Source organism: Arvicanthis niloticus, chromosome 2, assembly GCF_011762505.2.
Source record: "Arvicanthis niloticus isolate mArvNil1 chromosome 2, mArvNil1.pat.X, whole genome shotgun sequence".
Taxonomy (NCBI): Eukaryota; Metazoa; Chordata; class Mammalia; order Rodentia; family Muridae; genus Arvicanthis; species Arvicanthis niloticus.
In genome coordinates, this window is record NC_047659.1 from 79296658 (window position 1) to 79368746 (window position 72089).

The 72089-nt window shown below is 40.7% G+C and overlaps 1 protein-coding gene and 1 long non-coding RNA gene across 5 annotated transcripts; one reads left to right on the top strand and one right to left on the bottom strand.

The window, feature by feature from the left end:
• Positions 1–9577: 9577 nt before the first annotated feature.
• Positions 9578–23509, bottom strand: Arl14ep (ARF like GTPase 14 effector protein). 4 transcript variants are annotated; one of them, XM_034494825.2, is made up of 6 exons: positions 21032–21164; positions 18417–18561; positions 15715–16202; positions 13544–13671; positions 11927–12151; positions 9578–11442 (listed from the first exon to the last, which is right to left on the bottom strand). In XM_034494825.2, exons 3-6 carry the CDS (start codon positions 16138–16140, stop codon positions 11388–11390), a joined length of 834 nt encoding a protein of 277 aa, XP_034350716.1. In that variant the 5' UTR covers positions 16141–16202; positions 18417–18561; positions 21032–21164; the 3' UTR covers positions 9578–11387. The 4 variants fall into 4 exon arrangements, with proteins under 4 accessions (XP_034350716.1, XP_076785519.1, XP_076785518.1 ...); XM_076929404.1 differs by lacking the exon at positions 18417–18561 and adding an exon at positions 20183–20261 and having other exon boundaries at positions 21032–21131; XM_076929403.1 differs by lacking the exons at positions 18417–18561; positions 21032–21164 and adding an exon at positions 23370–23509.
• On the top strand, positions 21245–56205 carry LOC143441388 (uncharacterized). The gene is made up of 4 exons (XR_013108731.1): positions 21245–21325; positions 23424–25880; positions 43036–43298; positions 52277–56205. It is a non-coding gene; the product is annotated as an uncharacterized LOC143441388 (long non-coding RNA).
• Positions 56206–72089: the final 15884 nt, after the last annotated feature.

Here is a 72089-nt window from a genome sequence, read left to right on the forward strand (position 1 = left end):
TTACCAAGCACCTACTAAATGCCAGCCAGAATGCTGCTAAGCCTGTAGAGGAGTAAGGCAGACGGGGATAGTTCATGGAGCTTTTCTTTGCCAAGAAACAGCTGACTCCCAGGTAGCGCAGACTGACTGTCAGGTACACATTTATTGTTGTGCTTATTTTTACTCTCCAATTTAGATAGAAGGTAAACTCTAGACTTGTTCATTTGTATTTATTTTCAGTCTTTCCAATAAAATTTTTTCTAAAAATAATTGCTGAGGGTGCCCAACAAATCTGCTGAATAGTATCTGGTTCTTGGGGTTGTGACAGCCAGGCCTGGCCTGTGGGTCTCAGACCAAAGTTAAGGCAGCACAGTGAGAGGTGAGGAACACTATTGCCGGTCTAGGGTCTAGTTTCCTTCCTCTCAGGCTCGCCTGGCTTCCAGGAAGCAGGCTGCAGGAAGCAGAAGGAAGGGATGCGTTGCACCCCACTTCTAAGAAACCTGTCTTGGCTGCACAAATGCACCCATTTTCCCTTCTGCCCCAGCAGGGTCCCAGCTACAGGGGACACTGCCCTTCCCAAGGCTGCAGTGAGTGCACCGCAGCAGCAGACACCCCATCAGCTGGAGAAAACAAGAGAGAGCCCTGCAGACACTTTCTTTTATTTTTTTTGTTTTCCCAAACCACAGTCACTTCTGGTCAAACCCACTTTTCCTTCTCAAAGGAAGGGGTAGATTACTCTTATTAGTGACCGGGGTGGAGTAGGGTGGGGTGGGTGTGGGAGAAAAGAGAGTGGAGGTGTGAGTGTGTCCCCGCCAGATCCCACGGTCTGGTTCATCTCTGGCATCATGTTTTTTTCTCTCCTAAATCTGACTGAGTTTAACACTTTGAAAGGTTTTCACTCAACAAAATACAAGAGCTGCATACTTACATGGGCCAATGCTATGTTTACTGTACTGGGCAGTGAAGTGACCAAGACTCACTTTAAAGGACAATGCTATTTAACTTTGCTTAGGATGGCACCATATTCAAAACTTTAAAATATCACCTGTATTAATTTCCCCAGATTATAGAAACACCAAATTCTTAAGTATTGGCATTCTAAAATGCTCAGAGTGAAGTCTCTAGGTTTTTTTTTTTAAAGCTATATGACCTTTGCCCCTTTTGTGCATAAATTCTCAGTGTTAGGTTATCAATTTAGGAAACTTGATAGCCAGGTAACTTTGAATTTCAGATAAGCATAAGTTTTTTGTCTTTATCATTGTATGTGAACCTAAACATTGCTTGAAACATACTAAACAATTCTTTTAGTTAATGAAAGTCACATTTAACTGAGGGCCCTGTATTTTACCTAAAAATTTGTTTCTACTGAAGAAGAATTTCCAGTTTACTGAGTGTCTGCTTGTGTTCCCTAATGGGATACAGTTCCCCTCCACATTGTCTCTTCAGTGAAGTTATTGCTAGTTACAGTTTTCAAGCAAGAAATTTGAGACCTCTAGAAACCAAGTAAGTTGTCTGAAGCCAAAGCCCAGAGCTGCAGATACAGTATTCAAATTCAGCCTCATTTGATTCTGTCCTCTAGGGCAGTAGTTCTCAGCCTCCCTAATGCTGTGACTCAATGCTGTGACCTAATACAGTTCCTCATGTTGTGGTGAGCCCCCCAGTCATAAAATTATTTTCGTTGCTACTTCATATCTGTAATTTTGCTACTGTTATGAATTGCAACGTAACTATTTTCTGGAGATAGAGGTGTGCTAAAGGTCACGACCCACAGGTTGAGAACCACTGCTCTGGAGGATTCCCTCCTTAAACAATGAATTGGTTCTTGCTTCAGTTAAATATTTGGCTTTTCCAGTTGAAAGAACAGCTCATGTAGAAATGATGTAAGTAAGAAAAGGGACCCTTCTCCCTTTCCACATAATATTTAGAAGGAACACCATTCCCTCTAAAGCATTTAAAGGAAATGATACTCTGACTCACCATAAGTAAAATGACTTCTAAATCTATACTTTGCCAAAGTAGTGTAGGTTTGTAATGAAACATCGCCCTCTACTGGAAAGATTGGTACTCTGCAACGGCGATAGATTTAAAGCAGAAGAAAAATAAAAAGATGTTCAGCCCATGCTGAATAACTACTAACATGTATTCTTTAGTGTGAATCCTCAGGACAAGCAGAGAAACATAACGTTCCGATTACTTTTGTGGCGGTGGATAAATGACGAGGACAGAAAGAAGCACAGTGCTGACCGGAAGTAGTCCTACCTTGGGAGTACCTAAGTCATCAGAATGAAATAGCTCCAAACAAGTACAAAGAACTTCCACGTACAGGGTGAGTGAAGAAAGGGCACAGCCTGTGCTGGTGAACAGTGATGCTGCGGAGCAAAACGAAGCCCGTTTTATTGCCTTCTTTTTAAATTGTAAGCCAGATGGCCTTGGCAAGTGTTCTCTCTCTCTCTCTCTCTCTCTCTCTCTCTCTCTCTCTCTCTCTCTCTCTCTCTGTCTCTCTCTCACTGTGTGTGTGTGTGTGTGTGTGTGTCTGTGTGTCTGTGTGTCTGTGTGTCTGTGTGAGATAGATAGATAGATAGATAGATAGATAGATAGATAGATAGATAGGTAGGTTTGACACACAGTCTCTTTCTTGGCCTGGAACGCAACCAAAACAGGCTGGGCTGGCTGGTGGCACCCTCTATATCTGTCTCTTCCTCGGCCATGAGAATAGAAGTGGGTAATACTACATTGGGATTTATTTGCTTATTTAATGGTGTTCTGGGCATCATATTCAGGTCTTCATGTTTACATGGTGAGCACTTTTATTGGCTCTTCAGCCCTCTCTCAACTCTGTGAGCCTTGATTTCCTCATCTGAAAACCTGTTACTGTGAAAGTCGGTTACTGTGAAAGACGGTTACTGTGAAAGTGGGTGGGGAAATGACTAGGATCTGTGACTGTGCTGAATGCTCATGTCCCCTCCTCGGGCTCACATGGGGAAACTCTCACCTCTGCATTTCGGAGGTGACAAGTCATGAATGTGTCTCTATAAAGGAGGCCACAGAGGAACTCCTCACTCTACTCCCATATGCACTAAGAAGACAATGACCGACACAGGGGCGTGGTCCTCCATCACACACAGCATCTGCTGGTGCCTTGGTCTTGGACATCCTGGTCTCCAGAACAGTGAGAAACAATTTCAATTCTTTATTAGCAGCTCAATCTATGGTATAGATGTTTTCTTTTGCTTTAGTGACCCAAATAAATTAAGATGTATTTATAAAAGGTAGTATATGACTAAATTAGACTCAGTATGTAAGCATTGGCACTTCAGTGTTAGGTCTACAAAAGCAAATTAAATCTTGAAGCATAAAAGTTCATGATGAGAAAGCATCATGGATTGAATGCTATGATCCCTTAAATTCATGTGTTGAGACCTGATCTCCTATGGCAGTATCAGAAGGTGAGGTCCTCTCCAGTGGGATTAGGGACTTTTAAAAATGTCTTTCTAGAGATGCCCCTACCTCTTCCACTCTGAAAAACTATAGCAAAACTAGAGATGGTTATATATGCCCCAGAAGAGCATCCCCACGGACTGCCAGCCTTTCAGTCTTGAGTTAACCAGACACCCAAACTCTGAGAAAGAAACTTTCCTGTTTGTATCCTTCTTGGTTCAAGATACTTTGTTATAGAAGCCTGGATAGTCTAAGACATTATTTTTCGAACTCTCCTGCTTTGTGTTTAATTACATTTTCCATGATTGAAAAGTTATACTAGAGAATTTATTTAAGTTCATCCAAATTTTAAAATGACTTTTTTTTTTTTTATAAATGAAATCAATGATGTTGTTGATTTGGTTTAATGCTTGCATTATGAGTTCCCAAATTGCACGAGAATCCAGCCTGTGAGACGCTGAGGGTCCCTGCCCCCAGTTGGTTCTAATTAAATAAAGTGGCCAATGGTTGGGCAGAAAGACAGAGGCGGGACTTTAGCCTTCCTGGGCAAGGGAACCATGGGAAAAAGAAGGCGTTAGTACCGCCATGCTGGGGACGGACGTTGGAGGATCAGGTTTGAGAGCTGCAGGAGAGAAAGTATACATTCATGTTTTTTTTTGTTGTTGTTGTTTTGTTTTTGTTTTTTGTTGTTGTTGTTTTTGTTTTTTTGTTTTTTGTTTTTGGAGACAGGGTTTCTCTGTGTAGCCCTGGCTGTCCTGGAACTCACTCTGTAGACCAGGCTGGCCTCGAACTCAGAAATCCGCCTGCCTCTGCCTCCCAAGTGCTGGGATTAAAGGCGTGCGCCACCCCTGCCCGGCTACAGTCATGTAAGAGCCAGGGACTAGCGGCTCTAGGTGGCTAAGGTAGCAAAGATGGAATGTAGATTTTAGTAAGTAATAATTCAGGAATACCGGAGGGGAAAGCGTACTAGCAACATGGAGGATCGAAGTGGCCCAGTCATTGAGCTGTTGAAGGCATATTTAATATAAGGTTACTAGTGCGTGCGTGCGTGTGTGTGTGTGTGTGTGTGTGTGTGTGTGTGTGTGTGTCTTTCAATTGAGAATCCAGAACTTTGGGCAGGTGGCTGGGAAGGCACACCTATGCCTCCTGGGAGTTAAGAGCTTATTTAATCAACTACCGCAGCAGAGTGATTATTCAGCTACTACTACACAATGTTATCTTCCGAAAATTGCTTTGGAAGAGAAACTGCAGAAATACATGAATTTATGAAATTCATGCTGAAGGTAGTCCACACTGTTAGCTGTTGTTCCTGAAGAGCCATGCTCAAATTAAACATTCCAAAGACTGAATGACGAGAGCATCAGAGACTGCCGAAAGGTTGGAAAGGCTGGAATGTTGCTGGAGCCGGGCCAAACCATCTTGGGCTATCCTAGCCCCTTAGTGATTTACTGCCTACCTGTGTGTGTGCTACCTAACATTCTTGTTAGCATTAGGTGAGTAAGTGCTGTCTGGATGTACAAACAGATCCCTCACTACAATCAGCCCGATCCAGAGGCTAGGATCGTCATTGGGTCTCCTCTGAAGCCTGGAGAGGCTCCTCAGCTTTGCTGCAAACGACTTACCTAATGTTTCTACCAGTGATTTGAAAAGCAGTTTATGATTTTCTTTGTCGGTTTCTATAAAAGCTTCATAAAACTGTTCAAACCTGGAGTTTGGGGTCATCTAAATCTGAGTTCCTGGGTCATGGTCATCCATTCTTGGCTCTAGAATAAACCATCTCTTACTTCCTTTGGGATAAGAATTGTGTTTGTGTTGTTGCTTTAATCTCAAAACTGAAATGGGGGGGGGGGTGGCGTGTAAAAACACATCAGGATTCTAGAAGACTAAAACATAAATATCCCTACCATGGATATTAAGTATGGCCTGTTTTCTAAGACACCATCAACTATACGTTTGACTCTTTGGTGGTATTATTATTGGAAAAGGACATATAAGATGTTGCACTTTGCAGGGTTCCCTTTGGTTTGGTGAGATCCACATCTTCAGATTGCCATTGTCAATGTCACATACCTAAGCAGCTGTAGAGACAGAGGCAAGAGGAACGTGAACTGATGAGACTGACATTAGTTTTGCTGGCCTTAGATCATAGATCAGAAACTTGAGTCCATTATACATGATTAGTTTCCGGAGAAGTTAATTAATTCAGACCGAGCCATCAAACATTCCTGCTCATTCGACTTAGGACTGAGCTTTAGCTGTGAAGCACAGGGTTATGGAGAGAATGCCGTGAGTGAGTATGCAGACAATTTCAGATCTGCCCAGTGCTTCAGAAGCAAGACCAGCAAAAATACCGAGAATAGATAGCTTTGTTGCAGGTGTCTTAATATTGTTGCAGTGTTACAGTCATTTAGGGTAAATGACTCCAGGCCACGCTGCATTTGCATACAGGAGGACAAACTAAGACTGAACTGGAGAAGATTTCGCCAAGATGTAGGGTAAGAATGAAGACTTGGGTGGAATGTCACGGCTGTGTGCTTTCCTTTCCTAAAATATATGAATGCCATCAAAGGGTGTGGGTTCTAAGCAGGCCACTCTACTCTTGAGCTTGATGAGAATTCTCAGAATTGGCTTTCCTCCTGCCAGTACCTTGTATTCAAATGCTGGATGGCCAAGGTGAAAAAGGAGCCAGTGAGTGGGCCACACAACAGTGCCAGGGCTTAGCTTCAGACAGCTGCATCCAGACACTCAACCTGGCCTATCTTGTTTTTCTTGCTCCCCACTGCTTTCATCTGTATTATTTCAAGGACCTGTGGCAAGGACAGAGGAAAGAACATGAGCTGTTGATGCTTAAATGTAATTTTCTAGAACTGTGTTATAAATCACAAACTGGAGCAAATGATATACTTTTAATTGCCCGAGAAGCTAATTAATCAGCCTGAACTATTAAAACACTGCTGCTCATCTGACTTAGAAATGAGTTTTAGCCAATGCAAGGCCCGGAATTGTGGAAGCTAAACAACCCTTTTTGGAAAAAGAGCATTTAGCCAGAAGACCGACAATTCATTGTCTCTGAGCCGCACCGGCTTGTCACGTGTTCACTTTTAGAAAGTTCACCATGGCTTCAAGTGGTGATTGGTGTTATACCCTTCCAGGGCCAGGCCTTTGTAATGCATGCTAGATGGACTAAAGAGAACTCATCTGAGCTGAGAGTGGAACTCATATGGGCTGAGAGCGGAACCATGGCTTCTCTTCCGTGTTAACACGGAAGAGATTGACACTAGGCCTGGAAACCACCACTGAACTACAGCTGATGTGGTCAAGATAAAGTTAAATAAAAAAGGGGCAGGGGAGATCTGAGGTCAATCCCTAAAACCCATGTAAAAGCAAAACAAGCCTGATAGGGCTGGAGCAATGGCTCAGCAGATAATATTGTTTGTTGCTATTCCAGAGACCCAGGGTTTCCAACACCCACATGGCGATTCACTATTATCTGCAATTCCAGTTCCTGGGGATCTGATGTTCTCTTCTGGACCCATAAAACTTGAGTTACAGACAGTTGTGAGTTGCTATGTGAGTGATGAAAATCATTACCTGTTCCCAAATTCTGAGCCTCCTCTCCATCCCCACCTGGTGGGCATTTTAAGAAACTGCAATTCTCAGGGATTCCCCGTCCTCCCCCCCTCCCCGCCCCCTTTTCTAAAGCAGACAATTTTTAAGCTAGGGCATGTAGGTCAAGCCTTTCTTTTTGACCCAGTACAGGAAAGGCGTTTTCCCGTATTATGCAAAATTAAGAGGGTGAGATATAGGGACTTGGCTGAAATCCCCGATCCCTGACTTCCTGCCTGGCAACTCTTTCTCAATGTAAGAGAAGAGTCAAAATCTTTCCACTTCATAAACCCAGATGCAGCTGTGTTTGGGGTAGGGGGATGCCTGCAGGTATCACAGTGCACAGGTATACAGGAATCTTGAAGAGGTAAAAATGGAAACTTGGAACAGCCAGACTTGGTCAGTCAGACTGGATCAAAACTTCTAGAGCGGTGGTTCTTAACTTGTGGGTCTATCATGTATCCGGCATAGCAAATAATTTACATTATGATTCATAATCAAAATAAATGTATGGCTAGGGGGTCACTACATGAGGAACTGTTTTAAAGGGTCAAAGCTCTAAAGAATGTGATCCTGTAGTACTGTTTACTTACACACTACAGTTTTAAAGTAAAACTTCAGGGGAAAAGTCACCTTGTGACAATTCTCATATCAGAGCTTCAGAGACGACTACATGGAAATCCTCTTCCAAAACACCTCAATAGAGCAAAGTACCCAAGGCCTCTGCTGTAAGAATGAGATCTACTGAGTAGCAAAGTGCTCAGGGCTAGGACCTAGAGAGGAGGAACTTGGAGGCCTAAGAACGGAGTACAATGATGGAGGGTGCAAAGTGCATGGCGCCTCTTCCATAAGGATGAGTTTTAGTTACTGACCAAGCCCAGGTTTAAGGCCTGAACACTTCTCAGCATTTTGGGGGGCTCCAGGTGGAGGCTGGCTCCCAATGGGGTACAAAGGATCACAGCTGTTTTCAACTGCTTCCACTGCCACGTTCCAGATAACCAGAAGAAAGCAGGCTTGTGAGTTTAACAGTCCCGATTCCTCCAATGCTTACCCTAGGCTGTGCTTCCTACATAGTTGTATAAAAGAAAATCTAGTAAGGGTTTATTTTTACTTACATTTTAAGCTAAGGTCTTACTAGGAACTATTTTGGGATAGATGTTAATTGGGTTACTGTATCAGCTGCTGTTCTCCAGAGATTTGTGTGTGTTATATAATCTACTTAACTAGATGTCTCCATATAAACGGTAGGAACACTTACTGAAGTAGTATAAGGCAAAGCCCAAGGATTTATCAATCCTTAATCTATCGAGTGATTTAAAGCATTGTTGCTACTGCCTATTTGCCAAGCATGTCTTCACACGCTACCTACAACAGAATGTCCTAGAGAAGTAGCTGAAGCAACAGGCTGCTCATCCTAACAGCTTTTGTCTGCTACTTCCACTTCAGTAAAATCTTGCCCGTCTGCCCCACCCATGGTATTAATGTAACCTGGACCCACTACCAAGGTCTTTCAGGAGCAATCCTGGTTCCCACTGATGTTAACATAGTTCTCCCCTTCTCATTGGTGTTGTGGTGCTTAGTCCAGAAAGACTCTGGCAACATTACCAACCAGAAAAGGAGTAGATGGCTCATCTGGCAAAAGCCTGGTGAACTGAGTTTGATCCACAGGAACCATGGAAAGGTGAAAAAAGAGAAGGGAACCCAGGTGTCCTCTGACCGCCATCCTATTGCCACTCACTCACCAAATAATATTCTTTTAGTTCCTAAAAAACTAGATTGTTTTGCATCACTATGACAATAATTAACACAATTACTGTAAGGTGACAGGTTTGTGGTGTTTATTTTCAGAGATACCAGCAGATGTCAGCAAAAACTAAGGTGTCACATGAATTTCCAATAAGCATGTAAGCTTTTCCCCAGGGTGGCCAGAAGTCAAGTGCAAAGCTTAATTGAAAGGTTGGTCCGGGCAGGACACACCTTTGTTCTGCACTGCCAACTAATTTTTAATCACTTTTTTGGAGGTGAGATGGGTGTGATCATAGATTGGGACATGATTTATGAATAAGACTTTCAAATACTCAATGTTCTTGTTAACCAACAAAAATCTACACCAAATAACAGAAAGGATCCTTTTCAGTGGCAAGATGGCTCAGAGAATAAAGTGCTTGCTGCTCAAGTGTGGATGGGTTTGGATCCCAGCACCCCTTAACGCCTGCATCACATAGCTGAGGGAAAGACTGGTGATCCCAGGGCAAGGTGGCTAGCTAGAACGGTCCCATCAGCAAGCTCCAGGGCCAGTGAAACGCACAACCTCAGCAAATACAGTGGCAAGCAACTGAGGACACAACAAATCAACCTTGGGCCTCCACATCTACATATTCAATGCACATTGCACATGTGTCCACACAGGTGACCATGCACACATGCACATGCATGTGCACACTCATGTACACATACACACTTAAAATAAATAGTAAGCTTGCGTTATTTCTAAAATACTGTCTTCATTAATTTACCCAAGATCACACACACAATATTAATAAACAAGCCTATATTGTTTATTTCTAAAATAGTCTTTATTAGTTTGCTTAAGATGTCTCTCTCACATACATACATACTTAAAAATTAAACAGTAAGCCTGCATTGTTTATTTCTAAAATAGTCTTTATTAGTTTACCCAAGATCAGATATACTTTTGTCTATAAACTCTACAGTATGTTTGGTTCCCAAATACACACAAAGAACAAACAGCAAAATGGTTGAAAACCTTCCCCTTGGAAAAAGTTATTCTCTTTACAAAAAGAACAGATCTGTTCTAAGGAATGATTAACTGTAGCTATTTTATATAAAGTCTTTTCCCCATTAGAAATATGCTTCCATTCTAAGTAAATATCAATGCCCCAAACTTTAATTTTAGCAGTATGGTAAACACATGCATGTCACCCCAGCACAAAAAAGGCTGTGGTATGAAGGCTGCAGAGGTCCAGGGCCAGCCTGGGTTACAGGGTCAAAAAAAAACCCTAAATGAAAGCACATTTAATTCCAAGTTGGAAATGGCAGTTTATCAAAGAAAAGCAAGTGAGGGTAGAGATAACAAACTAAACATGACTGTCACTGTACTGGGAAACTCAAACTGCCTTCCATGCTTCCAAGTATTCTAAGCTGCTAAAGATTCAGGAACATCAGAACCTTGGAGGCTACAAGAGGCTTTCGTGAGTAAGAAGTGCTGGAGATGTTTTTATTCTGACTTCTCAGCAAGACTTCAGCAGTACCCAGAAGCTTTGTTTCTATCCCACATGTCCCAGCGTCTCCATTTTCTCATCACTCTCTTGAGGGATGTATTTAGAAGTCTCAATCCTCATATCTATCTACAATCTTAACAGCCAGAAGTACTGCTGTGATAATCTGAATAAGGCCCCAGAGGCTCATACACTTGAATTCGTATTTCCAGTGAGTGGTACTACTTGATAAGAATTAGGAGGGGTGGCCTTGTTAGAAAAGTGTGTCAATACAATGCTTTCTTTTATAAGTGTTGCCCTGCTTGGTCATGGTATCTCTTCACAGCAATAGAACAGTGACTGAGACCAATGTGTGTAGCCACTTATGTACTATACACTCATGCCTTAAATGTAAACAGAGGAACAAATTTTCATCAAGAATGCATAGATTAAGAACTGAAAAGCGGATGGTGTAATGAACATTTGTGTTCATGTCTAGTTAGAAGAACTGTATTTTAGCACTCAGGTATCTAGTTTATTTTCAAAATGTCCCGCTATTGTGTTGCATGGAGATCAGTTTTCTGTGTCACAGGCCCTGCTCCCACCTAAGGGCTGGGCACGTGAGCCCTCAGCACTGTGAGGCCATGCACCAAAGAAACGCTAATAATCCAGGGGAAAGAGGACTGCTGTGTGACCTTTAATATCCATCAAAACATTAAAAACTTGTAACTATAAATGGATAAAAAAATAAAGTTTGTATATCAAGAATTGGAGTTTCATTATATTGCCTAAAAGTAGTCTGAACAGTGTTTGACTGCTTTGTTAGTAATATTGATCTGGAACCTTTCTGACCATTCCAATGTTGTGAAGCATCTATTTACAATAGCTTTTAATGTTACATTTTTACCATAACTTCGTGTAGAACAGTCTTCTTGCTCATCCCAGCTGCTTCTCTCAGCAATGTTGGTAAGTTTCCAGCATCAGGTTCCTCTGAGGCACATCTGTCTCCAGAACAGCAATGGTAATCAACACTCCCATGACCATCGGCGACAATTCCATTTACGACTGATCCAAATTTCATTTCCAGAAATGTCACTGTTCATTTCTTTGCTGCGTTTTCCTCTTTGCTGGTCAATATTTGGGTGATCATTTTTGTAAAATATCATATGGGTGACAGGGAGATAACAGACCATATGCTTTGCTGTAAGTGAATTAAATAACAGGTGTACAGAGAGCAACCACTGGCAGAACGGAAAAGAAGCTCCTGATTGGCACAGACCACGAAGCTCAGCTGCTAAGCACACCCTCACTTCTGCACTGGGAAGTCAGACTCCATGCAGTGGACAGTAAGTACACTGAGGTAAACTCACATGTGCATTAGGCTGCCATGGCATGGAGAGGACTCAACTAAATCATCATCACTGAAATTTGTTCATATGGGAACCCTAAAAATCTACTACCTACACTTGTTAGACTGGCCCAGACAGGCTTAGAGCCGACTCTGGAAAAACCCATCTAAACTTACATCAAATAAAGAATTATAAAGCACCCCAAATGCAACCAAATTCATACTAAGGTGTTTCAGACTTATTTATCACCAGCTAGGCTATACTTGCATCTAAAAGCGATAGAATTTTAGAGAGAGAGAGAGAGTTAGAGCCCCATAGTTTGATGCTATCAATTACCCAGCATGTTTATTATGGATTATCTCTCCTCCTTCAATCTCTATCTGCTCATACAGCCATTTGCGGTCGCAGCGGCACTCGGCCCCACACTTGGTAGAGCCACAAGTGGGACAGGCGTAGAAGCACCCCAGGCAGTCCTCGTCCAGGCAGTCGCAGAGGTCCATGCCACTGAAAATCAGCAGGCCCTGGCTGTCATACACCTTACTCTTTGCTGGAATAATTTGTCTGTAAAATAAAACAGTGAGCTGCACTTCATACATATTATATTTGAATATTTAGTTGAAAATAAGATATGAAGAACATGGAGGTAAAGTATTTCTATGTAGAGACGCAGGCTACTGGCTTACTGTGTACTCCCCAGGAGGGTTCTAGATGGGAAGAGTGGCCTAAATGAGGAAAATAAAAGACCGATGAAGCCGCGTGGATGTTAGCTCAGGGCTGGTGAGGCGGTTCAATGGCCAAGATGCTCGGTACACAAGCGTGATAACTGAGTGATTCCAGGACCCAAGACCAGAGGGAAAATTGGACTTCAGTTTTCCTCTGATCTCCTACACCCATGACATGATATATGCACCCACATACATACATACACATTAAGATGTGCACAAATACTACTTATAACTAAAAAGAATTGTGTAAGAAAATGTCCCACCAAATGGCTTTTCACAAAGCATCAGAGGAATGAGTAGCTGGCAGTGACTCGCTTTATTGGTTACCAAATGATGCTGCTGTGCACACCTCCTCCTCTAGGGGTCTTGTACTCTAATCAATCTGTTTCTTGTTTTTTCTTTTTTTAAAAGAAGATTTATTTATTTATTATATACAGTGTTCTGCCTGCACATATGCCTACATGTCAGAAGAGGAAGCCAGACCTCACTATAGATGGTTGTGAGCCACCATGTGGTTGCTGGGAACTGAACTCAGAACCTCGGAAGAGCAGTCAGTACTCTCAACCTCTGAGCCGTTTCTCCAGCCCTGTTCTTTTCTTAAGAACTTCTGGTAAATCTGGTCTGAAAATATTTTAAATCACTCAATGGAAAACTTCACAGTTGGAATAAAGGTAAACATGTCGATTCCAGTAAAAAGACAGCCCGATCTGTTATAATAAATTTGTCAGTATCCTTTGGACATGCTCAATGTTAGGATATATATTTTAAATGACTTAGCTCCTGTTCCTTCTGCTGACTCTACTAGAACTGTGTCTACTTCGGACCTGTGCAAAATCGAAAGCACTTGAGTTCTCATAAATACTGTACATAGAAAGCAGACACATCAAGGCGAGAACATCAATATCAAATTTTGTAAACAGTAAACATCTTAGAGACTTGAGAGCTCTAAGATGTTTCTTCAATTATTTTAACTCTCATTCCAAAATATTACCTTGTTCACTTCATGCTACCTTCTCAGAAAGAAGCTTCTAGAGTTCCAACGGATGCTTTACTTTCCTATGAGTGACAGCCAAGGTTTTCAGGTTTAACTAATCAGAATACAACTTAAAATGATTGGTCAGAAAAATATGAAGAGAAAAAAAACAAAAGCAAAAAACAAAAACAAAAAAACCCCACAAGGATAAAGGAGCTGCAACAAATACCCAACAGACCGGAACTGGCTGCCCACCTGTCAGAACCAGCGCTCGAATTTTTGGTGAGCTTCCTTTTCTCCCTTTTACCACTTTCTGGAGCAAATTCAGTTTGCTTTCCTGGGTTTGTAAACTGTAGTGACCTCAGAGCTTTAGCAGTCCTTCCCTGAATAAAAGTAAGAAAACTATAAATTAAAATCTTGAGATCAAATAGGACTTCACTTAGCATTAGCCCAGGTTACCCCCCAGTCAAGAATGCAGTTTGGAACATACACAGAAAGAAAGGTGGGAAAAGCCACCCTTCTAGACTATATTCAAACTTCTGTACTATTTTTACTACTTTAGTCTCTTAGACGGCAGGTGCAAGAGCCTGGCACACTGAGGACAGCAACGGCTGCCCCTCAGGAGAGAAGGCAGCAAAAAGTGTCACATAATCCAACAGCACAGAACTGAGGTTCCAAATACCAATTCTCTGTCCTTCAGAACTTCTAACTTTAAGAGACGTATGGTAGCTTCACATTCTGAAGTGTACTGTGTGTGTATGTCTATATACACATACATGTATATGCACATATATACATGTATATATACGTATATACACATACACTGTATGTATACATACATACACAATATATATATATACTATAGGCTCTGGTAAATCAAAAGTTTGGTGCTAAGATTTTAAGTCTGTTATTTTGGGGAGGTAAAAATAAGTGGTCTTTCAAAATGTTTTCATACACCCAAAGGCAAGATTAGGTGGTAAAGAAGTCAGTCATGTAAGAACAATGGAGAGCTGAGGTGGAGACATCCACGTCTAGAATCAGCGAGTGTCTATGACGAACTTCACATAATTCTGGGTCCTGGAGATATGCCTGAGAGGAACACAATACACACAACTTAAAATTTTAATTTGGTTTATTAATACAACAAAACGGAGAAAATATGCCAGCAGCAAGAATTATAGAATGCTTAAAAAGAGAAACTCTGAAACGTGCTCCTGAGGGGGTAAAGACAGCTTCATGAATCTCAACTTTTCTGATATAAATGTACAGGCATGAGAGCTGGGAAAGGCATAAAATATTTCATACTTTACAATGTAAAAACTATGTGCTCTTTGAGTACAGGGAGCCCCTAAATTTAACCTTAACTATACTCAGAACTTAGAGGCAGAAATATTATGAAAAGTCACAAATATTCAAAAACTTCAAATAAGAATGCAATAATTTGTTTGGTTGTGGACCAGGGACAAGAGGCTGAGGTGTGCACCCCCTCCTCCTACTGTTTCCCCATGGCGACTTCCCTAGCCTTGGTCCTTGGGGCCAGTGAATTTGCCCACCTCAGAGCAATTTCCCAGTAAACCTGCCTTGGAGGCCAGGTCTACTTTGGTATGTAAAATATGTACCTCAGTCCCCTATCCTGGGGTCCCAAACCAAACACCTTCAAAGGAGAAAAACTGAAATTACATTCACTGGCCACTATGACTCATGCCTGGAGGCCCCAGTTCAGGGAGGTCGATTCTCCATGAGAACATGGAGAGTTCCAGGCCAGGCTGCTACAGAGTAAGCCCCCACCGCAAACCCAAAATAAAAGTCAATGATCAGCCACTTCTTATCTTTATCTGATTCTTTTCTTAAAGCAGTGCTTTAGTCCTAGACAAAGACAGACATCCTCCCTGGTGTGTAGTCTCCAGTAGGTGAAACACTCACTTAGCTACTTCAGTAACCGAAAAGGATCTAAGCTCCCCATGCTGGCCTTTGGCAATGTTCTAAAGGCCATTCCTTTTTTTTTGTTTTTTTGTTTTTCGAGACAGGGTTTCTCTGTGTAGCCCTGGAACTCACTCTGTAGACCAGACTGGCCTCAAACTCAGAAATCCGCCTGCCTCTGCCTCCCAAGTGCTGGGATTAAAGGTGTGTGCCACCACCGCCCAGACTTAAGGCCATTCCTAAACTCTGCTTCCTATGGTCTAAGAACAGAAGCTGTAGCTTTGAAATCTTGGGCACATTACATTCTTTTGTTCTAAGCCCTTGTTTACTGCTCATTCCGGACCTTGAGTGTATGGAAACATTTTAAAACATCACTATTTCACCTCAACTTTAAATCTGTTATGTGCTAATGAATGTGACAGAAATATGATAAATATGATTTCTTAGAGTTACTCTGTATATTTAACATCCCACACTGTAGAAAGCACAATGGCATCTATACATACATCTGACTCAGGTTTTCGTCTCTGGCGGTCGTCTGGATCAACATCCACACTTCCATTGATGATCTGGGTACATTTTGGGCAAAGCTTCCAACCAGGTACGAGCTGTCTTCCAAACTTTGCACTCAGAAAAGTGGCATCATCTAAGTCAATTACATGCAGATTCTTTTTGGCTAGCTTCTTGTGTATGTTAAATGGGTCACAACATGACTTCTGTAATTCTTCAAATCTGTCAATATAAATTTTTACGTGATGGAGACAAATTGTATTATTCCCAGAAAGTGTCATTCCAGTTCTAAGCTGAAGTAAGAGCATGTCATTTGATGACAATTCTTTCAATGTCTTGAAACCTGTGTGCCGAGTATAGAAGGTTTTATGGCAGTCCTGTGTGGTACGAAGCTGGACTCCAACTGAACACGGATCCATCATTCTTGAATCTACCAACGCTTCCCCTGTTTTATTTTATCTAGAAAGCTCTTTGGTAGGCCAACCTAGGGAAAACATTAAAGACAGATTTGTACTGAAAATTCTGATTTGGAAAACTATAAAAAGTTAGTAAAATGCAGGTTCTTTAGAAAACAAAAGCAAAGCACAGCAAACATGGAGTAGCAGGAAATACCAAAAGCCTACAATACGAAAGAATGTATTTATCACGGAAATCAAGAAAAAGTCTCGTCAGGTCAGATCTACACCAGAATACTTGCGATCACAGCTACAACGTTAAGATCACATTACATGGTTTAAGGAGAAAAGTGGAAGAAACAAGAAATGTTCACATGAGAAATATTAGGGGCTCAACAGAAAAACTGCTTAGAATTTATAGGGGATTTAACAAGGATGTTAGAAACCAAAACACTGTATGCTTTACACAATATAGAAATGTTACAAAAATACAAAAGACTTTTATGGAATTCTACAAATTCAGTACTATTTCAATCAAAAGACAATTGGAGCCTGGGCAGTGGTAGTGCACACCTTTAATCCCAGCACTTGGGAGGCAAAGGCAGGTGGATTTCTGAGTTTGAGGCCAGCCTGGTCTACAGAGTGAGTTCCAGGACAGCCAGGGCTACACAGAGAAACCCTGTCTCGAAAAACCAAAAAAAAAAAAAAAAAAAAGACAATTGGAAACCCCCTCTGCCTTCCTGCTGAAGTGTGAAAGCTGACTGCATGAAAGAGTACAAGTCCTAGAAAATGTGAAAGAAAAGAATGGGCTGATTTACTAGAAAGATAATTAAAGACGCTATGGTATTGTTGTAGTACAGACAAACAGACTGGGGTTTGTTGTATGACGTGGTACTGTAAATAGATGGCATTATAAACTAAAGTGAAAAGGATTACTGGCTAACATTAAAAAAGAAAAAATTAAATCTCTTCTGGATGAACAATCACACATGAAAAGCCTAAACAAAACCTTTTGCAACCATCTTCTACCTCTAGACACAGGGAAATCATCCCATAGCCATCTTGGGAGTAGAGATTACATGGTCTGGTAACCATATCGACTAACTGATACACTGAGACTAGAATGGCAAAGGAATTGTAACCACTTCACAGGAAGTGACATGACAGGATAACTGTAGGAAGGACTCAAGGAGGTAACCTGCAGGAGGCTGTCATTCATGAGAGCGTTACCCACATTCCTGTAAATAATCTCATCGATATCCTATACCATAAGACAAACTCACTCCCTGGCTCACCAGTGTTTAACCTGGTGGGATAATTATTTGGGTTTGTGGCTGGTACCCCAGTTGTGGTAAACAGATGTTTAACCTCTGGTAAACAGGAAAAGTTAGTGCAAGGAAGTGTGGGGCCTGCTGTGCCAGTACCATGAGGGCCTGCAATCAGATGAACAAGCAGAATCTATACTGTAGTCCTTGAGACTACAACATGTGTGAGGTGAGACTGCCAGCAACTCATGATGGCAGTTGCATGCCCCCTGATATGTATTAGAAGACACCCATCTTGGTGGGCAATCTGGATGAAAGAGAGAATGAGACAAAGGAGGTTGCCATTTCTTACAGGGACCCAAAAACTGGGAACCCAAGAAAAGAATTTAATAGGGTAGTGAAGGAAAAACAAGGTAGAAATTATCTTCAGTACAGGAGAAAGAAAATTTACAATTCAGCATGCAGATGGCCTGGAGCAGGAAACTGAGAATACTTTGCCTCGAACTCCCTGGAATAGACAGAAAGTCCTGGGTTCAATTCCGATCACTGTAGAAACAAGTGGGAACACTCCTACAATCTCACCATCTGGGAGGCTGACTGATCAGAAATTCAAGGTCAGTCTCAGCTCCATCCCTGGATGTCAGTCTGGGCTAGAAACTATCTCAAAAGAGGGGGAAAGGTCATCTCAGGAAAGTCAAACTAAGGAAGTTTATTTTTAGAAACTCAAATCCCTAAAGTACTATAATCTTTGATGGGTCAATTGTAGAAAATTAAACTGCCCATCTGTTGGGAGCCGACTCGTAGCAGAAAGCGGCTATCATCTTTGCAGCCATCTCGAGCCATATACCCTGATAAGAGACTTGTTTTTCAACAGCCTACAACAGCTGAGCACACTCTGATATCCCACATATCTTGTTTTGCTGTTTAGTGCCCCCAGCTGCAAGGCACGTGATATCCACACGTACAAGGAACGTGGCAAAGCATATAAATACCACCCGACTTCCCTTCAATAGAGGAGACTTGAGACTTGATCAGTACCTCTGTCTTGTCTCCATTCTTCGAGTCTCTTCTCCTTCATCCCCACTCTCTCTCTCTTGCTAGACCCTGACCCTCGGACAGGAGCAGCAGCTCGGGTGGGACACAGTGGCCGCCGGGCAGTGTGGGCTCAACACCCATCCAATCACTGCATTTAAAACAAACAAACCCAAAAAAGGAAAGCGTGTTTCGGTGCTTTGCCTACAAGGATGTCTGTGTCCTTCATGGCTGCAAAGGCTAGAAAGTGCAGCATCAAGTGCCATGGAACTGGAGCTGCAGTTGTCAGCTGCTGTGTGGGTGCTGGGGATTCAACCTAGGTCTTTGGGAAAAGCACCCAGTGCTCTTAACTGCTGACCCATCTCTTCAGTCCCAGCCACTGCCTTTTTGTTTAAGTAAGAATCTCTTTGGAGTCACTGTTAAAGGAGAACTGTCTACAGTTGTTGCCAGATACAAAATTATTAGCTAAATTTGCAAATTTGTGCTTTAGATAATGAAGTATCAATTATGCACTACATATTGCTAAAAAGTTAATCCTGTCTGTCTGAAATGCTTATCTAAGTGGACAGTCATGCATCTTTATCTGCTAAATTTGGCACCTCCATTGTCAGAGGCTTTTAGTAAGCAGAGCCTTCTTTGGTTCTAGCTCTTTCTTACGTGAGCTAAAATTGATTTCCTGAAGAATAACTTACAGGAACTGCTCAGTTTAAATTTCCTACCTGAGGTGTTTCTTTTCCAGACAAGACTGTTGGAAACAGACAAGATGGTTCGGTCAGTACAGTGCTCGCTATGTAAGCATAAGGACCCAGGCATCATCCCTTGAACCCACACAAAAGCAAAAAGACTAAGTGCTTGGTGCTCATCTGCAATCCCAGTGCTGGGAAAATGGAGGAAGGAGGATCCCTGGGGCTTGCTGGCCAGCTAGACACTCTTATTGACAAATATTAACACCAAATACACTATACTTTAATGCCTGAATGGAACAGCAGGTCTGCAGACCCTTCTTGGGCATGTGTGGCATTGTGTATGCATCTATTCTGTTTTCCAAAAAGCAAAAATACCTCTGACAAGTATTTAACTAAATGACTTATTTTAGGTTTTATTTTGCTTTTTTTGTTGGTGGTGGTTTTTATGCTTTAAAAAGTCATTAACTCAATTCCTGGGGATTTTATCCAAGAGGAAGCTCATGATTTCTAGTGTCCATTTTGTTTATACATTATCAATTACTTACTGAACTGCTCATTTCTACTGATCAACTGGAACAAAATATTTCTTAATCCAGTTTTAAGTCCCATTGTCTCAAGGCCCAACAAGTTTGGCCAATCACTCACTGGTCCACTCAGTAAAACCTCCTCAGAGTGTGGTTGCTCTAGGGTTACATGTTCCCTGACCACCATGGGATCCAGTCACCTGTATAGCCCACTTGTTTATACCATTTCTTCAAGCATCACGAATTCCTCCTTTCACCTCAGAGGTAAGTTTCCACCAACCTATGTAAAAGAGTAACTTCAAGTCTTTCTGCTTTACAAAAACATCACACTTTGCTACTTGTTAATCCTTATATACAAAGCTCCAAGGGCAACGAACTACCTGACTCAACAGTCATGGCTTCTCTAATTAGCAAATTCTTGCACTTTACTCTTTTTAAAGAACTTTTTAAAATAAACACATGTTCAGAAATTCCTAGAATCCCAAATGGCAGACTTTGAAACAGATGTGATCAGATCCCACTTTTCTGCAATGATCCCCACCCTTGTATGGGATTCACTCACCAATGCCCCTACTCTCTGCCATATCAATATGACTCAAATCATCAGACTGATCCAATAGACAGCTACTATGTACACGGCACTAGGGCAGAAAAAAAATTTAAAACAAAACAAAACAAATAAAAAAGCCAACCCATTAAAGTGCTTAACTAAAATCACAAGGCTAGAGCTGAGAAGACTGTGAATTTTAAAGACGGGCTGGAGAGACAGTTTTAGAGGCTGCTCTTCCACAAGACCCGAGTTCAATTCCCAGCACCCACGTGGTGGCTCATAATATCTTGTAACTCCAGTTTTAAGGGAATCCGACGCCCAGTTCTGATCTCTCTGGGCACCAGCTACGAACTGCTGACACATATATGCGGGCAAAACATCCATCCATACAAAATAAAGTAATAAAAAAATGTTTTAAAAGTTGGACGTGGGAGGCAAAGGCAGGCGGATTTCTGTGAATTCTAGGCTAACCTCGTCTACATAGAAAATTCCAGGTCAGCCAAGCCTACACAGAGAAACTGTCTCAAAAAACAAACCAACCAGCCAAATCAACAAAACTGAAAGACCCAGGCCTGGTTACTCATTTCTATAACCTGAGCTACTCAGGGGGTGATAGTTTGGCACGAGTCCCCACAAAGCAGCTGGAGATGAAGCTCTGGGTTCAAATCTTTCTACTGCAAACTAAAAACCTGCAGCCCGTGACCCTGATACAGTGGCGGACCTACTGTGGTCAAGGTAGAGCCCGGTGCCAGGCAGCTGCAAGCCGCAATCCCCCTCCGCTGTGCAGGCCTCCCCTCCCAACCCTCCTCCCGGTCCCCTACAGCCTCCCACATTCAAGTGCCATCCGCAGAGTCCACTCACAGCCGTGCGGCCGGGTCCACCTAAGCTGCCACCGGGCTCCGTTGGGCTCCGGAGCCACCGTATCTGCACAGGCCAAGCTCCGCCTTCCACACTACCGCCTGCACGGCGCAGACACCAAGAGGATGGCGAATGCGGCTAGAGAGACCGCGTGTACCATAAAGAGGAGCCGGGAGGCGCCTAGAGCGGAAGCCAGCCCGAAGGCCTCCGGAGGCGGAAGGATTGGGTGCGGGGAAGAGGGGATGACTCAATCCAAAGCAAGAGTTGCTTCAGGTGCTTGTCCGCCCTGGGGAAATTGTATCCTTTCCCGAGGTTGGGGAATTGGGAAGCTCTTGGAGGCTCTCAGAGAACACAGGTTTCCTTTACTTCATTTGCAAATCTGTCTGTGCAGGACATCAAACTAATGCACCTGGATACCCCTCATCCCGCAGGAGAGTGAGTTAAATGCAACTCAAGGAATGGACCCTTTATTTAAAGTCTCACATTTTATTTTTTGCTTCATTCCAACTAGATATAGTCTATTATTATACATTATAAAAAATGGCTAGTTTTTTGAGTAAAAGGTAGGAAATTAACCTTTACATTTTGGGGGTGGAGAGAAGAGACTTGTAATCGTTGTTGTTTTGAGGTGCGGTGAGTTTTTTGTTTTGCTTTGGGGATAAAGTTTCAGCTCCGTAGTTGAGGCAGGACCCTAGAACTCTATGTGTACTCCACGTGGCTTTGAATGCAATGGTTTCTTGTTTTCTGAGAATCTGATGCATCTGGTGTGTTTGGATCAACTCCACCTCCACTGATGGATACAGGAGTGAGTTTGTTCTCTTTGTCAGTTAAAGAATTAAATAGGCGGAAAGCGTTGCCCGAAATTCTAGGGTATCCCTGCAGAGTCAACATGTGATCATCTAGGAATTTGGGTCCCTTCCCGGGGATCTTAGTTGTATTAATAAAAGAATAAACTCAACAGAAGCGCAAGGATAGCTTATTCGAGTTTAAAACGAAAAGCCCAGGGCAGGCAATTTGTGAATCTCGGAATTGCCCCAGAGAGGAAGATGGGGAATTATAAACATGGTCAGCCACCGTGGGCAGGCAGCCTTGGGGTGGAAAGTGGAGTTTCAGAAAAAGAGTAAGGAAGTCTAATGCTAAGTTAGGGAACTTTGGCCAGCATCGAAAAAGAAAGATGGAAAAGAATAATAAATAGTTATGCAGTTTTGAGTCAGGCCTCAGAAAGCAGGTCAGACCCAGCCAGGCCAACCAAACCTAACCAAGGCTCTGCTCTTAGAACGGCACAGGGCGTTTGAAGTCTGGGAAGGGGAAACATGTTCTTAAGCTGAATCTGCCTTCCTAGAAGAGGCTTCCCAGCCAGGCCCTGACCTACCCCATTGCATTATACCTTAAGGAAAGAGACTAGGGCATGCCTACAGCTAGACACAGATTCCACTCCCTTCTCTCCAACTCCTCCCACCATTTCTCTCTCACAAAGTCAGGTACATTGTTGTTGTTTCTAACCCAGACTCCAATCATTGCTGTCAGTATTTGCTGTGTGAGGCTATTTATGGACAAAAATCAAGAGATGCATCCCTGAAGAAAACTGACTCTTTTCACCAGTAGCCATCAAATGCCAAAAGTTCCTCAGCTAAGAGTGGGATTTCCTAGGTTCCTCTCTGTTAGGTCCAAAGTGGCCCCTCAAAATGGTGGTGCTGGTGACAGTGTTCTAAACAGAAGGACCCTGGCCAGGTACACAGAAGCATAAAGACAGGAACCTCCCTTATGCTGCCCCAAATGTCAACTACCTTGGGCAAGGTATCTAGTCCTCAGCCAGTCTGAATAGCCTGCATCAGCTCAAAGCTTCCCTGCCTTCTTTGTTTCCCTTACTCCCTGATAGTCTTGATGGTTTGATCACCAGTAAACCTTTCTTTGTGTGGAGTGATCCAGTTTAATGGGTTCACTACATCCTGGATTACAAATGCCTGTGTTGTTTGGAAGACTATAAGACCCCTCCCGCTTTGGCCAACAACTTGAAGAGGGCCACTGGGTAGACAACATAAGAGATTATTTTAGGTGTCTCCAAAAACTGTGACTGAATTAGGGCTGACAAAATTGTCAGTTTAGACATACCATGATTTTCCATAACAATTTTTCTCTTCTGTTTCTGACTGCAAGTGACCCTCTGTTCCACCATATTTTCTATTCATTTTAACTTTGGCATGCCTTATAGTTTACTAACTTACTACATATATTTAACACAATTCTGCCTATGTTTCACAAAGTGCACACTTACTCATATCCTAAATTTAAAACATCCCACGAGCTTTGCATTTATCTCCTAAGCTACTCACATACTTACTGGCTACAGTTACCACTTCTTATGAATTCATCCATCCTTAATTAAGCTGCAAAGGCACTCGGCATCGGCATCGCTGGAGTAGAAAGCTGGAGGAGGCAAGTAGAAGACAAATGGTGTCCTTTTCATGCTGTATTAGCTACTGTGTTTTATCCTGATGAAAACTAAAACTTTTTAAAAAGGAGTACAGGGATAAAGGAGGAGCTGTGACCTGGAATCTCTTATGCTGATGCTAGCTAGTCCCTCTAATAAGGCTGTGTCCCTATGGGGTTAATGGGGTTAGGGTAAGAGAGCTTCCCTTCCTCCTGGTTCCCCAGCCTAAGCATCATGAGACATCCTTTATGGGATGCTAACTGGTCCTTAGGAGAGTAAGGATGAGAAACTGCTGAGCATCCTATAATGTACAGGATGATCTCTGCAATTACTAACTGACTCAATATTTCAAGCGTTTGAAACTCTAACCTAAAGGAATGAGGAAGGCAAGGTGAGGATAAGGGCTGATCAAGAAGAAGCAACACTGGGATTTTTCTGGCTGGTTAGATAGAGATAGTGAGGAGAAGAAGCTGGAGCACAGATGGAAGAGTGAGCCAGAAAGAATGAGTGGAGGGAAGGCCTCCGGGTTGCAGGAGCTGTGTCTGTGATAGCAGGTGAAGATGCACAAGTCAGAGAGTCAGGATGAGAGGATTCTAAGCTGGGGAAATGCTGGTTGGTAATTACTGTTACATCCTTGGGGAGAGATAGGTAATGGCAAAAACAAGTTAGTCAGTGAATGCATGGTGTAAGATGAGAAAAACAGCACTGAAAATGAGTCTGGAATCCTGGTCCCTCATTTGTCTTCCTAAATCAGAATCTCTACATATGAGGTCCAGGAATATGATGTTCCGCAAATGCCCTTGGGTGGTTTTGAAGCATAATGAAGTTTGAAAACAAAATATGGAGGAGGTATTAGAAGAGCTGTCTAAGAAGGAGCAGGCAGTGAGGCATCAGGGAAACTACAAAGGCAGACTTCCCACAATCCCCTGAAGGAGAGCAGCTAGAGCAAGACTCACAGAGCTCCCACAATCCCTGCAAGGAGGTAATCGAGAACCTGGCTCTTAGCAGACATAGCTGCTGTAGGCAGAACTGACCAGCTCATTATATCCACAGGTATAATGTGAGTGATGGGAATCACAAGTCTTCTAGCAGCAATGTGAAAAAGATGAAAAGAAGCAAGCAAAATTAACTTTAGAATGTTATTGTTTACAGGCATGGTGGGGGTCAGGTCTGTAATCTCAGCAACTGGGAGGCCCGAGCAAAGGGATTGTTGTGCACTTTAGGGTAACCTAAACTACAATGTGAGAGGCTGTGAGAAAAACAAAATAAAACATCCCCCACAGGAACCAAGCCAAACCGAACAAGAAGCTCAAGGAAAAAAAGATACATATTGTTTAACTCAACCTGTGGAAACATTTTAAGATATAATAAGAGTAAAAATGTGAGGTGTGCTGCTTTCACGTTAAAACCTGGAAATCTAATGTTTTATACCTTGAACATTTCTCAGTTTGCACTAGACAAATTTCAGGTATTCAGTTGCTGCACAGATTAGCACAGCTGCAGAAGTATATGTGGAAAAGAACAAAAGAAAACTGCGGAGATAAGAAACTACAAAGGACAAAGTAAATGCCTTGACTGCAGTGATACAGTGTTCATGGGGAGTGGGAGAAGACCCTTCTTGGGAAGAGATGGGAGTTGAAGCCAGAGTTTTTTCCAATTTTTATCATTTTATTTATTTACATTCCCATCATTGCCTCCCTCACAGTCCCCCCTCTTACAGTTGCTCATTGCCTCCGAGGGGGTCCCCCTCCCCCGCCTCCCCTTTCCCTCAGGCCTCAAGTCTATTGAGGCACATCTTCTCCCACTGAGGCCTGACCGGGCAGTTCTCTGCTATATTTGTGCCAGAGGCCTCGGACTGGCCCGTGTATGTTCCTGGTTGGTGACTCAGTCTCTGGGAGCTTCTTGGAGTCTGGGTTAATTGAGACTGCTGGTCTTCCTATGGGTTGCTCTCCCCTTTAGTGAAGCCAGATTTAAATAAAACAATGCCACACACAGTTCAGCCACACACAGAACACCTTTAGGCCCATTTGCTGGGTTAAGTATCAGGATTACTCTGGGAATACACACCTGTGTTCAGAGCACAGCCAGGGATGAAGGTATTGGCAGTTGGAGCAGTTTTCTGTAAGACCAGTCTAAGGTCCTTTCCATAGACACTTAAGGATATAGAAAGGGACTGAGGCTAAGGGAAGACATGGGGCAGAGGTAGTTAGTGGCCTAGAGAGATATGACCTTGGAGGGGTCCATGGACAATTGAAGGGGGCCAATTTACTTAATTGTTTCTCAGTTTTGTAAACTTTCCTATTGAATTTTAACAGATCACAGAGAAGAGTTTGAGGCCTGCCTATCTATGACTTTACGATTTTTTGGTTCTGTATTTCACCTACATTACTCCGCACCCAGTTATCATTTCTTGTTACCCAGGTAACCACTACTCTAATGCTGTTTACCATAGACTAATTTGGCAGTTATTTGAACTTTGCAACTATATGGTATGTAGTTTTCCCGACATGGATTCTTGTGCTTAAACCTTATCTCCAAAATTCATTCATATTGTATGTACTGACAGTTCTTTGTATTCCTTGGTAAAATCTTATTCTAAGAATTTCACTAATTGTGATGGTTTGTGTATGGTTTGCTTGGCCCAGGGAGTGGCACTATTAGGAAGTGTAGCCTTGTTGGAGTAGGTGTGTCACTGTGGGTGTGGGCTTGAATACCTTTATCCTAGCTGCCTGGAAGTCAGTATTCTCCTAGCAGCCTCCAGATGAAGATATCCAACTCTCAGTTTCTCCTGCACCATGACTGCCTGGACGCTGTTCAAAGTGCTCCCACCTTGAACTCAGAGATCAGCATGCCAATCTCCTAGGATTAAAGTCCATGTACCACCATGCCTGGACCTAAACTTAGCTGGGTGGGATCTTGCCCTAAAATCACTACTCCCATAATTCAATGTCATATCCTTGAACACAGCATTCAGCTCCATTTCACTTCCTGGTACCCCTTTCATATCATATATTTTATATTTTTTCTTTTTAAGCTTGCTATGCTTGTTCAAAATGCTCTTCAGGAGACATAACCAGAAAACAAAGTTTCTGCTGGGATTTTTTTGAGACTTCCTTTGCCAATGCAATTAGTATAAATCTCTTTACCTTAGCTTCAGGCAGACTCTTCAGACAAGGGCAAAAAGCAGCCACATTCTTCACCAAAATACCACAAAAACAGTCTCTAGGCCATATACTGAAGTTCTTCTCCACTGAAACCTCTTGGGCCAGGTCTGCACAGTTCAAATCATATTTAGCAACAAAGTCTTCCATATTTCTACTAGGATGGCCCATTGAGCCCCACTTAAAGCATTCCATTGCTTTCCAAAGTCCCCAAATCCACATCCTTCCAAACAAAAACATAGTCAGGCCTATCACTGCAATACCCCAGTCCCTGGTACCAACTTCTATCTTAGATAGTTTTACTGCTGTGAACAGACACCATGACCAAGGCAAGTCTTATAAGGACATTTAATTGGAGCTGGCTTACAGGTTCAGAGGGTCAGTCCATTATCATCAAGGAGGGAACATGACAGCATCTAGGCAGGCAAGGTGGAGGAGTTGCTGAGAGTTCTACATCTTCATCTGGAGACTGCTAGGAAAATTCTGATGTCTAGGCAGCAAGGACAAGGGTCTTAAGCACATGCCCACAGTGACACACCTACTCCAAAAAAGTTACACTTCCTAATAGTGCCACTCCCTGGGCTAAGCATATACAAACCATCACACTCATGATAAAAAAAGAAAATGGTTCATTCTGTAAGGCCCCCAGGAATGGAGGACCTCACCCAAGCCTCGGGAATTCATGGCCACCCATTAACTGCAAGACACCGAACTTGATGTAATCAGCAAGAGGCATATTTTAATCAGTATACTGAGGTCAAGACCTGTAGCCCATGCAGGGGCAATGGGGTCTGACCCTGGGGCTTTGGAGACAGAGAGAATTTAAAGCCCAAAACCACAATGGGGGCGGTGGGGGGGGGGGGGGAACCACAACCCAGGGGGAGTAAAGGAGGGCTATTGGAGAGCACCTGTGAAAAGTCCCAGCCAATTATTCAGTTTGTGACAGGGTATAAGGAACAGGCTATTCTCTAAGAGCCTATATGTAATCAGCCATCTATCTTGTGGTCAGCCAAGTTCCTGGTATCCAGGGTGCACAGGCATCCTAACTTGAACTCCCAGCTCAAACCCTATTCAATCTATCATCTATTTTGTCTTGTGGATAGCAAGTTTCCTAGGACCCAGAGTGCAGAACAAGCTGATCTGCACTCTTGACTCCATCTGTGGAAGGTTTGAAAATTTTTAACTCTTTCAATTCTACTTTCAACTCTTAGAGATAATGCTGTTAGGAAATTCTACCTCCATCTTCAGCCATTTTCTGTTTTTATGTAGCCCAACCTGGCCTTAAAGTCACCACAGTCCACTCACAGTGTGTCTTTTTGCTTTGCATACATTCACATTTTCATTTGGAGATGTAGTAGGGAGTGGAATTCTTGGACTGTAGACAGTGTGTGTGTTCAATTGCAGTAAACACTGACAAAGAGTTTTCCAAAGTGGTTAAATCAACTCATACTCTTTGTAAAATGAGTTTGTTCTCTGAAACATGTTTACCAACACTCAAGTGCTGATGTTAAAACTAATATTAGTTATTGTTTATTTGCATTATAGTTATTTTAGTTTTTCAAATTATATTATTTTAATATTAATCTTTCTGTTTCTATCTCAGTCTCTCTCTTTTTCTCTCCCTCTGTACAGGATGTGTATGTGTGTGAACATGTGTATCATGGCATGTATGTGGGGGTCAGAGAGAAACTTTGTAGAGTTGTTTTTCTTCTTTTAACTTTACCTGGGTTCAAGGGATTGATCTTAGATTACCAGATTGAGTGGCAAGCTCCTTAACCCTTTGAGCCATCTTGCTGGCCCCATTATAGGTATTCTTTTTTAAAAAAATTTTATTTATTTATTTGCTTACTTACTTACTATGTGTATTTATGTATAGAGGTCAGAGCACAATGTTCGGGAGTTAGTTTCTCCTGTGTCATATGTATTCTGGGAATCAAATTTAGGTCATCAGACTTGGTAGCTAGTGATGTAACCCACTGAACCGTTTTGTTGGACCAATTGTAGTTATTTTTAAAGTTATGTGCCTTAGGGTTTTATTGATATGAAGTGACACTAGGACAAAGGCAACTCTTATAAAAGAAAATGTTTAATTGGGCTGGCTTAGAGTTTCAAAGCTTTAGTCTATTATTTTCATGGTGAGAATCAAGGCAGCATGCAGGCAGATGTGGCGCTGAAGACCCGAGAATTCTACATCTTGATCTGAAGGCAGCAAGGAGGAGACTGTCTTTGCCAGGCAGCCAGGATGGGGATTGGAATTCTACATTGGGAGGAGCTTGAGCTTAGTAGGCATCAAAGCCTGCCTACACAGTGACACACTTCCTTCAACACAGCCACATCTACTCCAATAAGGCCACTCCTCCTAATAGTGCCACTCCCCATGGCCAAGCATTGAAACATGAATCTATGGGGGCCAAATCCATTCAAACTACCATAGTGTGTAAGCAGTTGTTTGCTAAAGGTAAGTTGCTACGATGTCCAGATGATGCAAAACAAAACTAGAATGAAAAAAACCTGATTCCATTCCTGACTTAGCTATGAGATTGTTGGATAGCCATGCAAATTAATGTAATTGTCTGTATCAGTCAGGGTCATCTAGAGTCACAGCACTTATGGAGTGAATCTATATGTTATTTATTTATTGAAATGAAACTGCAATCCAATTTACCCAACAATGGCTGGATTTAAATGGAAAGTCCAAGAATCTAGTGGTTGTCCAATCCCACAAGGTCCGGTGTCCTAGTTTGTCTTTTGTGTATGCTGGAATCCCAAAGAAGCAGGATCCAGTGCTAGTGAAACAATGGATGTGCTAGCAAGACAGGGACAAGCAGGCAAAGCTCGAAACCTTCCTTCTTCCATGTCCTTATATAGGCTTCCAGAAGAAGGTGTGGTCCAGGTTAAAGGTGCACCTTCCCATCTCAAAATCTGGATCAAAAGCCTGAGTCCTCCAGCCTCAAGATCTGTATCACAAGTGTGCCCTTCATTTCTGGATTGTAGTTCATTGCAGACATGGTCAAGTTGACAACCAGGAATAGCCATTACATTGTCTCAGCTCCACTCGTTATCTGTAAAAGTGAGAATACTTATAGGATTGTTGTGGGGAGTACATGGGTGTATGTGTTCATCTATGTGTGCGTGACACCCTTCCAAAAGGTTTTATGAACAATTTGGCTTAGTATCAGGCCCACAGTAAGGTGTTTTTTTGGTTTTTGGTTTTTGGTTTTTGGTTTTTGGTTTTTGGAGACAGGGTTTCTCTGTATAGCCTTGGCTGTCTGGAACTCACCCTGTAGACCAGGCTGGCCTCGAACTCAGAAATTCGCCTGCCTCTGCCTCCCAAGTGCTGGGATTAAAGGCGAGCGCCACCACCGCCCGGCCCACAGTAAGTTTTTAATGACTGTTACTTGTAATTATATCTGCTGACTGTGAACCTGCAGTTGAGTCTAGAAACACTGGACCATCAGCTCACCCATGTTCTTTAAACTGCGTCACTCTACCTTTCAATATTAGCTATTAAATTCAGTTGAGAAGTAGAGGTGTTTGGACAGATTGACTCCATCTTGTATGTTGTAGTTCATTCCAGACATGGTCAAGTTGATAACCAAGAACAGCTCTCACATTCTCTTAGCTCCAAGTACTTACCTGTAAAAATGAGACTATTATAAGATTGTTATGGGGAATAAAAGAGTGTGTGTGTTCATCTGTTCCTTCATTTCTAACCACAGCCATTCAGAGTTAGTTTCTTAGAGTACTAGTTTAGCACACACATGCGTGTGGCGTCCACTCCAACACATAGAAAAGAATAAAGGTGGACAGGAGTTACTTGATTTTAAAATCCTGTGGCATAAGGGGACTTAACTGGTGTCTGGACAGCAGGGCAAATTGGCACTACATTTTTAACATTTGATTTTTCTCATTTGAAGACTTCAGATTGTTGCGGGGGTGCCATGGGAAAGGAAATACATATCGCCTCACATCTGGTACTCAAAACATTAGCCATATAACCAAGTGGATTTGGCTGAAATTAAAATCCCAAGGCTCTTCATGCTACCCTAATCATTATTGTATCAATTATGATTCATTTGGGCATCCACAATGTGTCTGGCATTATATCAAGGGAGGACGTGGGTGATTTTAGTGATGGTTTCAACCATTTTGCTTCTGTCTAAGAGTGACCCAAATGCTGTAAAGGAACAACAGAAATAAATCATTAAAATGTTACCACTCAAAAGCACTCAGAATTATAAAATATTAGAAACAGAAATGGATCCAACAGTTCTGTTGTATATAGTGTCTTCATCTTAAGGTTGATAAAATTCCATCCCAGGAACACCAGTGTTATACAACCAATACTTAAGTGGCAACCAATGTGTACAAAGGTTGTACTTACTAGGGAACATTCAAGTCATCTAACTCCAAGCGCAGCCATTTCCCCTTTGCCACATTCAGACAATTGGTAGAGCCATGAGCTTCTACTTGTTCTTTCTATCTTTGCTATGTTTGATGTGATCAATAACAGTGAGGATACGAAGGGCAGGTGGCATTGGTGGGGTGCTCTGGCTTGTTTGGCTGAAAAGATTGAACAATTCTAAACATTTCTGAGATTCAGATAAAGAATTTCATTCGAGCCTCTCTGCAGGATGCTGGAGAGCTATAGCATGGGGAAACCAGCAGAGGGAGAACAGCACATTGCTTTTTCATTTTCCGCAAGTTTGTCCTGGTTCTTCTGTAGTTTCATCCTAGGTCTTATTAAACTCTTTGACAGTGGTGAAGAAAACACTGTCCTTTCCTGCATTTTTGGAGGAGCAGGGAATGCTTCTATCATGGAGGTTTTATTTAACTCAGTAGTCCATAGGTTGTTAAATCAGCTGGCTTGAATGATTCCTTAGGACAGTGGGATGCTTTTATATGCTTTTCTCCACAGTATTGTGATAATTAGATGACTTGGGCCTGGGGGTGTAGTTGAATGGTACAGTACTTGCCTTTCATACACAGGGCCCAGGTTGGATCCTTCACATCTCTTAAAAAAGTAGTTAAAAGATTCTCGATATTATGTATTTTACATACTAGTAAATCAAATTTCCTTCCTTCCTTCCTTCCTTCCTTCCTTCCTTCCTTCCTTCCTTCCTTCCTCTTTCTTTCTTTCTTTCTTTCTTTCTTTCTTTCTTTCTTTCTTTCTTTCTTTCTTTCCTCCCTCCCCTCTCTCTTTCTGTATTTCTTTCTTCTTTTTTTGGGGGGGGGCACATTATTTCTCTGTGTAGACCTGCTGTCTTGGAACTTGATCTGTAGAACAGGCTGGTCTTGATATCTGAGATCCTACCTCTGCCTCCAGAGCTCTGGGATTAATACACCACCACTGCCCTAAATCAAATTCTTAAATAAATCATCTCACCTCTAATAATTACTTCTAATAAAATATAACACTAACAATAAGATTTAGAAAAATCTGATTTCTTGATTTTTTTTCCCCCTCTACTATTTTGTTTTTTGGCCATTTGTTTACTGACTCCAACAAATTTTAAAATAGATTTTTCTCATTACAGGTTTTAAGGCCAGAGATTATGGAGATGACTTAGCAGGGTAGATACTTTGCACAAAAGCATGAGGTCCTGAGTCTGGATCCCTGGCACCCATGTGCTAGGCACAGTGACAAAGGAGAAAAAAAAAAAAAAAAAAAAAAAAAAAAAAAAAAAACTGTCTCTGGAGCTTACTGGTGAGCTAGTGTGGCTGAATCAGTGAGCTTCAACTTCAGCAAGAGACCCTGCTTCAAAACCTGAGGTGGAGAGCAATCAAAACAGACACTGAACTCTGGCGTTTGACCTTCATACGCGTGCACACACACATACACACACACACACACACACACACACACATACACACAAATAAAAAAAAAATAAAGCACCAGTTACTTGAAAAGTACCTACTCCTTTCCCCCAGGTCTTCAATATATTCTCACATTATTATTATTATTTTGCTTGTTTTGCTGTTTGCATCTCCAGAAGTTGAGGGAAAAACTGAGTCTAATTGGCACTGGCCCTCAGCGAGTTCATAAGGGACAGGCACAGAAACAGATTTTTACCCAGCGCTAGACAAGTTTGTGGGCAAGAATGTGCATTCAACACAGGCATCGAACACAAGGAAGGGGAGATGGAGTGCAGGCTGGACTGAGCTGTGAAAGAGAAATACCTACTACAGTGTGCTCCTTTGTCTTCCCTGCTCATTCTGCTTTTCTTTGTGCTTTTTTTTCCTGGGGTGCTTTTTTTCTTGGGTCCAGTTAAAGAGGTGAGTGCAGCCCTCCAGCACATTAATGCATTACATTTCAGGGCTACAACTGTTCGATCCATACCTAGGCGCCTGAAATGTGCTGGGTTGATCTGTCTCCCTCTGGAAATTTTCAACGTGGGTCAGCCCTGCTGCTTTGGTTGTTGGTCTCTTGGTAGAGGAAAACCAGAACAATGTGAGGTGGACTTATACAGACACAGGGGGAGGAGGGGAGGTGAGCTGTGAAGAGAATGTGTCCCCTGCCATTTCCCAGGGAATGTGTTCCATTGTTACCCCTGATACAAGCACAGCCATTTCCCCGTTCTATTTTGAGAACTATACAGATACTCTGATAATAAAGCTTTCTATTTTGTTTCCAAGCTACTTGAGATGGTTTTCTTTCCTTCGCAGGTGTAAGCATTTTAGCTGATGTGAATGGCTGCAAACCTAGAGAGGGCAGAAGACATTTCATGGGCTGCATGAGAAAAGGCTCAGGGACAGGAACAATGTGGCATGTGTAGATAAATGCAATTAGTTCTGTTCTGGTGAAATATGACTAGAGAGAGAGAGAAGTAGTGCTGACAGATGAGGAGTGGGGGATGTCATTCAGATGAGTTTCTCTGAAGTCAGTGAAAGGCCCTAGTTTACAAAGCTAGTGACACACTCAAATATTTCCTTAACACCTCTTTCTTATCTCTGGGTTCATCACTTGGACCCAGAGAAAGCAGATGGGACATGGAAAATTTATTAACATGATCAAAGTTTAAGTGGTGACGTGTGGCCAGTTTCATTTTACCTGTTGGTTAGCAGTCTTTTCCCTCCTCTGACCTAACAGTATCACTGGAATAAGCGCCATATCTACTTTCATCAGTGAACAACAAGTACGGCTCAACTCTGTACGTGGTCACTTAGTGGAAGTGTGTTAAATTAATAAAGGAGGAATGCAGAGCGATGAAACAGCAGATCAATCCACGCTGTGTTAGGAGCAAATAGGGTGGGCTTTATAAAGCAGGTGTTCACTGAACACTTCTGTGTGAAACAGGAGCCTGAGTACTTTGCATATACCACCTTCACTGATGTTTAACTGTATCCTCTGAATAGAATGTGTATCATACCTTCCTCCATGTTCCAGAGGCAGAAGAGAAGCTTGAAAAAAATAAATTTCTGGGTTGGATCATGAAATTGCCATTTAATAACTTTCCTAGCATTATTAATGGGTCAAAATTCTGTAGACTGAATATATCTCCTTAAATTCAAACCCTGAAACCTAGGCTCCACATGATTGCTCTAGGAGTTGGGGCCTTTTGGAGGTGATTTGGTTATGAAGGTGAGAACCTCATGAATGAGATTATAAGAAGCCAAACAAGCAAGATTTCTACTAGGAGCAGACCCTGTGAGCTGTCTACAAAGCAGGAAGTAGACATTTTCTAGATACCAAATCTATTTGTTTAACCCTCGCCTCTAGCTATAGTAATTATGTCTTGCTTATAAACCACCAGTTCCTAGTATTTTGTTATAGCAGCACATACAGACTTTGTTAAAAATAATACCAAAACAGTTAAATATTCACATCAAAAGTCAGCCATGTCCGGGTAGTGGTGGCACACACCTTTAATCCTAGCACTTGGGAGGCAGAGGCAGGCGGATTTCTGAGTTCAAGGCCAGCCTGGTCTACAGAGTGAGTTCCAGGACAGCCAGGACTACACAGAGAAACCCTGTCTCGAAAAACAACAACAACAACAACAACAACAAATGTCAACCATGACCTACGATTTAAGCTATAAGGATTATGTAAGGAAGTGTGTGAGATGCTCTTTGTGATTGTGAATCAATCCATCTGGTTCCTTAGGTGATTAGCTTACTTTTGTCGAGTTAACATAATCTGGAATTACCTAGCAAAGACAAAATGTCTTTTGTCTTTTATGAGACAGGGCCTCACTATGTAGATCTGGCTGGTCAGGAACTTACTGTGTAGACTAGGTTGGTCTTAGACTCACTCAGTTTCCTAGGCAGGGGATCTTAACTTATATGGGTGGACCAAGTGAGCCGAGAACTAACACTCATGCAGTAGTTCATTCCTCTGCACTTGACTGTGGATGCAATGAGACTAGCTGCTTAAGTTCCTACTGCTTTGGTGCTCCAACAATGATGGACTGCAACCTGGAATTGTGAGCCAAGTGAGTCCTGTGAAGGGTGGTCATCTAGGAGTACTGTGGCATTCATTCAGTGGTGGGAACAAAAACCTACACATCCTGCAAAGAAGAGCAACTTAGACAGAAAAGTGAAGGAGAAAGGAGCCACTGAGCGAATAACAGCCAGAGTCTGTGGCAGGGGACCTTAAAGCAGGAAGCTGCTGAAGACGGAGAGTAGTGAAGACCATCAAGAGTTCCCAAGAGAAAGTAACAGCTAGAGATCAGGGTGGAGATGCCAAAGTAGCAGCCCCCAGAGGGTTAAAATAGAAATCCTGAGGGTCCTATACAATAATAGTTACAGATGCGGAGGGATGCCAAGGTAGCAGGAAGTTACTACCTGCCAAGAGCAATTATGGAGATCTTGAGGTTCCCAGAAAATCCCAGTTAAAGATCTAAGCGAAGCTGACATAGTGAAATGAATTATAGATTATGGAGAGATCAGAGGAGCACCAGCCTCAGAGGGGAATCAAAAAGAAAAAGGAGAAGAGGGAGAAAAAGGAGGAGGAGGAAAAAAAGGAGGAGGAGGAAGAGGAGGAAGAAGAAAAGAGGAGGAGAAGAAGAAGGAAGAGGAGGAAGAGGAGGAGGAGAAGAAGAAGGAGAAGGAGAAGAAGAAAAACCTGCAAATTTTATTAGAACAAAGGGCTCCCATCATTATAGAATCTTAGGGTTCCTCTCTCCTCTGGACTCCCTCTCCCTCCTGAGTGATCTTGCCTGCAACCCCTCTAGGAGCCATCATCTTCTTTTCCAGCTAGGATTGTGACAGTTGCAATGTCTTCAGTGAAGAGAGAGGGAAGCACCCAGAGTAAGATCAGCCCTTAAGGGTGTTTTGCATCTGAAACACCCTCCAGCCCCCTCTCTCCTCAAATTGGCATTTTTAGGGCATTTTATCATAGCAACAGGAAACAAAACCAAAAAAAAAAAAAAAAAAAAAAAAAAAAAAAAAATGTAAAAAAAAATTAACCTTAAAAAATAAAAAGGGACAGTGGATCTCATTACAAGTAAAAGTTTGGTCAGAGACAGGCTTCTATAATGTAGAGGTGGTGGTTATGGCAGAGACTCATTAAAAGTGATGAGAATAATTTACTGTGAGTACCAAGATATAGATGGAGCATCTGCCTGAGTCCAGCTCCTGTGGAGTTCTTCAACCTGACGACAGATGTGTGATGTTAGAGAAAGTGAAGACACTTAACACTTGTTGACTTCCAGGCAAGTGGCCCAGAAGAGCCAAAGCCATCTCTATTTATACAATCACAATCCTGCTTGCCTGAGCAGTGACATCATTGGCTATTATATTAAAAGAAAGCATAACACCAGCATTGTAAAAGCTCTTTTATTACAAAAAGCCCCCAATAGTTTCCCTTCCTCCTTCCCACTCCCACTGGGCTAACCACCCCCTAACCTTGTTTTGTACTACAAAGCACAATTTCAGCAAGCCAAAAATAAATCTCTAGCCTGGCATGTCCTGTAGACATGAGCCCATCCCCAGCAGGTAGCAGATGCAGTTACACAGTTATGTAAAGTGAGATGCATATTAAACACTTGTGGGGGGGGGCTGGTGAGATGGCTCAGTGGTTAAGAGCACTGACTGATCTTCCAGAGGTCATGAGTTCAAATCCCAGCAACCACATGGTGGCTCACAACCATCCATAATGAGATCTGATGCCCTCATATGGGTGTCTGAAGACAGCTACAGTGTACTTACACAAAATAAATAAATAAATTCAAAAAAAAAAAAAAACAAAAAAACAAAAACACTTGTGGGTATAAGTCCAGTCATCAAATAACATCCCTATGTCATAATACTTTTTTAATGACAGGCGGAGACACACTCATTGTACCAAGCAGCCTTTCCTGATATGTGCCTTTCAATTCCTGATACCACCATTCCAAGAACCATTAATTCTCTATTAATCAAACATAGCCTCTCCATTTTCTAAGTCTCTGTTGATCAGACACAGCTTCCCCATTTTAAGCCTCTGCTAATAAGACATACCTTCCAAGTTTTCAGTCTCTGTGGAGTAGACATAGCTTCCTCAGAACAGTTATGCAAGCAGGACCGACCCACTGTCCTCCACAGCTGCTACAGGTTTACTCAGTGTGACTGCAGCTGCTTCTTTAGGGACATGGTTACGATTTTACCCTTTGAAAGAGTATTGAGAAAAACAGAATCATCCCCAGGGATTTCAGCCTGCATGAGCCTGGCCTTGCTCATGACTGATGAAGTGAAACTAAATATTGTTATGAGTTTAAATAGCATAGCAAAAGCAAGGAGAGCTTGTAGAGCACGCAGTATGGTAATAAGCACAGCGACCACCAAATTCACCACAGGTCCTTCTAAGTGGGAAGGGTTTCCATGGGTCTTGCCATCTTGCCACAGTAGAACCCCAGGGATCTCTATGGGCCTTGCCACTGTAGAGTCCTGGTAGTAAAACACTCATACACTGGTCTTTGCAGATGCTGCATGGTCACTGCCAAGCATCTATAGCAACACCTTTCCCTCAAGGCTCAGGGGACAGCATAGAAAAGGTGGGGCATAAAGAATGTAAGACCCGGAATATGGAGAGGCATATCGTGAAATGATGTCTTCTGAACATGACATGTCTATTGTATAGGTGAACTCCCAGGGGCTGTAGTTGCCTGCTCAAGAGCTACAGAATGTCACGACAGTTAAAAAATTCTAGCAGGTAGGGAAAGGGACACTCCCATTGCTCCATGCCTAGCTGAGGTGCTGTTGGCAATTTACTGTGGAGAAAGGGTCCTTCCTCCTTTTCTTTGGTATTGGTAAGTAACCATACACAGTGAATGATTTCATATTCATGTGTATATTAAAATCATTAATTGGTCCCAGTGAGTTATAAAAAAATAAAAATAAAAAAGGAGTTCATGAATTGGGGAAGCAGATGTGTTGGAGGGGACCTGGGAGTTGCTGGAGGGAGGGAATATGTGGTGGATATGACCAAGATAGATTGTATACATGTATGAACTTCTAAAAGAATTTTAAAAACCCTGTGTCCAACACTGTTTCTGTTGTCAGTACTCTAAGCAGTTGAGTATTTCACATGACATTAAGAGTGAAAGTTCTTGTTTATTGTGGTTTTCATTGTGCTCTGTTTCATAAAAATTTTTATCTCATTGAAGAGGCAAAGAGGAAAAAAAAACCTTTTGTTCATCCAAAGACACTAATGGAAAAAAAAGACATGCTATAGTAAAATACAGATGTATATCTGACAAATGCTCATTTCTATGCTTTATCAATAATTTATATAAATTGAATAATAATAACGTAACAAAATTTGTACAAAATTATGAAGAAAAATGAAAGAAACTTTGTCAAAGAACATATACAAGTGGCAATAGTCTCAGAAAATTTCTCTAATATAAACTTGGCTCGGAAATTTCACTTTCAAGGAGGGAAAGTTTAATCTGATAGCCCATAAAGTTTTCTTCTTAATAGATAAGATAAGAAAAAAATTGAATTATCCATTGAGTGGTGAATGAATCCATAATGATATGTCCACATAGTAGAGTTCCACTCAGGAAGGAAAGATGAAATTACTGACATGTAATAACATATGTTAACCTCCAAAGCAATATTTCACATAAAAGAAACTATACAGCAAAGATTGTCTACTGTATGATTTTTACTTATACAAACTTGCTGCTCTGTGTCTGCACCTCCCCTCAAGGTATCCAAGCATGTTACATACTGGGATGGACTTGGGGGAGTGAAGTTTAGCTGGGGTGGGTGGGTGCAGGTAAGATCTCAGCAGGCATGAGTGCAGGAGAAACAGCCTTCTCCTGAGAGTGTCCTGGGAATCCTCCATTTGCATAAAGAGGAATTCTGGGTGCTTGGTGGACATGTCCTTATAAGGAGAAAGGAGGTTTAACTTGTAACTTGGCCACCAGGCTACGTGTCTACCTCAAGGGTGGGAGAGGTGAGGGTTGAGAGACTACATGCAGGCTCAGAGCAGGAAGAAAGCTGGCCTACTTCAGCCAGTCTCAGGATGAGATTTTTAGGGTTTGGACACATCTCAACCTCACTCCTGCTCTGGACCAGCTCCACAAAACCTCTTAGAAAAGATACAAGTATAGGAATAAATAGCAGATCAATGATTGCCAGGGGTCAATGGGTATTGCCTGCAAAGAGGAGGGATCTATAGGAGGGTATCAACATTCTGTATTATCGTGTTGATTTCATACATACAGATGCCAAAAGTCAATTACACAAAATAGTCAACTATATAAAATAATCAGTAGTGAATATTACTTGATGTAAATTTGACCTTTAAAAAAAGCAACAGTTATTAAAGAAGAGAAGAGAACACACCACACTCGCTCTTCAAGGACAAGTGGCCTCTGCATTAACAGAGGTGAAAGAGGTCCTTTGAATAAAGGTTGAAGAAACAATCTCATCCTAAAACACTTAACTTTTTAAATGGAGACTATGGTTTATGGTTAAGTGACTATGTAACCTAATATTAAGGAAACTGAGAGAGTCAGAAGGTGTGTAAGGTCTTTTTGGTGACATAGAGATTGTCCTCTGAACAAATATAAGTAGCTGGTAGAGAAAAAGGCCAAGTTCAACTCCATGAATCATGATCGTTTGGTGTACACAGGATGAAGCATCTTCTAGAGGAGATGAGGGTATGGCTCAGCAGGGAAAGCAATTGCTGCACAAACAAAGGATGTCAGTGCAAATATATGCATGTGCATGCTTGTGTACACACACACACACACACACACACACACACACACACACACAGACAGAGTAACTTTTAGAAAGGTAGTCATGTGGCCCAGGATCAGCAGGCAAAGAAAGCCGAAAGAGAGTGATGGGAAGAGAGTAGAGGAGCCTAATACAGAGGGTTACTAAGGTCTTGCTCATAGACAAAGTTGTCTGCAAGTGCAGACTTGAAGGATAATGAGCTCTGTGTGTGTGTGTGTGTGTGTGTGTGTGTGTGTGTGTGTGTGTGTGTGTTTTAAATAACTGTTACATTAAGGAGCCATTTTATACGACATTCTTCATCCAAGCTCCAAGCCCTTGCATGACTCTGTCTCTCTGTCTCTCTGTCTCTCTGTCTCTCTGTCTCTCTGTAATAAGATTTCCACTTAAAGTCTTGCCCACGTTAAGTGTGTCTTCTACCAATGAGATACACCACCAGTCTCATTTAGGCTTTTATCTTTGCATCATAATTTGTTTGCATATAATATAATTTGCATATATTATAATTTGCATATATTATAATCTGGCATTTATTTGTTTATTAAATATTAAGTGCCAGTATAGTGCACAGTCCAATGACAAATAAACAAAATACAGCTTCTGCTATCCTCGGATTTATAATTTAGCAGGAAAAGGAGGCAATTAAATAGTTTTGTTCTTAATTATATCTCTGGAAGCTAGTACATTTCTTACTAAGTGCTTAATAAATATTTGCAGATAGACACATTTTATACTGCCTGTGTCTGCGTTTGTGGATATGTGTGCTTGGATGTCATAATCTTTAAAGTGAATGATACTTATTTCTTAGTTGCTTATGGATTAACTATGGTCTTCTTAATTAAAAAATTTCCCTAGCAATCTTTCATCTTGCCTCTGTTTTCTGCTGCATTGTTATGGGACTCTAAGGATTTAGCAAAAAAAATCATGTTTACCTAAAATGTTTGGTGGGATTGGTACACACAGGTCTGGTTTAGAAAGTCTGCCTTCTCAGATATGCTCATGTGCCAGCAAGGGGGCCACTGGGAAACCAGAGAGCATGTGGCCTCTTAGAAAAGAAAGATCATGAAACAGACAATATGCAGAAGGCAGTGAGTGCTGTGATTAGCTTGTCTTACCTCTCTGGCTCCTTGGGACTTAAGATCTTCCAGTGAACATGTAGCTGCATTCATTGTGATCAACATAAAGTAATGAAGTTTCTAGCTTGGAGGTGGCACAAGAGTCTGCTAACTAGAACAGCCTCAGAAATCGAGGCAGAAAGAGGAGGAAGTACTGTGTGTGTGTAGATCACGGTTCCCTGAGGGTCGTGAACATCTCACAGAAGACTTGTCTGTCTTCCAGAAAAACAGAAATTATAGACAAAAAAATAACAAAAATTATAAGGTATGAGGCAGTAATCACAGTGCACTAGTTACATTTCTTGTTGTTGGAACAAAATGCTGGACAAAAACAACTCAAGGAAGGAAGGTCCCTCACTTAGGCCTACAGTTGTAGAGTACGGTTCATTATGGTGGGGACATGGTTACAGGAGCTTGAGTTGACTACTCATATTGCACCTGTAGCCAGAAACAGAGAGAAGACTAGTGCTCAGCCTGCCTCTCTTTTTTAAGTTCAGGACCTACCCTATGGAACAGCGCCACCTACAGGTCATGTAGCTCTTCCTACTTGAGTTAACTTTACAAGAAAATCCCTTACAGGCACACCCAGGGGTTGCCCAGTCTGAGTAAATCATCAAAGCAGTGCCCAGAGGATTGTTTCCTAGATGATTCTAGATCATTCCAAGATGCCCCGGTGTGGTACCACCTACAGTGGGGTCAGCCCTTCCACGTCAATCATTGTAAGATGACAGCCAATCCTAGCCATCGCACACTGTGTGCCAAAGCAAGCAAGCAAGCAAACAAACACAGTCCTCCCCCAACAGAACAAAACAAAAGGCTAAAGCCAAAGTGTTACTCCTACTAGCTGATGAGGCAGTGTCTGGGGTGGAGTAGGTTAGACTGGAGAGAGAGCCCCCCAGGAATAAAGGACAAAGGTTTGACTTGTTGTAGGCAGAAAGGTGGTACTGTATGAAGGATAGATCATGGACTTGCTGTCTCTAACTAGCAAGGGAATCAGAAAAAAAAAAAAACAAAAACAAAACAAAACACCAAACCAAACCAAAACATCAAATCTAAAAACTGAAAGCTAATAATCTCAGAAATTAAAGATCTAAGATTTTTCAGTATTCAAATGCAAAGTCTTAGGTGAACATCCTTTTTTGAGTTTTAGTTTGGACCCCAATCTTTCAAGACATCCTGGGGTATTTGGCAGAAGCAAACATTATATAGCAACACATGCGACAGGGTAGAATAATAAGGAACTCCCAAACACAGCTTGCAATTAAGTGTATAAATCATAGAAGAAAACAATTTTGCAAGCAGAGCATAGAGAGAGTGAAGAGGATACTGGAATGTAAGGCCTCAGGAAAGTAGAAGAGCCTGAGAGGCTACTGCGGGGTAGCCATGCTTAGCCCCTTCACGGTCACAACTGAAGGGGTAAATACTGCCAGACAAGAGTCAGATGTTATGCAGCAGAATATCTAAATATGAAAAAAAGGAGAACTCCTCGAAACGGAGTCATTGAAATTAAAATTCAGTGGGATGGTCAAAGAATAGGTAGGTCAGAGCTAAAATAAGAACCGCAGTATTGGAAAGCAGAGTTAGAAAAAACCAAAATTAGCAAATATAATGTGGAAATGGAAAAAAATTAGGAGGATAATAAAAGGTACCAACAAGGAGATAGATTGTGTGGTTGAGTATATGTCTAATATAATGGGGGCTTTAGAGGCTGGGAAACGAGAGCATAAAAGATAGGCGATAATTAAGAAACACTTCATAACTGAATACGTGAGGTTTAAGCAGCATAGAAATCTGCTGTTTCATTCTTCAGTCTGATAACTTTCGGTTTCCTATTATATTTTGGTATAGGCAGAAATATATAGTCATATTGTATTGGTTAAAAATATATAGATCTATGTAGTTACTACTTTATTGGATTATAAATATACAGTTTTGTGTTAGTACTACTATATTGGGCTATATATTTAGGGACATGTGCAGTCATTACTGTAGTAAAATGTAAATATATGGAATATTCCCATGAGTATAAAAAGTTCTGTTAGATACACTAATTTACATCATTTGAGGAACCATTTAAATTGTCTGGGTTTTGTTTTGTGTTAATACTTTGTTTCTTGTTGCACCTAAAAGGTTTCTCTTCCATCATGAGCCTCATACTTGAGTATCTCCAGTGGAAAATATTACAAGAGAAACAGAAACAAATGTACCAAATACAAGCTTTCCAGAAGGAATTGTGTTTGGCCCTGCTTAGGATGGATGAAAAGAAGACAGTCATGTAGTAGAATTGGACATAAAACAGCATGCCGTCATAATGACTGAGGATGAGGGACTTAAGAAAGCCTGTCTGCTGGATTTTTTTTTTCTTCTCAAACTTCTGAAGGCAATACTAACAGGTACCATTTACAAAGCACTTATCAAATGCACTGTGTTTTAAAGACATGTTCCCTCTAGTTTTCAACAATAATCTTGAAAAATATGTGTTATTTCTTCCCTTTTGCTGATAGAAAACTCAAGGCTTAAGAGTCATAGCTTAACATCTCCTTGCAGTTCCGGGTCTAACGGACTTTAGTTGATTGTCATTTTCCTCTTGCTCATGAGAATATACCAGAAATTTCCGAAGACACCATCATTCACGTTCTCTGAAGATCAAGCACAGAGTCCCTTGCTATAGTTCACTGCAGCTTTTGTTGGTAATACCTCAAAGAAATACAAATAGAAATACCTGTGGTGGCATATGCTTATTGCACGAGGGAAGCTGTCAGTACTAGTAATAGTCTAGTGACCCCCAGTGTGTTCTCTCAAGTTTAGCTGGCTGAGCAAGGACGGGAACACCATAAATGAGAATCCTTTCATTTAAATAAATTAGTAATGTCACAACATTAATTATCTATAGCAGCTATTTTTAACTTAGAGTACTATGCCTAGCTGAGCTGAAGACCTTGGGTGCAATCTTTTCCTTTACTTTGTGCCTTGCATACAGATCCTAGGATGCCAGTGATGACAAGCAGACAACACTTGAGAAGTGGATTTTTCTAAGCTCTGTGATTATAACTATAGACTCCGCCTTTCTCACCATGGCTATCTTGTTACTCCGAAGCCTCTCACAGTCCTCCAGATACTTACCACATTCTCTGTGACCCTTTGTTGTGAAGTTTTGTTCTACTATGAAATAGAATGACGAGGAGAGTGAATTATAGCTAGAGACACCTTTCAAAGCCTTTAGTCAGACATTCATACAGTTGAGGGTTGACTTGGAGTCACTGGGAATTAGAACTCAGAAGTTTTTCTCAGATGATAATTCAGTCTAGAAACACTGGGAAATATGAATTCATATATCTCAAGAAAAAAGTCTAAATAACTTATTACAAATACATAAAATCTTCTGAAAACTAAGAACACAGAGCATTCTTTTGTTATTGGTTTATCGCTAGCTCAAACAGCACCTATCACATAGATGCTTTCTGTTTGGTCTACAGGCTTCAGTTTTTTTTTTTTTTTTTATCACCCCCCACTTTCTTTCTTTCCCAAACCCCTGTTGAGTTTGGATCAATTTTCCTGCCTTAGGACACTCATGCCAGAGAAGCCATCTTCAGTCAACAGCAGTAATTCTTATGGTCTTAAGTGGAACACCTTTAAGGCAAAGATACAGTTTTCTCTTATACAAAAAGTCATTTTTAGCACATAACACAGTGGCATTTTTATGGGGGAAAGTTATGTGTGCCTGAGAGATGAAGATAGACCCATGCTGTCATAAAAAAGTCAGAAACCCCTGTGCTCCGAGATTCTTTTTAGAAAGATCTTTCAAAATAATTTATTTATTTTCATTTTGTTTGCACTGGTGGTTTTTGTGCATGTATGTCTGCATGAAGGTGATGGATCCCCTGGGACTATAGTTATAGACATAGTCATGTGGGTGCTGGGAATTGAACCTGTGTCCTCTGGAAGAGAAGCTGGTGCTTTTAACTGCTGAACCATCTCTCCTGCCCTGTGCTCCAGGATTCTAATAAAGAAAGATGGCACTGCTTATTTTAAGGAGGATGGAACTCTGCTTTTGGAGCATAGTGATCAACAACATCTTAATCAGAGCAGCTGTACTCAGTTGCCAGGCACCCTCAACAAGATCAAGCATGTTGACATTCCTCTGAAGAAAGGCTGAGTCAGTAAAAGCTATAATAACACTCTCACTCAAGATTGTAACCACTGGCTATGCCTGAACACCTTCATTATTATTATTGTCATTATCATCATTATTATTATTTTTACTTGTCGAAACTGTTCATTGGTAGTGGAAAATGGATGCATACCACTTACTCAGGGTGGACCGGAGAGTAAATATTTTTTGCAGGAAGGAATACCCAGGAAGGGAAGTGTATTGTCTAAGCCCTCAGGGCCCATCTAGACACCTCATTAGCATGGAGAACTCCCTGGTGCTCTGTGCTATGTGACCAGTTGTCAAAATACTCACGTGGGGTGTTGTGGTCACATGCTTCAGGACAGTAACTGGAATCGGAAGTAGCTGAAATGCCTATCATTCTCAATATGAGAATTACTGGGATTTCTGAATCTGTTCAACCTTCCCAGTTTTTGTTTGGTGACATGGTTCCACTTGACCCACAGAGGCGATGAGTTGCATCTTATTCAGGGCTATTTTGAATTCTATTTTGTTAGAGAGGAGACCAGTAAATTTTTGAGGTCATGGGGTGAAGTTTTTTGATCTCCCAAGGTCAAGATATCATCCATATAATAATAATAATAATAATAATAATAATAATAATAATAATAATAATGTATATCTCTTTTTCTAAATATAGTTTCAGGGTGGCAGCAACCACTTCCTGCTATATAACAGGGATATTGGTTATCCCTTGGGGGATTAAGTCTCCATTCAAATTAAGAGGCTAGCCCAGGGGCAGTGATGGCATAGGCCTTTAATCCCAGCACTTGGGAGGCAGAGGCAGGTGGATTTCTGAGTTGGAGGCCAGCCTGGTCTACAGAGTGAGTTCCAGGACAGCCAGGACTACACAGAGAAACACTGTTTTTAAAAACAAAAAAAAAAAAAAAAAAAAAAAAAACCCAAAAAAAAGAAAGAAAGAAAGAAAGAAAGAAAAAAGAAAAGAAAAAAGAGGCTAGCCCAGAGTTGTTCATTTGGGAGACTTTTGAAAAGACAAAACATTGAAAATCTTTGGGGTATAGAGGAATAGAGAAAAAAACAATCCTTAATATCTATGGCCAATAATGGAGTATTGGCCAGGGTTACAAAGACAAGAGAAGGTCCCACTGAGGGGATCCCTAGATCTGAGTGGTCTTGTTGATAGCCTGCATGTCTTATAATAATTGCCATTGCCTAGAATTATTTTTAATTGCAAGTATGGGAGTATTCCAGGAGATACAGGAATGGCAGATATGTTGGAGTGTGAAATGAGTAAGAACTTCTTCTAATTTCTCCCTGGATAAAGGCCACTGTTCAACTCAGACAGGCTCGTCTGAGACCCAGTCAAGGCGAAGAGTATTGAGGCAGGGAATATCATACCTAAAGAGTGGCTTTAGAAGTGGGGATGACTCCTGGGAGGGTGTTTGTCATTGTCCTCTATCTGGATGCACTCACTTTCCATGTTATTTGAGAGGACCACATTTAGGGCTTCTAAGATATCTCTTCCCAACAGGTTGATGGCCATGTCCAAGATAAGTCTGATAAGGCCAATGGCACCATCTGGATCCTCTCATTTGAAGGCCTCTTTGTGGTATAGGAGCCATCTATGCCCATTAGTTGTGGCCCGGGGATTAGTCCCAATGCTATGGGACCTTGGATCAGAGTCTCATCTGTTCTGGTGTCAGTTAGGCATTTAAATGGTTCTCCTACAATTTTTATATTGGGCTTGGGGGTGTGCACCTTCAAAAATATTAATGATCACAAGATATTATGGGTTTTCCCTCTTATTGTTTAGGCTGAGGGTTGGTCCCTTTGGAGTTTAAAGGCAAAAAGGGCTTGCCATCTTTATTGTATTTAGACTAACAGTGCTTTTTCCGATGGAATCCTTTAAGGTATCGAGGACAGATGCGTTTAGGAAGTACAGCTTCCAAGCCCTTAGATGCAGCAGAGTTGGGACATTTACTCTTCAAGTGTCCCTCCCTTTTACCTTTAAAACATTTTACTTCTATTTTAAGAGCCTCTGTGAAGGTCTTGGCAAGGGAGGCAGCTTTATAGGAAGCCGTCTCAGTATCTTCAGTAGGAACTCCCCATTGTTCATGATGTTCATTTTCTAAACCCTGACATGCCAGCTGGTATTCTGAATTCATACCTTTCCAAATTATTCTTTTAAGGAGGACCTTTCTACCCATAGGATCCGGAATTTTGATTTCTAGGCTCATTTTTGTTCCAAGAACAAAGTCAGAGAGAGTCTCCTCAAACCTTTTCCAGAGGAGGAGAAGCAAGGAATCCCCATCTTGGGATGCAGAATCAGGGGTTATGTGCTCCTAGGCCCGAAGGGCACAAAGACATACTTGATCAGAGTACCCTGGAGGTTGAGTAGCCTGTTGTACTGTGGAGAAGTTATATTGGCCCCAAAGCTCATTGAAGCCCCAGGGATCTTTTGTTGGTTTTGGTTTTGGTTTTGATTTTCCCTGATCTCTTGCAGACATTCATCTTCATAAAAAGCTTCCCGTTGAAGGAACAGGAGGCTAGGCAAGGAGGACCCATAAATGTCACGCCAGTCCTGTGGTATATTAAGGGCAGCAGGAAGGCTCAGGGGAATGGATTTGGTTCAAGGAGCATGAATACCACCCTCTAGCACTGCTTGTCTAAGCTCTTATAATTCGTTGGCTGGGTAGGGATACCAGTCTAGGGGCTGAGATCGAGTAGATTGAACGTTAACAGGGAAAGCCAAGGCGTTATTTCCGTTGTGGGCAAGTTTGAAGGAGTCTCCAATCTTGCATAATTGTTGGGTGGCAGTTTGTAGGGAGGGAGAAGGCTTGGAACCATCAAGAGTTTTATGAGTGTCCTTAGAGGGCGAGGCAGGAGGGACTTAAGGCAGCAGTGGTGGATTAGGAGAGGTGAGTGTGTGGGGAGTCGGGGTTATTTTCTGTTTCATGTATTCGATTGCTGGTTCAAGAGCAGCAAGGTCTGCCACAGGGAGGTCTTCGGGGCTTTTCTCCTCAGAGTCTTCGTTGTGAGTAAGGGGTTTAGGTTCATCCTTAATTTCCTTCTCAGAGTAACCCAAGCATTGCTGAATGGCCACAATGATGGGGAGGAATGAAGGGGGAGTTGTCTCTTCTTGGATTTCTCGCCACCGAGTCCAGATCTCAGCATCACAGGGACCGCTGGAGATCATTTAAGGGGCTAATCAAAGGACCTCCTTCAAGAAGGAAACTGCTTCCTTCTGGGAGATTTTTGTCAAAGGGAAACGAGACTGCAGGAGTTCCAGATCTCAAGGCCTGCCCGCAAGTTCAAGAAAGCCAGCAACCACCCTAAGGACTTTGTGGCTGGTTGTTGTATCAGAAAGATTTAGAGAGGCGAGTTTTTGCCAATGCCCAGAGAGTTGTTGGGGTCTGACTGTCAGGGAGATCGCTCTGATGGAAGGTAAAGGAGGAAGAACCAGACAATCCTCAGGAGAGGTATGATACTGATGTCCCTTGCAGGGAAGTTTTCACCCTCTTCCTGTTGTCCCAGAGAGTCCCTGTTTCAGCTCCAGATGGGACTCTCCTGATCCCCAATAGGTTGTTGTACATTGGTGGTATCAGGATTCAGAGGAAATGGGAGAAAGGTCTTGGACCCAGCTGAGTTCAGCAGGTATGAATGACCCAGGAGAGATCAGGTAATTTCACTGGTATTTTAGAAAAACAAAACAAAAGAAAACAAAACACACAAAACAATTGTTCTGAAAGTTGTACCAGTTCATCTCAAACTCCAGAGCTCCAGTTAGCAGCCCTGAATCAGAACCACTATATCCAGAGTGCACTGCGGCAGAAAGCTGAACACTTTCTTTAAATTTGTCCTGGTAACATATTGTCTGGAGAGGTGGTAGGTACAGTGTGGGAGGGTGGGAAGTTAAGTAAAAGGGGGCTCTATTTGTGAAGAAAGAGGGAAGCCCTCATTTATACTAGAGTGGAAATATTTGATGATATAATTATTTGAGGTCACCTATGCTTCTGTAAATTATTTCCTTGCCCATACTTTTATAAATAACCTAATAATTTAACTAGCTCCCCAAGCCAGACCCGGGTGAAATTGTTACTTTGGTCTGTTCTCAGTGCTCAGTCTTGGGGGGGGGGTGTTGATGTTTGTTTATGTCTCCTAAGGGAAAAAGTCAAACATAGATATGTTTTTATCTTTTGATGTAATGAATACAAATTTTCACAAATATTAATTTCTCTAATCAAATCTAAATAATCAGCTACTTCATTTATTTATTCATTCTATAATTTTTTTTAAAAAAAATATGTACTTTAAATATTAGGAATGACTTTGGAAGAAACAGGCACACATTTGATAAATTAGCAAAGGCAGGAACTTTCTTGCTTCATTTGCTTGAGTGCATTGCTCTCTGCTCTTGACTATGGATATGATGTGATTACTGTTTCAAGTTCCTGATGCCTTGGTATCTTCACCAACTGTAACTTGGAATGGTGAGCCAAAGTAAAACCTTTCTCCCCTAAGTTGCTTTTGTCAGAATATTTTATTCCAGCAATAGAAACAAAGTCTTGTTTCTTCCTCCCTCTTTTCCTTGGTGTTATAGATGTCTGTGACTTTAAATATACCTGTACCCAGATAACTTATATTTTGGTATGTGTTGGGACCCGAGCTCAAGCAAAATGTTGAGGCCCGGGCTGCCCCGAGTTTGGGCGGCCACTGTATTTCGGCTCAAGTTGCAGTTCTGGTCCAAGGGTTGGGGTTCAGCAAGAGAGAGAGAGAGTGAGGACAGACTCCAGACTCGAAGAATGGAGACCAGACAGAGTGCATTTCAGTCCCGTTTATTCTTCAGTCTCTCTTTTTAGTCCAAGTCCTAAGTTCCTAGTCCCTAGTTCCTAGTCCCTAGTGCCTCCAAGTTCCAAGTTACTTCTTCCAAGTTCTCTTTCAAGTGCCTGCTACCTAATGCCTAATTCCTACTCCAAGTTGTACTCCAAGTTGTACTCTCTGAAGTGTCTTTTTCTCTCTTCTGTGTCTCCCTAATGTCTGATGTGTCTGATTCTGATCTGTTCTGTCTCTGCCTTTTATATGTCTCACTTCTAAGCCACGCCTTTTGGTCACACCTTTAATCATGCCCTTAGGTCTTGTCTCTAACTCTGATCTCTATACTTCTAAGTCATACTCTTAAGTCACACACCTTTAATATCACACACCTTTAATCTCACGCACCTTTAATCTCCAGGTATCTAAACCAAGATTATCGGAGTGTGCTCAGCTGTTGTAGGCTATTGTAATCCAAGTCACATGTCAGGGTATATGGCTCAAGATGGCTGCAAAGCTGATAGCCGCTTTCCGCTAAAAGTGGGCCCCCAACAGGTATGCAACTAGTACATATACACAAACACTGCACCCATTTTTAATAACCACACATTTATTTTTTTATAATGTTGTTTCCATTCATTGAACTCACTGCTATATGCAGTGATACAGTGTATTTAAGATTAATTGCTCTGTATATAAATCAATACCATCATAAGTTTAAGCTAAGGAACACTTATGATTCTGGGACTTTATTCTATTGTGATGTCCTTGACTTCACAGGTGGTTTAGGTAGAGAAAGTATTCAAGGGTAATACACAAGTCGTAACCTTCTGAATGAATCTAGGTTGTGAAGCATGAGGCTGTACTTAGGAGCAGTCATCACAGACAGTGGGTTTCTGCCAGGCAGCTCCTCACAGCTCTGAAAACCACTACATTAGTTTGTTCTTTAGAGCTCCTAAAGAGGCTGTTATGACCGCCTCCAGGGGTGATGAAGATGAATTGTTCTTTATTTCTTTTCTGGTGAGAGTGGAATATCTAGAAACCAGACAAAAATTTTATTTTAATGTTGTTAGAATAGATTTTAATAAAGTTAAATTTAAAATACATGGTGGACTGCTTGTGGGAATAGAAATTGGTGCAATATTTCTTAAAATTAAACAAATAATACAATTACAACTGCTCTGAATGAGCCAATTCTATTTCCAGTAGTACACAGAGAATGCCATTTATGTGTCTCCCAAAGGACAGTCGCCAGTGTTGAAGTGAAGGGGAAACTTAGGTAGTCCTCATTATACTAAAAGATAGAGCGACTATACCTTAAGGAGCAGATAATCAGGGTACAAACAACAACAACAACAGCAGCAGCAACAACAAAGAACTATATATAATTGTGACAAATTGGAGAAAATAAAAATAAAAAAGATGCAAACACACATAAGAAACCATTTTATTAGCTATATAAATATAATGCAAGAGTTAAAATTCTTAGACTGGCATCTATTCTGGTGTTTATTGGGAAATGTTAGTGTTCGTTGAGGTGGAGTGGAAAAAGGGGGGGGGGAATAGAAACAAAAGAATCACAGAAGTTGAGGATAGAGGACATATTCCTTTTGGACCTCAGGGAATAAACCAATTCAGAACTCAAAAATGAGAAAGCATATTCTCAGAAGAAAGGGTTGCATTTTCTAATCTTGATCCACACTGGAAATTCTATAGCCCTTGCCTTGTCAAGAACCATTTTAAATTTCTGGTTTTAATAATGTTTAAATTTATTGTCAAGCCTTGAGTCTTAGAGAGTATGATTCAGAAGTTTCTTTAAAGATATGTCTTAGAAAATCTTTAACAGCCTGCTTTGTGGAGGTATAATTTACATGTAGTAAATTTCACATTTTTTTAAAGCTCAATGAACTTCCACAGATGTATTGATTCTCCTGGTTGGAATATAAAACATCTCTGCACCTGACACAATTTCTTGGAGGTTTTTTTTCAGGCAGACTCTCACCCAGTTTGAAATGTGATGGAATATTTATTATTATTCATTAAGTTTACATGCATTCACATTTCTTATGAATGGGATAATTCAGTGTGGCTTTTTTTTTTTTTTAGCAGTTTTCATAATGGTTCTGAAATTCAAATAAGTCATATATATCAATACTGCATTACATTTTTTCAATTTAGTAATGTGGCATGATATGGAAATCCTAAAATTTGCCAATCCACTCACTTGCTGATGGACATTCAATTCATTTCCTGGTTTTGTCTGCTATAAGTAAAACTTCAGGAGTACTTATGTGTAAGTCCTTTTGATGACAGGTGCCCGTTAACTTGTTTTTGTAGTTGATCCCATGTATACCAGGTTATTTGTTTTTGTTTGCGAATCTTCAATTGTTACAATGTTATTTGTTGAAAAGATTAACCTTTCCCCAGTTCATCTTCTCAGCTTTGTTTGAAGCAATGAGATAGCCTCCAACCTCTGCCTCTGACCCTGAAGCCATTGCAATATTGATGCCTAAGAAGAACTGGATTGCTATCTGTGAACTCATTTTTAAGGAAGCAGTGATGGTTGACAAGAAAGTTGTCCATATGCCCAAACACTCTGAGCAGGCAGACAAGAAGGTGCCTAATCTTCATGTAATAAAGGCCATGGAATCTTTGAAGTCCCGAGCATACATGAAGGAGCCATTTGCCTGGAGACATTTCTATTGGTACCTTGGTAACAAGGACATCCAGTATCTCCGACATCACCCTAACCTACCTCCAGGGATTGTGCCGGCCCCTACATTGCAGGCATCATGAGACTGGCAGGCCTTGTCCCAAAGTTCCAGAGGGAGAGTGATCTATCTGCAAGGCTCACAGAGGAGGAAGATGGACACCTCCAGGAAGAGAGTTGTTCCTGTGGTGCTGACAAGAAAGATGTGGTTGGGGCTGGTTTAGTGATCGGCTTCCACTTTAGAGGCAGCTACGGTTGTGGATTAGGTCAGCCACTGCAGTGAAGTCGGAGACTGTGTTGTGCTGAATCAACTTTAAAGAAAAAAGTGGTATCTTCATGTATGTGTGAGTCTATCTCCGTCTTCTTTATTTTGTCCCAGTGGTCTGTATGTAAGAGACTGTCATTATTAATGTAGCTTCAGAATGAGTCTGGACAGCAATCACCTCTGTACGTGCTGCAAAAATTGTTATTCTTAGTTTTTTTTAAAATTTAAATTGTTTTCTGTCTAGTTTCATAACTTTGAGTCCTAAATTGTCAGTTACATCAAAGTCTTGCTGGAACTTTGATCAACATTTCTTTGAGTCTATAGATACACAGAGAGTCTCTGTCTTATGAATGTCTAATAATAAGCACGGCCGCTTTCATTCCTCGTTGCTGTGTTTCATGCTTGCTTGTACTGTCGCCTGAATGATTCACGCTCTCTTGATGCTTTTGAGAGCTATTCATTTTGCCAAATTATTTTTTAAATTATGTTGCTACCACAGAGAAATATATTTATTTGGGTGTAGGATTCATATATTAGATGTAGAATTTATATATTACACTCTTGGCAAATTTACTTATTATTTATGATATGCTTTCTTGTTCTGTAGAACTCATGTATGCAATAATCTATTCTTCATTCAGGATTTATTGCTCATTTTTCTTATTTTTTTCTTCCATTTCTCTCCTTCTTAAAATTATTATTATTATTATTATTATTTTTTGTGACAGGGTCTCACTATACAACTCTAATTGGCCTGGAGCTCACTCTATAGACTACACTGGCCTCAGACTCACAGGCCTCTACCTCATGAGTGCTGGATTAAGGACATTTTGCCACTACGTGGTTTACTTAAGTCTCTGAGATCTTCTTTCTTACCAGTTAGGGTGGCAGAGACAATTAGGATATGCATAGAATATTGGAGCAGAAATTGGGGTAAACATAAAGGAACCTGGTCTGTAACCAGGACAGAGGAAATACAGAATGGGTGGTAGAAGAAGGTAATTATAAATACCAGCTAAGGCCATGTAACCAGTTACAGAAGCGAGGACTAAAAAGTAATATGAATGCTTCTGTTTTATTTTGTTAAGAATACATTTGTCTTTCTTCCAATTTCTTTAACATCAATTGATATTTAAGTAGAGATACTCAAAGAATGTTCCCAAGGGACATTGCTCCATTGTAAATTTACAAATGTGTTTGCAATTGTACGAGAAATAGTTTTATCATGTTAGGTATCATGACCTTGTTATTGTTTCATGTTGACCTGAGATATTATTTGTGTCAGGTTGACAAGGGGTGAATTGTGGTGGCTATTCCTGGTTTTCAACTTGACTACATCTGGAATGAACTACAATCCAGAATTGAAAGACTCACCTATGATCCTGATCTTGAGGCATAGTAGCTATGAAAAATTTAGGCCCAGGCAAGATAGTACACGCCTTTAATCCCAGGAGACTAAGACAAGTCCCAGATCCCAGTGTGTTGGTACACACCTTTAATCTGGGCCATACCTTCTGCTGGAGACCTACATAAGGACATTGGAAGAAGGAAGACTGTTCTTCGCCTGCTTGCCTTGTGGGACTTAGCGACTGCTAGATCCTTGGACTTCCATTCACAGCTGCTGCTGACCATTGTTGGGGAGTTAGACTACAGACTATAAGTCATCAACACATTCCCTTACTATACAGAGACCACCCATAAGCTCTGTGACCCTAGAGAACCCTATCTTTCTGAGACCATTTTCTTCATGTTTTTTCCAATTTTCTCTCTACTTTTGATTGGATTTCTGGTCCAGTTGCTGTTACTTCATCAGAAGCAGAATAGGATTTTTTTTTTTTGTTGTTGTTGTTTTTTTTTTTTTGTTGTTTTTCGAGACAGGGTTTCTCTGTATAGCCTTGGCTGTCCTGGAACTCACTCTGTAGACCAGGCTGGCCTCGAACTCAGAAATCCACCTGCCTCTGCCTCCCAAGTGCTGGGATTAAAGGCGTGCGCCACCACTGCCCAGCTAGGATGCTTATTCATTTCTCGAAATCTGTAGCAATGTTTTAGGTCAGAATAAAAGGCTTTCATATTTATCACCACACTGATGAGAAGGAAGAGCTATGGGATTATTCTTTTGGGTGCAGCCAGATTAGAGTCCTCACATGGATTTGAGAATTACAAGTTTTCTTAAGGCCACACTGTAAAACAAATGTCTATCAGGGGAACGTGTGGTATCTCTTTTTGTTGAGTATACCAAAGGCTTTTTATCTTGATATTGTTGCTAGATAAAACTTTATACCTTCAAAACATATCTTGTTAGTTTGGGGTTATAGCTCAAGGGGTTATAGTTGCAAATGCCTAGCATTTGATCTTTAGTGTCAGAGAAACAAACCTAGCTACAACAATAATTAGCCTGACTAGGCTGGCAAAATATGTCCACTGGTACAAGGTACAATGGTTGATCAATATAATGGAAATATGAAGCACTTTCTGTTTGAATTTAAGACACTTTTTTTGTTTTGTTTTTTTTTTTTTTTTTTGTTTTTGAGGTTTTTTGAGACAGGGTTTCTCTGTATAGCCCTGGCTGTTCTAGAACTCATTCTGTAGACCAGGCTGGCCTTGAGCTCAGAGAAATCTGCCTGCCTCTGCCTGCCAAGTGCTGGGATTAAAGGCGTGCACCACCACTGCCCGGCGTGCTCAATACTCTTAACTGGGCCAGAAATTCATGGTTGGCTAGGTCACAGGTCCTAAGGGACATCCCAGTGCTATTATTCTACTAAATGAACATAACAATTCTTTCCCCAGTAAGTTTATATCTTTGTACACATAGAGTACTACACCTCTCAACGTCCATTAAAAAGTCTCCTTTTTATTTTTACAGTAGACGGTGATTAATACAGAGAACTACAACTAGTCAGAATGTAGAAAACAGCAACTTGGGGTGCTTGGCTTTAAATAGGACATAGGAGAAGGTGGTGGGCAGGCTAGGGGAGGAGCTGGAAGAGATTAAAGGGGTTTGGATTTGTTCAAAATAGATTACATGCATGCATGAAATTCTCAAGCAATTAAAAAAAAAATACTTACCAAGTCTCAGAATCTTCTTTCAGAATGGAATGTTTCCTCTCAAAAAAAAAAAAAAAATATTGCTGCACAAGCTTAAAATGCAGGAGGCCCAGGGTTTGGTCCCCAGAACTACAGAAAACTAGGTGTGATGGCTCAGACCTGCAGTCCCAGCAAGGCATGGGGACAGGAGGTGTAGAAGTTCAGAGTCACCCTTGACTATATAGTGAGTTCAAGGCCAACGTGGGCTATGTGAGAGCTTGTTTCCCAAACAAAAGCAAACAACAATAGGAAATAAGCCAGGAACATTTATCAAATTGTAGGGTTAAAAATTCATAAATTATGTCAGACAAGATAAAGTTGACTTTGATAATACCACTTAATGAAATAATTACTGCATTACTTATATAGAAATCTGTATTTTAAAAAGTATAGGCATAATAAGAACAAAAGCAAAGACAAAATATAAAAATTATAATTGTCAGTGACAACAGAGACTGAGCCCCTGACTTAGGCTTCCTGGTGAGCATTTTATAAGGTTCTGCTTTAATTACAGATTACTAACTGATCTGGAGAGAGAAGCTTTCAAGGCCAGAATCTCCGAGAGCATTTATTTGTTTATTTATTTATTTAGCCTTCTGTTCCTTGCTTTTGACTAGTTACCATCATATCTCAGAGAAATTCCTTCGCTTTCTCATATCTTGCTTGAAGAAAAGTGTTTCTTCCTCTCTCTAATGGATTAGCCTCCCTTTCCTTGTGGGAGTCCATCCTTCTTAGCTCTCATAACAGTTTGGGGATTCAACATAGTTCAGTGTTTTTCTAGATAAGTTCTCTTTTATTTAGTATTAGAAATATCTTATCTTGGTTTTATTTGTTGTCATTGGTGAAAGCAGCTCATTATAACTTTGAAGTTACTGTAATGAAACACACATAATGTGTCTAGGCAGTGTCCATTCCTCTTGTTCCTTCTAAGAACTCAGCCTCTTCCAGCATCTAGTACACTTCACACAGTCGAAATGGCTCTGAGGGATTGACTTCATTCTCTTTCTATATAGCACAAGCCCAATACCTAGTCACTGAGTTCTTCCCCTTTTTAAAACTTCATTTGAACTTCTTACTTTAACTTCTGTGTCCAATGCTTGTTTTATGCATTAGATGCCTATTGATATCCAGGAGACTTTTTAAAAAACCCCAGAGAACACTGAAGATCTGCAAAAGAAAGACAGCATCAAATTATGTACAACAAAGCAACAAGGCCCTGTTAGTGATTAGGCTGTGCCACATTAACATAATTTCCTGATCTCACTGGTTTATTACCACAGTCTCTATGACTGGCTTACATCACATGTCCACTGCAGGTAATGGAGAGACTGAAGTTCTGTGCTTGAAAGTTGCCCAAGAAACCCATGCTAAAAAATCTCTACTGTTTTGAATGAAGTGTCTGGAAAAGAATCTTCCTTATTGCCAGGGAAGGACAAGATAGCTAGAGAATGGTATGGCTGTCACTGCCTCACCTCCCATATTTTATTGAGCAGAACTAATTGGATGGCTTTTTTTTTTCTCTCAAGTGTTGAGACCAAGATGTTCAATTTCCTGTTTGCCCAGAGGAGAAGACAACATTGGTGAATACGTTTATTGATGTTCCTTAAAAACATTGAAGTTAAAAGGAAATCCAAATTAATACATAATTAAAATAAAAATAGAGAAAATCCAAATTAATATATATGTCATCAAATATTTCATGATTAAGTTAGTATTAATAAATATTTCTTTGCCTCCACAAAGTTACTTAATTTTAAAGCCTAGACTTGTATACTTAAAGAGTCTATTCCAAAAGTTTCTTTAGTTTCAATTTCTTTTGTTTTACCCACATAAGAGTTGGCTTCATTTTGGCATTTCCATGCATGTATTCCATGCTTTGTCCAGTCAGCCTCCCACTACTCTCTCTCCTGCCATCTCCTGGTGGTTCCTTTCACACACTCTAGATAACCCATAGGAGGAAAAAAAAAATCGTGCAATGTTTATAATTTTGAATCTTCTGTGTTTTGCTTGGCATAATGATGAGCAGTTTCACCCATTTTCTTTCTTCTTCCTCCTACCTCTTCTTCCTCCTTCATCCCCTCCTTCTTTTGCATTTGAAATGCATTTATTTTCCCTTTTTATTAAACAGATTCTTTTCTCAGACCATATAATCTGAATAGTTTCCCTTCCTTCTGCTCCTTCCAGCTGCCCCCATCAACTCCTCTTCCACTTGGATCTACTTACTTTTTTTTCCCTCACTATAAAAACAACAGACTTCTAAGATATAACAAAAAAATCACAAAATAAAATATAATAAGATAAAACAAAACCTATTATATCAAAGTGGAACAAGTCAAGCAATAGAAAAAAAAAAAAAAAACCAGCTGGGCAGAGGCAGGCAGATTTCTGAGTTCAAGGCCAGCCTGGTCTACAGAGTGAGTTCCAGGACAGCCAGGGCTACACAGAGAAACCCTGTCTCGAAAAACCAAAACCAAAACAACAACAACAACAAAAAAAAACCTCTAAAAGAAGGCACAGGAATCAGAGACCCACTCATTCACATGTTAAGCAGTCCCATAAAAGTATTAAATGTCCTGAGAAGCTTTAGTATATATGCAGAGAACCTGGTGTAGACCCATGTAGGCTCTGCAGTCACTGCTTCAGTATCTATATCCATATTTTTTGAATGACAATTTCATTCCTTATGGCTGAATAAAGGTCCATTGTATATATGATATGTACTGCTTAAGTTACTTTGCTATTGGTGTGATAAAACACTGTGACCAAGACCAAGAAAGCGTTTATTTGAAGCTTATATTTTCAGAAGGTGAGTCTATGACCATCTTGCAGAGTACATAGCAGCAGGTAGGTAGGTATGGATGAGAGCTCATGCTTTCATTCACAATCAGAAGATAGACAGAGACAGACAGACAGAAAGACAGACAGACAGACAGACACACACACACACACACACACACACACACAGAGAGAGAGGAGACTTAGACACAGAGACACAGACAGAGACACATAGAGACAGAGAGCAGAATGAAGCAAATCTTTTGAAATCTTAAAGCCCCATTTACCCCAGTGACATACTTCCTTAAACAAGGTCACACCGCCTAATCCATCTCAAACAGCTCCACTAATTGTCGACCAATTATTCAATCATATGAAACTTTGGGGGACATTCTTATTCAAACCACCACATGCACCAAACTTTCTTTATGCGTTGTTTGATATCTAGGCTAATCTCATAACTTGACTACTGTTGATAGTGCAGCATTAAACATGGATGAGCTGGTATCTCTGTAACATCCTGACTTAGATTTTTTTCAAAGATATGTCTAAGGATGTCATCTCTGGAAAAATTTATTCCTTAATTTCAAAGCCTTATAACTACTATAGAATTACATACATTTATGAATTTGGTGTGTGAATATATCCCCTAACATCAAACACAGTTACAGTACTCTTTATAACTTTTAAAATAATAATTTTACTATCATCTATTTAGAATACATTTATTATATTTTCATACATGTTTATAATGTATTTAGGTCATATTTAGTCCCATCTTCCTCTTTTGTTCATTTTTCTTCATGACTAGTCTTCCCACTAATTTTATGGCTTTTGTTTTGCTGTATGTGACCCAGTGAGCTTCATTAGGATTGTAAAGGAAGCATGATGGGAGATTGGTTACTGGAACATATGTACTTTCCCTCTGTCTATACCATTGAAGAAAATATTTCTACCTCCTCCATCAACTGCTACCTGCATATAAATCTTCGGGGAAGGGTGTGATCTCATGAGTGCCTTATCTTTTCATCTTTCATAATTTTATAGGTACATTTAAAAACACTTTCTATGCCTCCAATTTTAACAATACCTCTGAAAAAAATCTTTTAATGGCTTTCAATGGACAGTAAATGGTATAGAGACCCAGGTTTTTGCACTTGACATTTGATTCCTAGGGTTTCAGTGCCATTTCTGACATAGTGGAGAAGAATGTCAATATTTGTTGAAATGCTGAACAAAAAGATAAAACAATCTAGTCTGCACTTTTGAGGAGAGTACAAGCCCAGGGAAGAAAATGACAAGTGGGAAAAGCTCAGTGCATTTCTGTAAATGCTACCAGTCAAAGCCCCAGGAGGAAAGAGCTTCCGTGCATATAAACTGAACAATTTCAGGAGAATTTTATAAAAATTCGGGCAAGATCAAGAGGAAAGGGGAGAGAGGAGAGAGGGCCAGCTGCTTCAAAGGTGACTTTAGCTCAAGGGGCTTAGCAGCCTGCAGACATTTCATGGATCAGATAGAGACAGCAAGATGTAAGGCCTATGCTAGGCAAATCAAATAATATTTCACAAGGAAGGAATGTGTGGCAAGGCCTAGTATGTTAAGTCATGGGGAGAAGACTGTGGTAGGAGGGACCAGGGACCAAAGATTCTGGAGTGGAGCACTAGTGAGGAAGATGGAGAATCAAAGGGAAAGTGTACTGTGAAGTGTCTTTCCAAATAGGGTACTCTTCTGTAGGCATAGCCCATTGGCTGGTTAGGAACCCAAACCCTTGGAAACCTTCCTGGAAGCTGTCAGCCTCTCCTTAGTGAAACAGAAACATAGCCACAGGTAATGCTGTGAGATTTTATAGTTTAGTTTTTGCCTTTACCTTCAACATGTGGCTCAAAGGTACGCTCCCACCCCACCCCACCCCCCAGCTCAATTTAAAAACTCCTTCGCATTTGTTGGGGCAAAGAGTCAGGAGTATGTCCGAAGAAGTCCTTGCTGGCATGATAAGAATATTTGGGTTGAGAGTAAACAAGAGATCTGCCTACAGGGGGCAGTAAAAGAGCAAGGGATAGTCCACGAGTTCTTAGAACTAGAGAGCAGTCCTCAAATGGCCACACTCATCACTGCTTCCTGAGCAAGCATTCTTGAACTGGTGTGAGGCTTTGACTCATTCTTTTGCTTTTCCAGGCAGATTTCCCATGGGATGCTGAAGATCAGCTGCGGCACCCACTCCAGCCACGTGCAGATAGCTGTCAGTGTTATTAGCAAGTGTAAGAACAGTGGTTTAGACTTTATCAGTTTGCTCCATTGGATCCAAGCAAAGGGCAGGAAGTCGAAGACAGGCGTCCTGAATATGGATGGGTAACAAGAGGGTAGGTGTCTAGAGTTAGATTGTGTTTGTTCCTTTTGGTGCTTGCATATCTCTGTTCCGCTCCCCTTTTCCAGTTCCCTTCGCCCGCGAAAGAGACACGTGAGGCAGTGTTCGGGTGGTTACTACAGCGAGGCTTTATTCTTGTATCAGCAGAAGCGGAAAGACCTAAAGCCCGGGAAAGGCACTGCTATATGTACCCTAGAGTGGTGTGTTCACTTCTGATTGGCTATTCACTTATCACCCCATATTACGCCCCGGGGATGGGCAGTGACTTTGGCGCGCTTTTGCCTTTTGCACCTGCGCAGTTAGTTGTTTACTTGTGGGAGCACAGGATGCCAGCACCATCTTGTAATGGCGAATGTTGTCACGCTCACTGTGGCTCCTAACATATCTCAACTCCTGTAATCAGCTCTTGCTTGTATTCTTGAACCATCCAGATTGTACCTAGCTATCTTACTAAAAACTTTCTAGGTTTCCCACGGTATGTGTGTCTGCTACATGGGTTACTTCAAATTCATTTACTCTTTATTAAGAGGGTAAGCAAGAACATGACTACTACTGTGGAAGTTGGTCCAACAAAATCACCATTGACCACACTACAAATAGGCCTCATAATAGAATGACAGGAAAAAGAATATGCCAGTCTGGATGGAAGGCCAATGTTCTTCTCCAATGAAAGTAGACCTTGCAGCCATCATCTACACAGTCATCTAGATCAGTCTGTGGCCATGTGCCTCATGTGGCTTAGGATGGCTATATCTGTGGCCCAACACAAAATTGTAAACTTAATGTGATGAGACATCTATTGGAGAGGTTTTTGAAGCAATGTGTAGTTCTCCAGCTGAACTCTGTAGGTGACAACATGTCCCAATGCTGCCCATCTTTGCGGTTTTGGCTCTCTACCTCCATATTTTTGTTCAGTTATGAGGAAAGCAGAGCCATTTTGACAACTACAACATCTGACCTGGCTTAGAAACTCAGTGTTGCATAAGGTCTCATGGTGTACTCACAGGCACCATATCCAAACTCTGTAAGCCACCGCATGCTCAGTTAAAGAAGTGTTACTATCAGAGAAGGCTGGAGATATGGACGATGGCTATATTTATAGCTCTCACTCAGACTTCCAGTCTAGATGCTTCTGTATATGGATGAAGGCTTTTCTCCTTCTAAAGTGCCGTTGCTTGGCAACAGGGATACTCTTCCACCTTTATCAAGTTTCCAGGGGAACAATGTTAAAATGAAAACCCAAGGTCAGATTTGTGAAAAAGGAGAAAAGGTATTTTTAACCTAATCCATAGATGGTGTAATTGAGATTTCTTTTGATAAAAGACTTGGAGGAGGTGGGGAGACAGCTATGTGACCATCTAAGATAAGCTTTCTATTCACAAAGAACAACAACCTAAATATCCAAGGTGGACAATATCTGGCTTAAGTGAGGAACATCAGAGATATCGATACTCTAGGGCGGAGTGAGAAGAGACCCAGAGACTGGAGGAAGTAGAGGGATGCAGGTTATACATCCCTGATTTTTATAACATTGTATAGATTCTGGATACTTTGTGTGCAAAATTGAGATGCAGTAAGCAGTTTTGAAAAAAAAAGGATGAAAATTATTTTATTTGGATTTGTCTCATATTTTAAAAGGGTCGCTCTGTTTTCTGTCTTGGGGATACAATGTAGGAAGGCATTCTTTAGGAAGCTGTTGCAGTAAGAGCATGGGCAGACGCAGTTGGAACAAGGGGGTGAAGATACAGCATTCTTGATCTATTATGAGCACTTGGTTGAGCTTTGCATTCCCTATCAAGTAGAACTGTCAATCTAACTCAGAAATGAATAAGTAAAAGAGCTACAGTAGGGTGTGTAAAGAAATTAGAAATGTGGATAGTAAAAAAAAATCTGCAAATGAAGCTAGGTCAGTGAGATGATTTAGTGAGTAAGGATGGTGGCCGCCAAGTTTGATATATGACTTTGAGCCGTGGGGCCCACATGCTACAAGGAGACAATCAAATTCAAGTTATCCTCTGACTTCCACATACATATAATCACTCAATCATACATACATAAACACTCTTAAAAGTAGTGTCCAGTAGGGGTGGCACATGTCTTTAACCGCAGCACTCAGGAGGCAGAAGTGCCCAGATCTCTGCCAGTTCCAGGCTAGCCAGGGCTACACAGTGACATACTGTCTCCAAAAACCAAAAATTAAAAAGATCAGTGATTTCCTTTAAAATCATACAGTAGGACAAAATGCAGTTGAGAAGCCACAGGAATGTATAAGAAATTTTTCATAAAAATCATCTTTAAGATTGTGGAAATATTTATGGTAACTTATTAGGAAGAAGAAAGTAATTTTAACATATATAAAAGTTATAGCAAAAGTTATAGATTATAAGGAGGATAATAAAAAGAGACATAGGACATGAGCATATAACCTATCAAGTGTCAATAGTTATGGAAAACTAAAGACAAACAAACCAAAAAAAAAGATGTAAGTTACATATATAAAATGATCATTATTTTTAAATTTAATAATGACTGGTATCAATGTTATTGGCAGAAGCATATACCTGTACAACATTTTGAAGGTTATTTGATCATATTTTTCAGTATTTAAACTATCTGGATTCTTTGACCAAACAATTCATTGTGAGCAATTTTACTTGTGTTCACACTTGCAAAGAATATGTACACAGACTGTTCACTGTAGGTAAAATGGAAACCCCCAAATAATTGTGGCATCATGTTTCTTATTCCATCAAAGAGGACATAGCTAGATTATAGAATACCATGTATCCCATGATAGCTGGAGGGCCACCAGGATCAGCTATAAAATGCCTGACTCATGCTACTGAGTTGCAAATTTAAGTGTAGAATAATGTTTAGTCTGTACACCTTGATAAATATTTTTTTATAGGCTGATATATTTACTATCTAAGGGGAAGCATAGACATTAATTGTGGCAGGTGTATCTGGACAACAAACCAGGAGTCAGTCAGAACATTTCTACAGTATCTGGCTATAAGTACTATGTTGCATTTTACTTTTGTCATAGACATTGTGAACCATTTACTAATATGTACATTTTTATATCTAAGAGAATCATGTTATTTAACATTTACATAGTGTGATTCAATCATCTGAAGCTCAGGAGCATTCACTGGCTTGACTACATGAATTTAAATCTACATCCAAACATGCTCTAGTGTCTATTCTCATCTGACCTTGGAGATGAAACAAGCACACATGGGATTTTCCTCTTCTCTCTTCTCTTCCCCTCTCCTAAAAATAATCAAAGAATTTTACTCAAAAAAGAAAGGGAAACCACTATGGTATTTTTGGTACAAAACTGGTATGATCAAATTTATTTTCTCAAAGGGTTTCCTTAGGTGTTTTGGGGGGACTATATTTACAGTGTATATTGGGGTTTCAAGAAAAGAAAAATGTGTGTGTGTATATGTGTGTGTGTGTATGTGTGTGTGTGTATGTGTGTATGTGTGTGTGTGTATGTGTGTGTATGTGTGTGTGCATGTGTGGAGAGGGAAGAAGAAAAGGAGGGAGAAAGGGAAGGAGAAAGAGACACAGAAAGAGAGAGAGAGAGAAAGAATAATAAATCAATCCAGGCCTTTGCAGACAGAGAAATTCCTTAACTTTACAATCAACAAACTAGAGATCTGAGCAAGCCAATCTTGCTGTATTAGTTGGGATTTCAAGGCTTAGGACTAAAGAAGGGCTGGCATTTCAGTTTAAGTTCAAAGGCAGAAGAAACTCGTGTCCCAGCTCAAGGCCGGCAGACAAGGAGTCTCTACTGTTCATGTGAAGTCTACTATTTTTTTTTCTAGTCAGAGCTTCAGCTAAGTTAATAAGCCTTAAGTATATCAGTGAGAGGAATCTACTTTACTCTGCCTACTGACTCAAATGACACCCCCTCTTCCCAAGAAGCAAACTCACAAACACACAGAAAAATGTTGGACCAAGTATCTGGTTACCTTGTAGCTTGTCAATTGGATATAAAGTTAACTACGGCATCCAACAAGAATACAGATGAAGAGTTCAGTGAGAGGATTCTTTGGGTTTTCTAGTTGGGAGAGCATGCCTTCTATTTGACTGTAATTTGTGGAAGCTGTAGCTCATATGTGTGCTGCCCTCAGCCTTGGTCTGAAAATTTTCTTATTGCAATGAGTAGAGAGTTAAGGTAGAAACTCACAGCTGTTCACAGTGCCAAGAATAAGCAACTAAGAGTGTGTGGCCATAAATGGAACATTTCTATTCACCTGCCAACCTTGCAAGTCTCAGGAAAGACAATGGAAAGAGGGACATAAGAATGTCAGGGGATACTGTGGAGCAGGGTAGGAGTGCTGTGAAATGCTGTCTTCTGGATATCACATGGCTGTTGTACACACACTCACAGCAGCTGGGCAAGATTAAGATAGTTAAAAAGCTCAAGCATGGATAAGTTAGGGACTACCAAGGCCCCACATCTAGTTGCATAGCTATTGACAATTAATGGCTCCTTTTCCTTGAAGGAGTGGCCACTGGTAGTTTGCCAATGATTTAGTGACTCCATGTGCATATATCCAGCACTAATGGGACTTGTTGGGTTAAAGAAATTGATAACCAACATTTTAAAAGGACATGAACTTGGGAGAGAGATGTATTGAGGGGGTACCAAGGGGAATTGGAAGGAGAGAATGTGAGACAGATAAGACTAAGATATGTTGTATACATACATGAAATTTTCAAAGAATAAATTACTGTCTTAAAATTATTTTTTCTTTTATTGAAAATAGTTTTCTTCATACAATATATTCTGTTAAAATTTCCCCTAATTCTTAATCTCAGAAACATATATTTATATATATTGTTAATCTCATCTAACTCAAAAGTAGGCAATCTAAAATAAAAGGAAAGAAAATTTAAAAAAATTAGTATTAGTTATGTGATTTTATAAGAGGGTGGCCCCGTATGATTATAATGTGTCAGGGGCCAGCTTTGGAACTTCGGTTCTCTCTTAAAGGTAGCTGAGGGGGAAGACTTGATGTGACTTAGTCTTGTGAGAGATTAGGGTTGCTTTCTGTACACCTATCTTGACTTTAAGTTACTCTGAGGCCAGAAGCTGCAGGCCTCTGGACCTATTTACATTTGTTGCTAACAGCAGGGGTTGGAGATGAGCTTAGGTAAAGGATTTATTGTTAGTGCTCCCATCTCTGGCCAGACAGCCAGGACCCACTTACTGACTTGGCTGGCTAACTCTTTGTAAGCCAGAAAAGAAAGAAAGAGTCACTCTCACAGAAAACAAACACTGGGTGAAATAGAAAATGGCTGCATCACCTTTTATTGCTTTTAGTTCTTTATGGCTTTTAGAGATGCATTTGTATACAGACAGTCTCTGGCCAGGCCCAGCCATCTGTCTTATCAACTCCACAAGTGTTCATGCATGCTTACATACATACACATATATCTTCATAATACATATAAACAAACAGACATACAGATTTGGATGGAGGGATAGATGGATGGATGGATGGGGCAGAGGCCCCCAAGCCACCAGCCTTATCTCTTTTCTCTGGCCTTTTATACCTTCTTAGAGAAAAGTTCTTTAGTACCACAGAGATAAAATGTTACATAAAATGGGAGTTACAGAAGGATATTGATTTTTTTGAAGTAGTGTTTCATTCTATATGCTCATTATAAGTTCAAACCAACAGTTTTTACATGGCCTTGCCATATCATAGTGCACATGTGTGGCTTTGTCCTTAGACCTAAATGGTTTTCTTCAAAGAATACAAATTTGTCCCAAGTCTATTTCTCTTTTTAGTCTGATTATGAAAAGCTAATTGTATTTCTTATTATGTAGCCTTTACTTACTATTATGAGTGGGCAACTCTATTCTTTTTTTTTTTTTTTTTTTTTAACAATTTATTTATTGTATGTATGTGAGTACACTGTCCTGTCACTGTCTTCAGACACACCAGAAGAGGGCATCAGATTTCATTACAGATGGTTATGAGCCACCATGTGGTTGCTGGGAATTGAACTCAGGACCTCTGGAAGAGTAGTCAGCGCTCTTAGCCACTGAGCCGTCTCTCCAGCCCCAGCAACTCTATTCTTGATTCTAACTTTATTACATCTTTCTAGTGAAGCAACTTGTACCATCTCTAAAAACTTCCTTCCTAAAGTTATTTGAATCAAATCAGGAATTCTATAAAATCATTAATTCATCCTAACAGAATTAATTCATGAAAGTTTATCTTTATGTTTATCTACAGAACATCTGATCATTAAGGTGGCCTAATACCCAGGTATTATTATATTAATTTAATAATGGCAGGAAAGTCATATCAGCTGCAAGAAGCAATCCTGAGATGAAGTCTCTTTGGACCTTGTCTCATAGAGCTCACTCATTGTAGACCAGGGAAAAGTGGTGGCCACCGGCTAGCCTTAGCCTGTCCTAGATGGCTCCTGACAATAATGTAACTGAAAAATTCTTGTCACTGCCTCTGTGTGTGAGAGGTGATGGAGAGTGCAATGTGGTGCTCATGTGTTTGTGATGATGTGGGTGACATACCTGCTCCTATGAAGTACAACAAACATAATTATATACAGTGCTTAATACTTGATGGTAGTAACATATGTCTCCATTACTAGTTTATGTGCTTATTATAATATACTTCTTCATTATAGAAACTTTAGTATTTATAGAAATTATAGTATTTTTCATTTCTAGATTGTTTTGTGCTTACAAAGTGTTTCTTCTACAGTGCTGTGTTATATTCACACTGACTACAGCTTTATGGTTCTCATATTGTATTGTCTTTTCATGGCTTTGAGTTAACTTTGCATTATTTGTTCATCAGAGTTGTGTGTGTGTGTGTGTGTGTGTGTGTTCACCTTTTTTGTCTGAGTGTGTACTAGGCTAGTCCATCTAGTCTAGTGTACCATCTAGATGATGTTTGCATAATGACAAAGTTTTCTGACAACACATCTCTCAAAATGTATGCCTACAACATATGCCTACACATTTATTGTGTACATACTCTGTATTCCTGGAGCCTTACTTGATAGTAATTCCATTTGCCCGATTTAAGAATCCAATCCTGGTACAAATTAGCATAATTATGCTCTAATTGTATTTTGAGAGAAAAGTTTTATTTTAACAGGAAGGGTGATATATATAGGAGGAGCTAAGCTGGGAGGAGTACCGAGAGGAAGAGAAGGAGTAAGGACAGGAGGAGAAGAAGGAGAAGAGAAGCTAGGTGATGAGAGAGAGAAAGAGAGAGAAAGGGGGGAGGGACATGGAGGCAGATGTTCACGTGTCTCCACCAGTCAAAGATAGTTTATATATCTAGGTTGGGTATTGGGTTATACTTCTGATTGAGCATTACCAAACTTATAAAGCCTTTGATTAATATTTAAAAAAATTATATAAAAGCAAAAAGGAAAAGGGGTCATGGGATGGGGTTTTCTAGGGAGGGGAAATGGGAAAAGGGGATGGCATCTGAAATGTAAATAAAATATCCAATAAAAATATTTTTCAAAAAAAAAAAAGAATCCAATCCTAGCACTTTATATGATGCCTAAAACATAATACCTTTAATTATTATTTGTTAAAAGCTTGAATAAACACTCATGCTAAAAGATTATGTAGAAATAGCTGATGAATAGTGAGAATGTTCTTGGTGTGTGTTGTTATTTCAGCCATGTCTTTATACCTATAAAAACAAAGCATTAATGAACTCGTTACTTGAATCTGTTTTTCTAACATCCTTCTATTCTCAATGACTTTGGAACTTGAAGAAGTGTCATTTTCCAGCTGATAATTTTCTGTTTTTTCATTTTCAGTGTTTAGTTCTCTGTTACAGCTGAGATTGGGCATCAATTGCAGTCCACAGAGACACATTTCTAAGCTGGAAGGCAGAATCCAAAATGCATTTCTCCTTGTCAAATGTCACTGTAACTTTAATACTATAGAGCACTTTTATTCTGAAAGTGATGTTCAGGTTACCTTACAATCCTAGCCCCACAGATCAATCCTCTGTGTGTGGGGGAGAGAAAGCACACTTCATATCGCACAGTTTCACCTTATAGTTTCAGACAACCTGGTCTTGATTTTCAGTGGGTGTTCAGTGATGTTTATGTAATTCTCAATACTTCTTCCCATTAGTAGAATTAATCAAGGGTTGATGTGCCTCCTCCCCAAAGCTGCTCACATTTGCAGTTTTTCTATCTTTCTTGCTTTGTAGATATTATACTGCTCATGATTAATCACTGTCTTTAAACATTTTCAATAACAGAACTTCTTCTTCCTTAGCCCTGGAAACCACGGCGAAGGCTATCATCCCTTACTGCACACATGAACAGGTACATCCCAGTAGCCTCAGGCATTCTTACAACTTGGAGTAATTTTTCACCTAAATGTACTTTAGAATTCGAGATCAGTTGTATGCTTTTTCTCTGAATTGCTGAGCAACTTAATGTGTTTTTAATGTGAGAAGCAATTTGCATTGTCCTGAAGAGTTACAGCCTCTAAACCGATTCCCAGATTGCACCAGGCTCCATTTACCCTCAGACTTCACATTCTAGGGTAACAGCGGAGAAAAATTCAGATTCATTTTTCAACACAGCTGGCTGTTTATGTTGCTACTAATGCAAAGTTTTGCTTTTTAATTTGTTGTTGGTTTCTGCAAAAACACAAATCACATTATTGGTTTTAAATGATGAGAGCTCCTGTTATTTTAGATCTTTGAAGAAACAAAACAAGGCGTGTGTGAAAATTCGATTTTAAATTGCTTGATTAATTTATTTTCGTGGCATATAGCAAAGAGTATGCTTTATTATGCTGGAATAAGCCAATTTACTGTAAATCAGTCTAACAAATGAAATGCCTGGAGGCCTCTTATAAATTGTAGTGCTGTGTTTGGTGTAGAGAATATAAATGAGTCGGGCTGGAAATTCTTAAGACAGTTTAAAAATGCTTCTAGCAGCATTTGTATATAAATCATCGACTTGACTTTCATGCTTGATTATACTCAGCTAAGATTTTGTTTGTTTAGGCTTTTCTTCTCAATTGTGACAGAGAGCTGAAGTTGCCAATCATTTTGAGTGATAGGTTTTCTTTTAGTTGGTTTGTAAGGATGTTTCACCAAGCTGCCTTCTCACTGGTTAGAAAATGGCTTTAATAAGAGGGTGGAAAAACTTCTATAAAGACTTGCATATTATGCGTTCAAGGCAACATGAATTAATACTGCCTCAGATGAGTAATCATGCCTTAGATCGTCCTGAGTAAGAACAAGATAGTCAAAGCAGGAGAAAAGTTTCCTTTTTCTTTTTCCATATACACAGACATTCAGTATGATGTTGTGACCATTTGCCTCAGTGTTTAGAGACAGAGACACAGTTTCTGGTGCAAATATGGGGGCTGCCCACATGTTTCTTTGTGTCAACGACTTTCACAGACAGCAGAGTGAGGAGCCATGGGAGGCAAAAAGAGAGTTCAGCTTAGCACAACTCAGTAGGCAGTGTTGCTTCAAACTTCAGGAGTCTGATTCCATGTTGTTTATTTTAAGCATCTTTGAGCACAGCACAGCACAGTTGGGTGAAAACTATTCTGGTGATAATAACTCAACTCCTGATTGAGAAAACAATTTCACGATAAGGGTCTAGGGAAAAGTCCAGTGCTACAAATGTCTCTGGTCCCACAAATAGATCAAAAGTTACCAGTCTGAAACATGTCTTCTCCATTCTTCTGGACAGAATACAGATTTTTTTTTTATTCCTTCCCTTGAAGGAACAACACTGTATGCTTAACATTTTAGGTTTTGCTAGTGATTATCTGTAAGAAGAAAGACTTCTATGCTTCCTGCATTTCCTAGGAAGTGGCGTGAGCACAAAGAAAGCCAAGAGAACAAAGCAAAAATATATTAACCTAAAAATCTCATTATATTTGTCAAAAATGGATGCATTTCTTTGACTAGTTGCTTGTTTTTAGAGGAAACAGAATTGTGACACAGTAGGAGCTTTTCTCCATGTAAAGAACAACAGTTAATTAGGTTTCTTTGAATTTAATAAATCTTACATGTGGAATATTTAGTAAGTTAATCTGAAAATCTGATCACCTGTCTTGACTAAGGAAAGTGAAATGTTTATAACTGATCACATCACTGGCAGGATAAGGATGAAGATTCTTAGGTTGTAGGTAAAAATGAAAGCAGAAAAGTACACTAGTAGGAACAAACAGGGAGGGCTGTAGAATATGGAAGAAGTCGGGGGTGAAGGGAGAGCTAACCCAAGAGGAGGGAGTATGTACATCCCTATTGTGGGGAGCCGACAGAAGGCGGCTATCATCCTTGCAGCCATCTTGAGCCATATACCCTGACAAGAGACTTGATTACATCAGCCTACAACAGGTGAGTACACTCTGATAACAACTTGCTTTAGATACCCAGGATCTTCCCTTGGGTGCATGAGACTTAAAGCTGTGATTTAGAGCCAGACTTAAGGATGTGACTTAGAGATCAGATTTAGAGACAAGGCCCAAGGGCATGACTTAAAGGCATGACTTAGAGGCGTGGCTTAGAAGTGAGACATACAAAAGGCAAGAGGCAGACAGAAGAGTTCAGTACAACTTAGAGTACAACTTGGAACTAGGAACTAAGTTAGAGAGTACAACTTTGAGTACAACTTGGAGTAGGAATTAGGCATTGAGGAAGAAGACAGACTAGAGAACTCAGAAGAAATTATTATTATTAGGTAGTAGGCACTTAGCACTTGGAGAAAGAACTTGGAACTTGGAGGCACTAGGGACTAGGAACTAGGGACTAGGAACTCAAGACTTGGGACTTGGACTAGGGAGAGACTGAAGAATAAACAGGATTGAATCACACTCTGTCTGGTCTCCATTCCTCGAGTCTGTCCTCACTCTCTCTCTCGCTAAACCCCGACCCGAAGACCTGAGCAGCTTGGGGCAGAGCAGGCTCTAACAATTTAGCCCCCAAGGCTTTTGGCAGTGTAGGTTTCCAACATTGACAGAACGGTCCGAGACATTTTGGCC

Excerpts from the sequence above, each read along its gene's own strand:
- Arl14ep (XM_076929403.1), bottom strand. The coding sequence starts at position 16,140 with ATGATGGATCCGTGTTCAGTTGGAGTCCAGCTTCGTACCACACAGGAC. Across the intron at positions 12,152-13,543 it reads TCGAGCGCTGGTTCTGACAG|ACAAATTATTCCAGCAAAGA; the intron begins GTGGGCAGCCAG and ends TTTATTTTACAG. Across the intron at positions 11,443-11,926 it reads ATCCATAATAAACATGCTGG|CAAAGCATATGGTCTGTTAT; the intron begins GTAATTGATAGC and ends ATTCACTTACAG.